This window comes from Anguilla anguilla, chromosome 2 (assembly GCF_013347855.1).
Source record: "Anguilla anguilla isolate fAngAng1 chromosome 2, fAngAng1.pri, whole genome shotgun sequence".
In the NCBI taxonomy this organism is placed as follows: domain Eukaryota; kingdom Metazoa; phylum Chordata; class Actinopteri; order Anguilliformes; family Anguillidae; genus Anguilla; species Anguilla anguilla.
The window spans coordinates 20,013,383-20,085,471 of NC_049202.1; the positions used below are offsets into that span (position 1 = coordinate 20,013,383).

Consider the following 72,089-nt stretch of genomic DNA (forward strand, 5'->3'; position numbering starts at 1 on the left):
AAATGGGGTGGTTTGATACCAGGTGCTATGTTCTAAGTAGTTTAACACATCTAGGTGTAAATACCAGGAAATAAAAGCTGAAATTCTGAACGCTTGTCTCATGTTCATCTTTTTATCTCAACCCCAAATGTATTCAGTGTATTTCAAAAACAAAGGAATTGGCCTTGCTGTTCCAATACTTTTGGAGGGGACTGTATGTCTTTTCCATAGTAAAATTATGTTAAAGACAAAATCGTGACAATACAAGGATTTGTGGAAGTCATACCATGGAAACATGTTTTCATGATAACTTTATTGGCAGGGTTCAGGGTTTGTAAGTAGCAAATCAGCTCCCCATGATATCAAAGTTCATTAAATTTTCCCTCAATAATCAAAGTTAGTACAGAACATTGTGACCTGGCTTAAACCTGCTCTCAAGTGATTGCTTTGATTTTTGAGCAACATTTTTGATGTTCAAGCAACTGTAGGTTATGAGCCTCCAAAATAATGAATAATGATAAATAAATACATTTACTTTGCATGAAAAAGATTGCTTCTCCCTCCATTTATTAATTTGCCTAACATTCTTTGTCAATAAAACCAGGTAGGTTTATGTGTCAATTCCACCCTCTTCATTTATAGCGACTCAGTATTCTTCATTCATGTGCTTTTGCTACCACCCAGTGGATGTACATATTATAACATCCATTACAATGAAATCCCTTTGGTAATCCATGTTTTTTTGCATTTAAAGTGTCTATTATATATTGCAGTATAAATATGTTTACTTTGTTTTTTCCAGATTTATAAACAGGAAGTGCATCTGTCAAAAATGACTTCACTGGGATAGCATGGAGCTGCAGACATTTTCACTGCCATGACATACATCACTGTTACAGACACGTTCACTGGTGTGACATCACTGCTACAGACGCCTTTACTGGAATGACATCACTGTTTACAGACACTGTCACTGGGCATATCTGCTGGGCACTAGGGTTACAGGCTTTACTGTTTACACTAGGAAAGAAATATGAGAAAGGTCTCAGTGAATGTGTCTTTAAAAATATAGATGCATGTCACTGGGGTTGAATGAGGACACACAGAACATCATAATCCTGTTGCATTGTAATCCTCTAGAGTTTCCTCTCCAATGGGAGGCTAATGATGTGGTCTGCGGTGTATGCTTCATATTGATTAACATTCCTATTGATCACCACTATTGATCACCGCATCCTTCTGTATAGACTTGAAAACTTTGTATACCGGGTGGACAAGCTTTCTCCCGATTTTCCTGACCCTTAAGACTGATATCAAGTTGTGTACATTAACAATGAATCCTCTAATCAGTATAGGGTTAGACATGGATCTGTGCTTGGACCTCTGCTCTTGTCTATGCTTCCCCTAGTACAAGTTCTCCCCAAGCATGGTATTACCTTCCATTGCTATGCAGGTGATACTCATATGTATTTAACAGTCAAGCCTGAAGAAGTTGTTCTACTGCCATAGAAAGAAGTCTATCTCATAGACAAAAAGGAATGGATGACCCATAACTCAACTTGCAGAATTCGGACAGAATTGAAATAATAGCAGTTGAGCCCACGTCCCTCAGATGCAAACTACCTGACTGTATATTAAACCTTAATAGAATCTCTGCTGATACTAGTGTCATCATCAGAGATCTTAGTGTTACTTTAAACAGGGTTATTGAAATAGGGTGAAACAAACTTTGATGTAGCTCCTATCAGTTCCAAACTAGAACAACATGGCTTAATTTATTTTAATGGCTTTTCATGCCGCCAATATGTGGACACATGACAGTTTTTCATACCCTCATTTTAATAAAAGCAGCATGAAACATTGCAGGGGTCATAAATTGAGGAGATAGATTACAATTATGAATGAAGTCACATAAGAATGAAAAAGTCCTATTTATTGTGTGGGCCTCCTCCAACATGGTTTCAACTCTCAACAGAACCTGTGGTGGTAATCCACATATACAAGGCACTATAGTGTGGTGCAACAAGTGTTAATAAAGTATATTATGCATTCTGAATTATCAGCAGGTTTATTATCTGGAGATAAACACATGGTTGCCTTTGTCTTATCTTTAGAGATGAACTATTATTTATTCAATTTGCTTAAAAAAAACTGGAAATTGTGCCCATAACCCTTGAGGCAATACTTTCTGTAAAGCCTAAAGAACTGTAAAGAACCAATGTCATCAAATAGTCTCAATGCATGTAACAATGATGTTTAACATTATTTTAAATGCACATTATGGGAAATGGCATAATACTAAAATAATATGTACAGTGAGGTTTATAAGCTGTGATTGTATCGGCTTTCAATGTTCCAAAAATTCATAAGCCGCGGACAACTGGGTAACTTCTCAGACGCACCTTCAATACGAAACACTTCAACTCAAGATAAACTCAAGATTATTTATTGCAAGCCTTCGAAAAAGGTGCAAACTGCCAGGCTTTACAATTCCAAAACACAAAAGGATGAACAACGATGTAGGTGATAGTGATAACCATAGACATATATACATGTCTATGGTGATAACGATGATTATTAGTGTGTGGTTGAAAAATTGTATGGCTACCCCGTCTATTGTCCCACATTTTTTACCTTCTGGGTAAGCATCACTCTTCAAGGTGAGCATGAGCTATCCATTAAAGGGGAGTGTACATTAAAGGTAAAGGTAAGTGCAGTGCCAGTAACATAGGCAAAGGGGGGGGGGGGGGGGGGGGGTTGTTAGATAAACATGATTATGTATAAACAAATAATGAGATCAAGAAAATGATTACTTATACAGAAAAATAATTAATCTAACAAAAAATATTCTAAACAAGATATATGGTATATCTTATATGCCATATATACAGCATTTTATAGGTTTATGATTACTTATACAGAAAAATAATTAATCTAACAAAAAATATTCTAAACAAGATATATGGTATATCTTATATGCCATATATACAGCATTTTATAGGTTTTGTAGCATAACGTTTGACCCCATAACAGGTTGATGTGACAAATGCATAACTGCACACAAGCCAGAATTCTTATCTTAAATGAGCCCTTAAATCAGCATAAAGCACATTTTTATTTCCCTCTGCTGCACTTGCTTTCAGCCAGTAGTATCTGCAGTTCTGCATCATTGGAAGGCAATATTGAAGCGCCTGATCTATCCAAACCTCTGAAATGCATTTTTGACTATGCATTTTCTCTTGGTAACAGTACCCACCATTGACAGCAAAATACTGAAAGTTTGTCATCCTAGCATTGTGCGCACTGTGAATTTCATCATCTGCAACTTCTTTAATGGAAATACTGTCATCTATAGCAGCCACCTGTACAGCCTGCACCAGACAACCTTGCCCCGGAAAAGTAAGGCGATTGTATAGTGGGGCTGATGCACACACTTGATATCAATGTGAACCACATAGTGGCGCTGCTGTAACAGGAAAATCCTTCCCTCTTTCCCATGCATGCAAAGTCCTACATCACCGCTGCTCAGGTGAAAGTGGTGGAAAGTTAACCGATCAAAAAAATTGTTCGTGTTTTCCTCTCTCCTACCTTAAGAAAAACTGCGTCAGCTGTTCAGCGTTACTGCCTCAGTTGGTTGAGGCTTTCTCCTCCACGTTCTTCGCCAAATAAATTGTTTTACAAGATCAAATGTTTTCTATGCACTGAAAAAACCTTGGATTTGAACTGGAAACAGTATTTCCACACATTAGCTTGCTTTAAAGTATGTATTTGTGTTATTCGCATGTTCGCAGCTTAAACTTGAAATGATTGCGTTGAATAAATATGAACTGGTAGAGTACTTTCAACCGATGCTTCTTTTTTCGCATTATTTCAGGGTGCTCAGCAATACAAGAATAATGAAGGTTATGACAAGCATATTTGCGCAACGTGCATGAGCCGAAAATTTGTTTCACTAATTAGGCTATCTATTTTATAGTTGGTTAACAAGCAGGGCATTAGCCATGTTGGATCGCATTAACGTTATAAAGCAGAATTTCATTGGGGCTGCAGTGCATGTTCCAGAAATGTTCTGGAAGATTACTTGTAGATTTCCATTTGGTTGTAATGAAAATAATATTTTCCGGTCTTATGTTGTTGCTCCATAAAGGCTTTGTCGAAATCATAAATATTTTCCATATCGCACACAAACCTACTGGAATTATCCCCTGATCGTTACCGTCATGGAGACTCAATTGACGACACGTGACTAGTACATTTAAATTATATTCCGAATTAAAGCAATACAATTGTAGATTGTATGATAGTTGTTAACATTCCTGATAAAATTATAACTTCAGTGATAACCCATAAAAAAACTATCTTGATTGACGAAACTGAAGACCCGTTGATGTAGGCTAATCCTCCTTGAAATGTCAATTTGCGTTCAAGGCACATAGATCTTGGAAGCCACTTGCCTACTGGAACGTTTGATAAAACGTTCGGTGAATTTTCTGGGAAACTGAAAAATAAATAAATAAATATAAAAAAATCTTAAGTGTATACACGCAAAACGTAGTCTATATATAAAAACGTGTCAAGCCTATTTGTGCAGACATTTTTGACTGTTGAGTCTTTCTTCCTTAATACTTCAGCCTCCCCTATACGCGTGTGCAATCGTATCATCTAGTGTGTCAGCATTAACTGATGTGTAGGGCAGTGGCAGTCATACGGCACAGGATTAAGGCATACGTTTTTGAACAGCGTTTTTAGGAACCTGCTTGTTTTAATACATGATCACATACAGTACGACAGAATCAAGTTTAAATAGATTTGATTGACTTAGTTCATGAAATTGGATTCGGAGATTAAATTGCTGTGAGTTGCCTAACTGTTGACCTGGCAATGATGTCGTTTACAGCAACCGTGCTCTGAGTACCTCAAAGCATGGCACTACACCAGTGGTATGGTTTCACATCCCCAAGCAAGCCCCTTTTGGCATGCATTTTGGTCCTGACGGCCGTTTTGCCCCGCTGGTTTGTACCGCGCCGTCTCATCTGTGCTGCTCCCCTCCTACGCAGCACAGATGAGACGGCGCGGCTTATAACAGACGTGTTTTGCGCATGTCCTGCAGTAACATTTACAGACAGGGAGGGAGAGATAGAAAAAAAACGTAGACTAAGACATCCGAACAGTAAATCTAGAATTCCAGAAGCAGGCAAGCATTTGATGAGGTGTATGAGAGGTTACCACACGAGAATCACAACATAGACGTGTTGCTGTGATCATTTTAAGACCATTCTATAGGAGAGGCGTCCCGAGTGCACGGCACGCGGGGCTGGAATCCCTCTCCCTCCCACCGCCCAGACGAAGACAAGAGGTTGAGAAGGCTTCGCTGGTGAGGAGATCCCGCTTCGGTTTATTTTAGTTTATTTTAAAGAGACTGTATGGGAAGAAAGTACCGAGGTTATATTTTTATTTCAATTGGAAATGCTATTCTCCGATCGGTCCAGCCAACATTCAGTGATAACATCATTTGAACTGCTTTCAAGGGAAGACGAAAATTAGTAATAGTAAACGCTTATATAACTACCAAACGTGCTTGTCATTCGCGAACATATTAGGGAAAGATATCCAAAAAGTAAATTCGCACTGGACTGTTAGACGCTGATTTTCACGCAATTTGTTTGTGAGTAACGTAGTGAGAAAGGGTCTGTTATTTCTCAGTATATGCAAGGAAGTAATCGCATGCAATCACTTGGTGTCGCAAGAGCTGAAGGGGGAAACCCCCTGCATTCTTGCATGCATTAGCGTAGGGGAAATGTGTACATAATGCACAAAACTGTTTAAAATCGTTTGAAGTGACGGGAAATAAGCTTTGTTTTATTTTCAGCTGTGCTACATTGAGTCAAGAGGAAGACCGCATCAGCACCATGGTGGTTTTTAATGGGTTGCTGAGAATAAAGATTTGTGAAGCTGCGGACCTGAAACCCACGGCTTGGTCTCTGAGACACGCGGTTGGGCCGAAGACGCAGACCTTCTTACTGGACACCTACATTGCCCTTAACGTGGACAATTCTCGAGTGGGCCAGACATCCACCAAGCAGAAGACTAACAACCCAGTATGGAACGACGAGTTTGTCACGGAGGTACAAGACGGGAGGAAAATTGAACTATCAGTATTTCACGACGCGCCGATAGGTTACGATGATTTTGTGGCCAATTGCACCATACAGTTTGAGGAGCTGCTGCAGAACAACAGCAGGCACTTCGAGGACTGGGTATGTCTGTCTCTAGTCTCTGCCTCTTGCCTCGCGATGGAACCTGAGATTGATGATATGTTTATCTGTGGTGAACCTATAGTGTCCCATGCAGTTTGTTTCTCCCTACACGGCAGCTGTCACGAGCTTTCGGGCGGTGGGAGGTGGTTATTTCCTGCAAATCAATGTAGAAACTGGAGTAACACTTTCTTCAGCGTAACAGCTTTCTTGCAGCACTGTAGAATTCGAACATCTTCATGACGAAATCGCATCTCTGTCCACTGACATTTGAACGCCTGCTTTTGGAACACATTTTTGCACCATAGTGGTAGTCCCTGAAAAGCGCAGGGACCTAGATAATATATGATTGCGTAGTGGCGGGGGTGGGGCTATTTCGGCGCGCAGCTTGTCATAAATAATGTGGCCTCGAATGTCCTTCCCTCACATAGCAATGTTTCTTTTTTTGTCAGCGCGGAACACGGTGACGACCTTGTCTCAGATCCCACGCGCTTGCCTTGTTTTTTGCCTGGTTTCGCACAGTCGGTGGAATGGTGGATCAATAATAATATTCAGGCGGAAGAGTGACACGTTGACTTTCATCGTCGCTGTCCTTGGCCTGATGATGCCCTGCCTGGTTGTTGGCGTTGCGCTGTTCTCTCCAGGCGAGCAGATCCAATGAACAATTAAAACCAAAGCACATATCCACAACCTGGAGGCTAACTTGGGGGTCAGGACCAGTACCAGGCATAGCTGTTTAAGGTAGTGTCAGTTATGCACAGGTGCCTTCAGTTAGAAGCATGTCTCTGCAAGTATCAAGAATGACTGAAGCGTTCTTTCACAGTTTATCAGGATTTAGAACAGGGATTTATAGCTACTAGACTGCGGGTATGTGTTAGAGTGGACGTGCTGTGGCACAGACATGGCACTGCATTTTACTACACTCAAAAAAGGTGCAGTGGGACCAGGGGCACCACCACAGACAAAGTCACACTTTGGGCCCCACCATCTCAGAAAATCCTATGTTCAAATACTTTTTGAGTGCCCCTGTCATTCAGGGCCCTTGGAATTGCCTTAACGTCCTTCTCCCCCCCACCCTCCCCTTATAGCACCCCTGAGTGGGACAGTCCTTCTGTATTTACACATTGAAAATGTGAAATTTGCATTAACACTTCTGTCAGAGGTGGATTTGTGGTGCTGCTGAATGTGAAACAAAGCCTGTCACGATACAGACCATGACTGCATCACCGCCCCCACCCCTTCCCCAGAAGCCAGACATCATGGGAAAGGTCAGATTGTGTAGATTATGCATCAGTGCACCACTGACAGATCAGGTTGTTAATGGGTTAGGCAGAAGACACATGGGATGGGGGTTGGGGGGCAGTCTATTTTTGTTTCCTGGTATTCATCCATTGCCCGCAACACTTTGTAGAGTGATTGGCTGAGGCATTTCATCTCCTCCTTTTTTTAGTCACAGGGAGAATTGGGACACTCATCCATATTGTCTCACCCAAATGGATGGGGTATGTGGAATGGTTTGGAGGCTGCAGGAACTCTCAGACAAAGCCTTACTTGACTTTGGGGTCAGAGGGAGCGATATTGCCAGATGCTTGGTTTTCCTTCCCAAATTCCTCCACCCCTATACACTCCTGTGCACAATTTCAGAACTCCCGCCCTTCCACCATGCCTTCTTTTCAAAACCTCCTATGTCCCATTGACTCATATACACCTGCCCCTGAACTGTACTGTATGCATTTTTCAAAATGTCCTACATTTTTTGGATAAACCAAGCTCTCTGGCAGCCCTGTGGGAAAGAGACTATTGCAAATGGCAATTAGTTGTGATGCCTTGTGATATGGCAATTACTTGTGATTCCTTGTGATGTAGCAATTACTTGTGATTCCTTGTGATATGAAAATTACTTGTGATTTCTTATGATATGGCGATTACCCGTGATGCCTTGGGAAGACAGGCGGATTCCGATGGAGAGGGTGCTGTAATCGAAGTCGGGTGGTGCTGATGTAACATGGCACAAGCTGTCATGACACAAGATGCCACGTTGTTGTGACATCATTGTCTTTGACGTCATGACTTCCCAGTTCTGCAGCTTTGTTCCTCTGCCTGTCATGTGCCTGGCCAGTGCGGATTGTGTCTGAACCCTTATTTACCACTGACGGTGGCAAAGGGCACGACATGCTTCTGAGAGCATATGTAAATGTTCTGCATCGTTCCAGGCGTAATCTTCATGCGTAAATATCAGAGCTACCTGCAGGGACGCCATGGGTGCACCCACAGCCTTCACTGCAGCGATGCCTGGTCCTTGCATGTTAGACTGGTTTCCGAGCTCAGGCTCAAAGAGGCAGCTCTTTCCTCTGCTGCCAGGAGGCTTCAATAATTCACATCCTCCCCATTAGCTTCATTGTTGAGACTCTGGATCCTCTGTACTTGGGGAGAATGGCATTGGCTCTCATTTTAAGGACCTCATTATCATATGAATGGGGCTGCAAGATTGAACCCTTATCTGCGGATATATCTACTTCACCGATTAGCTGGTTATTACGAGGCTCCAGCTGTGGGAAGGGACAGGAACAAACAGCCCAGTCTGCCTTCTCAGTCTTCTTTTCTCTGTTTTTAACCTTATGTCCCTCCTTTGTCTTGTTACTTTGCACTTTCTTCAATTGTCCATGTATGTCGTGTCTTTCTGTTTTGTTGTTGGGCGTGACGCTCCCTGTTGTACAACACCTGTTTGTCTCAGTTTCCCCTTCAGTTTTTTGCACTGGGTCTTGCTCTCACCGCAGAAGTTGATTGTGTTTCTTCCTTTTTCCCGTACATGGCTGTCCATTACTGGCTGCATTGTGAGACTTATGTACCATTTCGGAATCGCTCAAAAAATGTCTTTCATATAATTTGGTCATAGGGATTACTGTAAGGCTGTCCAGTTTTTTGAAGTGGCATGGCTGGCCCTCGGAGACTTAAATATCCAGGAAATAAGATGACTCGCCCACCCCTTCAGGGTTGGTTTCTATGAAAAAGTAAATCCTGCTAATAAATTAAATCTCTTGTGTAAATTTATTGAATTTTGTATTATCCCCAAATGGAAGTACTGCTTTGTGCATAAGTACAACCACAATGATAAACAGGAAAGCGCTTCTGCAAAAGACTCCCAAAAGACATTATAATGAGCATTCCCAGATGATGTGAGTTTTGGCAATTTTGAAATGAATGTTTCTTTGATTATATCTCAGAATAATTCCTTCACGTCGTTTCTTAGAAAAAGTCCACTCATATCCGGTGGACTTTCCATTTAATTCCTTATTTTCATGTATTCTCGTTTATTTTGATTCATTTTTTTTTATCTGGCATTTTTGGTTTCTGTTCATCTTTGCTGTATTGGGTATATTGTTTTCCATTGTGCTTTGGGGATTGTGTGAAGAGTTGGCTGGCTGACTTGACCCTTGCTGATGTTTCCAGCTCTTGTGCTAATAGATAGCCTACTATCTGTGAACTGCAGAAGGTGATTGGTTGATTGGTTGGCTGGGGGGCGGAGATTTGTTGATGGCTGATGTCAGAGGATTGGTCATTTGGAAGGGAAGGGGATTGTTTATTTATTTATCTATTAAAACATTCATGCACTAACGTACATACCATACATTGTATCCAATTTAGCCATTAGCTAATTTCCATGGACAGTCCCATGATAAATGGTTCTATGCTGTCTGTTAAAGAGTGAAAGGGGGTTTGTTGGTTGTCTGGATGATGTCAGTAAAATGAGAACAGCCAGATCCATATGCATGTCCTTGTAACAAAACTACGAACAGTAGACACCCCAAAACAGGGTTTGTTGGTACAATTAGATATTAGGATAAAGGCTGTCAAGGATAAAGGGATAAACCAAGTGACCAAATTAAAATAATGAAATTATAGCAGATTTAAGAGAAAAAAAGAGCCTTGTTCAGTTTAGCTGTTGTTTGGCTGAATTTATTTTGGGTAAGCTGATGGAGATGGCTTCATCGTGTTTGACAGGGAGTTGTGGTTGTCTCAGTCACCAAACGGTGGACTTGTTTATCCCTGGCCTTACAAAACCCTCAAAAGAAGTGGGCTAATCCGGGGTTTGGGTCGGATCTGCTCTCCTTGGCACACCCTGTTGTTCCTGTCCCCCCCAGAAGGTGATGTGGCAGGGGTGATGGATTTAACGGAGTGACCGTAGAGAAGACATCAGACCCACTGATGAACTATGGCAAAGCTGAAACATGAACATGTATGACTTTCTATATTTGGTTTACATTAAATTTTACTGCAGAAAGTAGTCTCTCTCTCTCTCTCTCTCTCTCCCTCGCTCTCTCTTGCGCTCTCTCTCTCTCTCTCTCTCTCTCTCTCTCTCTCTCTCTCTCTCTCTCTCTCTCTCTGTCTCTGTCTCTCTCTCTCTGACTTGCTCTCACAGCCTAGCTTGCTCTGTCTCTTTGTGCTTGGGTATCATAAGCTTGTGTATGGCCTGTGAACTGGAGCACGTGATGGTAACGGCACCCTTCACCTTACTGTACATCGAGGTCAAAATGCATATCGGCGCTCATTGCTGCAACCTCTACTATCTATTCAGGACAAGCTTGTGCTGTCCTCTGAAGCACGTGAAGTTTCCACTGCTTCTAATCACGAGGTCAGCGGCCTGCACTGTAACTTGGGGGAATAGCGAAACATGGGCACATAAGCTGTCTGTTACGTGCCAAGATTGCATATAAGAACCGTAACTGCACATGGATGTATGGTTCCGCCGCGTAAGTAGGGGAAGAATGAAACGCACGCACAGAAGCGATGTCTGCATTGTGTCCGGGTAGATCTAAACTGACGCGCTTTCATTCTGTCGGGGGAGAGAATGAGTGTGCAGTCGAGCGCGTGGTCGTGCATGTCGTGCGTCACTTGGCCCAGTGTCATGTTCTGGCGGTTGGGTGCAAAGGTTGCTGCCCGATGCTGGGGAACTGGGTCGCCGTCTGGCTAGAGTGGCACTGCTGGCTGGAGCTCAAAGAGGCCGAAGCCGTATCCCTGTCGGACCGCCCTCTTCGGGCTCTGATGCACAGTACCCTGAGAAAGGGAGCCAGGCAGGCCCACATCTTGAGTGTGCCTGGACCTACGCAAACTGAATTTTGAGAGAGAAAGGAAAGGTCGCTATAGGCTATTTCATATATACTGTAGTCTTGGAAACATTACATTACGTAACGTTACAGACATTTACCAGTTGCTATTATCCAGAGTGACTAACAAAATGTTAGTGCATACTTACCCAGTAAATTCCAGTAAATCTAACTGAATTGAACTGAGGGTGAGACAAAGTCATAGAGACAGAAAGAGTGGCAGGGAAACCAATTTTTTTCCCAAATGAAGATCCCTCAGCAGGTATTAAAGTTGCAATGTTGAATACGTTGGGCTGCAGGAATGGTTTGTGGGGCTGGCTCCACTTTGATTTAAATATTTTGATTTAAATGTAATATAAATACATTTATATTACTATATTAGTCACTTCCTTAAATCAGATTTATTGGCTTGAGATATAGGTGCTGTTTATGTGGCCATTGTAGATGGCATGGTATGATTGACATAAAATGTCAAATTTAAACACTTGGCGTAATGTCTTAGCTTACATTTACAGATGGAAAGGGAAGGTGATGAGGATTACACAGTATTCTTGTGTAGCATCATGTGACAAACCCCTTAACACTAAATAAATGAATGGAAGTTTTCTCTGGTATGCAAGGTATGCGGCCCTTGGTAAAGAATTACTGTGAGTGTCAAGTTAATGAGGTTTATGACTTGAAAGAAGCTTATGATCTCATAATGTCCTTGAGGGAACAGGTGATGTAATAATAAATTAAAATGAATAGAGTATGTCATAATCTGTTCTGCCGGAATGATTAATAAAGGTGGGGTACATTCAGTAATTAAGCACTCTATAGGAGGGGATAGGATTGTGGGGGATATACTGGGTGGGATTTTCTGTAATTTGCACTTCTTATGAGATCAAAAATGCATTGCTTTCTCCCCCAAAAAATCTCTTTTTACCCCCCTAAGCAGCACAGACCTTTTTAACAAACATCTAGGGGCTCTCTTTGCTGTTCTAGTTTGCGCACGGAAACTGAAACTTTCTCTCAACTTGTACTGTACACCCACGCATGCAGTCATGTGACTCACTCCTCCATCCACCCCCCACCCCCCCTTCCCCCCCACCCCCAGCCTGAGAAGCTCCTCTTCCTCAGCGGATACGCTCCCTCAGTACATACAGTCTTAAGCATTCGTTCATTTTTCAATAATTAGCTTCATTATTGCAATTTTATTTTAAATTCACAGAATTAGCTATATGTGAGAAAATGGAGAGGTGGACAAGATACTGGATACTGGAGCTGGAACATCCCAGAATACTGTTCACTAGGGACATTTTTCTGTTTTGCATCTTTTTCGTTTTTTTTTGCAGAAAACGAAAAAGATTTTGAAACAGAATAATAATAGTCTTGCAATAAGCAATATCAATGATGGAATTTCTATTTAGGCCAGTGTCAGAATTTATGTACACAAATTATGTCTTGCTAATGACTGGACAATACAGTTGTTTTAACAAATGTAGCCTGCTGGGAAGACTCACTGGCCAAGTGGGCCCTATGTAAAAATAAAGAGATGATGATTTACCATATCACATAGCCTAGGTTCTGGAGATACAGTGCCATATTTTATTGCTAAATATAACATTAAGAAGAAAATATCATCGACGATAGAGGGTATTTTTCTGAACCTTTTTGCCAAGGTTTTTCTCAGGGATTTAAAAAGGCTACTAGCCTCAACAATGTGCTGTCAAGTCAGGCACAAGCAAATTATACAAAAACCATTGCTAATTATATTTATTTAAAAATAAATATATAAAACAGATCACAACTGAGTTAAAGTGAGAAGTGCAGAGGTTTAAATTGAGTTTTAACATCAGAGCACGTCAGTTAACTTGCAGCACAGGCTTTGCTTCCATCAGGAATCACTGAACAGATCTGTGCTGAATGCATGGAAGTGGCACATGAGTCCATTGAATTATTTGCAAACAAAAGACTAACTGGAAGAACTACTGAACTAACCAATGAACAAATCACTGAATTGATCTTTCTAGTGAACGGAATCAAATGACTCAACTCACTGAGTGTACCTGCTACTAGTCTTCACGCAAAACTCGACTTCTGTGCTAGCTTAGCGCCGTTAAATGGAGATTTGAACAAACTAGATTGTGAGCTAGCTCATTTGGCTTGCCAATGGGCAGGTGGGCAAGCTTTATTGTAGAGCACTGAGCATGTGTGTTTGTGCATGTGAGCATGTTGTGAGTTAGAGGATGGTTGCATATATAAATGATAGGGAATTGGCATGTGTATCAAAGTCTCATATATTTCTCTCTCCTGTGGCTTGCCTTTACGGACATTTACCTACTGACTCTGTACATAGATAATGCGCTTAACTCACTTTTTTTACCTGCTTGCTCCCTGACAGCCTTTATACTGTATTACCTGAAGTCCAGGCCCGACATTCTCACTTATTACCTGTGTTTATGTTCGTATTTTCATTTTCATATTCTTTATGTAGAGCTGTTTTGCCTTTATTGATTTTCTTGTCGGATACAATAATCCAAAGCAGCTACCACCGCAGTTTGTGTAAATCACTCCCCAAACACATCACACACCCCTGGATCCCGTGGTGAAAGCTATTGAAATAACCATCCGTGTTTGCCAGATTCTCAGTCTTAGCCTTTGTTGAGGACGTAACACCTTCTATTGTTCTTCTGTCATTGAGGGCCAGGTTCTTTTCCGATGTGTCTGTACTCGGTGATGTTCTTTCTCTGCTCTGACAGGGGAAAGAGCTGGTTACTGGGCCTTGTCTGTTTTGGTGCCTGGTTCGTTTTTTTTGTTTTTTTCATCCTGACAGGCTGAAGAGGTTGTGGTTTGTATGACAGTTTGGTTTCCCCTGATTACATCTGGTTTGCAGTGTTAACTGGAGGCTGGGTTGCCGTGTGAGTGATTTGGTCTGAAATTGGCCCACGTTGTGGCTGTATTATGTCGAGCAATCTACTGGAAAATCCACAAACTGCCAGTGTGTAGAAACAAATTAACGTTTTAGGATAATTCTATAAATATGTTATTATCTGTATTTCTATTTTTATTATCTGGATAACCATGATGTGTATCTACCCACACAGTCCTGACACATCCACCCACCGTGTCTATGTGGAAAGGGAACATTCTGGAACAGAAGATTTGATTCGCTTGTAGTTCCTTCCTTTCGTTTCCGGAGTTGGCATAGATAGATGCTAATTAACTCTTGCCAATCACTGGATTTTCTGTTTGAATACATTTTTTAATTGTTTTGTAACACTTGGGTTTTCTATCAGGTCCAGCAACACCTCTCCATTCCATCACAGAAGCCTACGTTTAATCAACATTTGTCCTAAACTAATTTTCTTCAGAAAGTTTTGCTAATTTAGTCCTTGATTGCTGAACTCACCAAGCAGTGTTTTTAAGAAACTTTATTTTAAAAGATAAGGGCAAATGTTGATTGAATTCAGGCCTAACTCTCAATAAGAACTTGATAATGTGTAATGTGGTAATGGTGAGATTTGGAACCAGGAATGTAGCTGTTTTATATTACCAAGTTCTTAGTGATACAGTAAGTTTGTTAGTAGGTTAGTCAATATTTTATTAGATTATATCCTACCACTGTTCATTCGTTTTTTAGTTACATTTACTATCTTTTATAATGCAATTTTTTTCTTTTATTCTGTTTTATGTATATGATTTGGCAAAGATATAGCCTACTGTATGTTTACTATGACAATAAAGTGTGATTGTCATTATGAGCTCTTATCAGGGATTAGATCAGTGTCACACTCTCTTTTTTCTAACATTCACACATTTAATTGTATATCCCACCATCTATATTTCTCTCCATCTCTCTCTCTCTCTCACACACACACACACACACACATTCACACACAGTCATAAGTAGATAGTAGACAGTGTGAGTGCAGAGTTCTGTGCCGGTAGTGAGCCAGCCAGACCAACGGGGGGCAGTGGTGTGATAACCATGCACAGAATGCCTAACAGCAGGCTGTGCCCTTTATGAAGACACACCTCTGTAGGCTTACGATCCTCGACCCTGCTGGTGCCATCTGTGCGTCCAAATTCAAAATCGTTGTCTGTGAATCACTCTACAAGCACCTATGATTTGTCACTTTTGGTGTTGGTCACATGGTTGCAGTGCAGGCAGTCCTTGAAGACCAGGAGTCTGTGCAGCCTGCATTCTGATTGTTTATTCTTGGTCCTGATCACTGTAGCAAACCTGCTATTTAGGGCAATGGTCAAGGCAACAATGCCCAACAGAAATTAGCATGAAGACCTAATCAGAGCTGCAGTATAGAGCAGTGATCAGGACAGCAGTGCAGAGTAGCGTCAGAGCTGCAGTGGGGAGCAGTGATCAGAGTAGTGTTGGGGAGCAGTGGTCAGAGAAGTGTTGGAGAGCAGTATTCAGAGCTGCAGTGGGGAGCGAGCAGTGGTCAGAGCAGCAATGGGGAGCAGTGGCATCAGTATGGACCAGTAGTTAGGACTACTTCAGAGCAGTGGGTAAAGCTCTGTACATGTAATGTATGAATGGCTGACTGAAGGTTCATAACATGGGCTTTTCGGTCATACATGAAGCTCAGTGGCGTCCAGAAGAATGGAGTATCTGCAGATCGCTAGTTTGGACTTACATTGGTGGGAGCATTCAAACAGTTTGAAGGTACACACGTTTTATCTGAGCCTTTTGTTACGCAGTACTATATATGACATGATTTTTATATTTTCAGCTTTACCCTCTTGGTAATTTATGGCCTGGGATTTTTAAGCAGTTGTGCTCAGTTCCACTCAAACCCCTCTGCCATCAAGCTGAAAACCCAACTCTCCCCCCAAAAAAAGGTTTTACGGGAGGGGTTTGAAGGTTTCAGGTTCACCCGTTAGTTAATCTGTGCCCGACCGGTTGACGATCAGTGTAGGTTGGCTCCATGTGCCTCCTCCACAGTGCCATCACCCAGACGTTATGTTTCAGGACCGTTCCCCCGCATCTAATCGAAATGGATTTCTACCTCCCCGAAGGTGAAATTGCGCATTTTTGAAAGCTCTCTGTTTTCGCAGCCCGAGCCGTGTCCCGGGATTAGTCTTATCTCTCGAGCGGGCGGGTGTGGTGGGCGGTTCGCCCCGCTGGAAGGCGCGTGGGTTCCCTTCCACTGTCAGCCCAGCGAATAAATAAATAAATAAATGAAGCTGAATCCCCTTACACGCTCTGTCTTCTCCGCCTGTCGTCAGTGAAGAGCCTGGGCCCTGCTGGAGTGTAGGCGGTAGAGAAGTGAAATCCTTGTTGGCCGCCTTACGTATGAAGGACAGCACGGATTCTGTCGTTTATGCTGTCATCGGTCTCATCGTCCACTGAGTGTGTTGTCTGATGCGGATAAACGACGATTTCTTGTTTGGGTCAGCAGTACAGTAAGCGCACAGTTCATTTTCCCTCTGGGCCATTATAAACTCCAGTGCCCCAGCACAGTGATCTGGGCACTGTGCCGTAGAACCTGCTGTGAAAATCTGAATGTGCAGTGGCTTATGTATTGTATTTCTAAATCCCTCTTTTCTGTCTCCCTCTTTTTTGCGACACTGCAGATAGATCTGGAGCCGGAGGGGAAGGTGTTTGTTGCCATTGAATTGTCGGGATCCTCCTGCGAAGGTAAGGACAGGCGTTCAGGCGTTTATCGTCCTGCCGTGTCAGCGCGGTTTTCAGGAGTTGAGGTGCGTCGTCGCTGCGTTGAGGCGCCTTGGTGCAGTGCTCAGGTTGGTCGCTGTGTTAGTGGCGTGTTGTAGTTTGATGGTGTGTCATTAGCTGAGCCTCAGAGTTTTATGCTCAGCAAGTTTGAGTGTTTAGAGCAGGGGTGCCTAATCCTATCAGAAAAAGGACGGTATGGGTGCAGTTTTTTGTTTTAACCCAGCACAAAGATTAGACTTGACAAGGTCTTGATTGAAGACCATGATTGGTTAATTCGTTGAGTCAGTTGTAGCGCTGGGCTAAAACAGAAGACACAATCTGCACCCACACCGGCCCTTTTCAGATAAAATTGGACACTTCTGGTTTCAAGGACGAGACTGTCTGGCAAATGAAATACACGAGTCTGCTGAACAGGTTATGTCAGCCACATGGGACCACAGAGACCAAGTGCTTCTGTAAGTGAGGCGACTGAATTTTTAGCCCGAAGGTAATAACATATGCCCTTTGCCTGGTCCTCAGTGATTCAAAATTCAGCTGTGAAATTCTAATGAGAAGGAAAGCTTAGATTTTGCTCCTGAGGGGCTCAGTGTATGAGGTTACATTTAAATAAAGTAGATTTTTTTGCAAAATACAATGAAAAAATCTTTCTTTGGATAAAGCAAAAATCTTTCCTTCAGTTTTTTACACCTTTGTTTTTTTAAGGTTTTTTTTCAACAGAAAAATGTCAGGTTCTTCTGAGTGAACCTAAAATCTTTCGATTGTGAAAACCCTTAGGGCATTAGTTGCTCATGTCTGATTGGCTGTGGCACCTTTGCCCTGGTTTCTGATTCAGTGCGGGTAAATGGGGACGAGGGGGGTTGGGAAATGCAGATATGCAAGGACACCCCCTGAGGCTCTGTTGTATGTGGCCCTGGTTATGGATCCCAGCCCAATTTCCATTGGATGGATAAGCAACGTGTCTGTTTACAGATGTACTGTATACACAGTTATATGGCATTGGGTGAAATCCACAGATGTTTTATTTGCTTTGTAACAAGGCTGCTTGTGCTATCTCAATGTTTGTTCCCCTCCTATTTTACTTTTTGTTACTATTGCATACATTTTATACCACATATTTGGGTTTGCAGGTTTAGGAATTCAATTATAACTTTTAATGTATCCTATTGATATAGATACTTACCTATTCTTTGACAATAGCATGTAGAATACATTTATAGAGTCTATAGGGATCAAATGTATCCGATGTATCCAATATGCTATTATTTCAAAATGTGTATTTGATATTTACATTATTTGGTATGCCCCGGCCCATGTGACATGATGTAACCATTATGTGGCTAATCTGCGAAGTGGTTCGCAGTCCTAATTTAAAGGCACTTTCAGTATATAAGAGTGAAACTGAAAAACATTATGATATTTGTTTAAAACTACGATTGCATTACTTTTGCCAGTTAGTACTCACATTTAGGAGAGAGAGCAGAGAGGGGAGGAGGCCCCCCACACAATATACGAGTGGATCTTGCAGTTTAGCAAACCCTTCCCTAACCCCTACGCACCGGATTTATGATGACCAAAAAAAAAAAAAAAAAAGAACACCCACGACACTGTGAAACCCATAGCCATTGCAACCCACCGCTGACAGGTCAAAGCAGACAGGGGGGTCTGTAGTTGGAGGGAGGGGTTCAGTGATAACAGCGATGAGATGGAAATGCTGCTCGTGTTTTCACAGATAGCAGGGGGTCACTTGATCCCTCCTGCTTGGTGATGAAGTCTGGAATGGGGGGGGGGGGTGACTCTGAGGCAGAGAAGCTATTTTTGACCCCGCCCCTGGCTCGCCGATTGAAAGCACTCAGTTCAGACCCTGAAAGGATGAGGGTAAAGATGGAAGACCCTGTTGCAGTGCACGAATGGTTGATTAATAGTGAACTCCTTCCAAACACATTTCCCGGGGGCTTGCTTTTTAAAGTTCAGGCCTCACTGGTTCAGTGCATTCCAGATATATTCTTGTCCATACATCCATTTACATCCATTTAGAATGGATGTATGGACAAGGGCGGGCAGTTCCATTCCTGCAGGGCCAGTGTGTGTGCAGGTTTACGTTGTCACCGATTACACCGGCCAGATTAGCTGAATACACTTATTCATGATCTTATATAAATAATTGTAGCTAAAATATTAATTACTAAATGATTGGGCTAATTAAATCATTAAGGCCAGACCAGTTGGTTTGTTAAGTTAAGGCCCCGATTGCCCATCCCAGATTTAGAAGTATAATGAAACTCATTTTAGCTATGCATTTTTTGCTTTTTTCAGGCCTGATTGGCTTGCTATGCTGCCTTCATCACTCATCATATTGTTGCACTGAGATATTTATTAGTGCTGTCTCACCTGAGGGGATATGACAAGTTTAGTCACCAAATTGTGATTATTTAGGGACTGAAATATTTCAAATGCATGACGCACATACTCTTCTGATTCACAGATTATCCAATCGGTTTGAGTCAGGCGGTTCACACATTCAAACCGCTTTGTGAATTTCCCCTTTTCTCCATCCTTCCTGCTTTTATTGATGCATTCATTCATGTTCCCCAATTTCACTGATGTTTCACGGGTGCAGAAATAGGCTTGATTATTTTTTTAAACCGGTGCTGCAGTATAAATTCACACGTCAACACGGTGAGGGTGGTGGGCACACTTTCTGCTCTCCTCTGAGACGAATTACACAGATTTTCTAGACTAACCAGATGGTCTGCTCACAGTAGAGTTCCATCTGTGCAGGAATGCAGGAGCTGACAGTCTACATCTTGGGTACTGGCTTGCTGATTACAGCTGGGTACTTCTATTTGAAAAAAAAGTTTTAACTCAAGCATACAAGACAGTGTTAAATTTTAAAAATCAAATAGTTTGACATTCTTTGTTTGATTTTTGTGAGTTTACACAAGAATGAGACATGACAGGTAATTTGGAATTTGTACTGGTGGTGCGTGTGTGTGTGTAGGTGTGCTTGTTGTGGGTGTGCATTTAGGTATGTGCGTTCATGCATACCTTATGTGTGGGTTTTTGGCTGGACCGCAGCAGGGAATGTCTGTGACTGATGAAGTGATGAAGTTACACCATTGGTCGGCCGGATGAAGTGTGTTAGGTCCACCCATATACTAGGTTTTAACCTGGCCTTGTTGTTTGTTAATTGCGTTCGTGCGTGTGAGTGTGTGTGTGTGTGTACATGTGCTTGTTGTGGATGTGTGGTTTTGTATGTGTGTGCGTGTATGTGTGTGCGTGCCTGTGTTTGTGTGCATGTGTGTGTGCTTGTGAAAACCCTTCAAAAAGCCTGTCAGCATGGAGGTGCTGCTGACCCCAAGATGTAACTAAACTCTGTAGTTCTTGAACTGTGACCACTGGGTTGTTCTTCGCCTCCCTCCCCATTTTCTTCATCGTGTGTGGAGACAGCATGAACTTACTTCCTCTTCCTGGCAAGTTTTCAACTGTTCCATATGTTTGATTATTGAACCATTTGTGTATTTTCGTACCCATTTATACATACTTGATTTGTGTAGGCCAAGAACCATCTGTCTTTTGTGATTTGACAGTTATTTGGCCTTCCCCATGGTGATGGATGACAAAGGGATTTTACATGTGGGTTACCTCATTTTTATTCCCTTGTGAAACAGGAAGGCCACAATACAATACCTTAAGAATGAGATGAATGAGAACTTTTTTACAGGTTGATCTTTGTTCAATTTTATTTAAAAGGCTCTCATTTTGACCCCTACTCTCTTAGGAAACAATAGTATTATTTAATAAACCTAAAACAAAAATATTTTTTAAAGAATAGAAGTATATCCTTTCTCATATATTTTAGCAAAAAATATACAATGAGCGCCGTAATGTTTCGGACATAGACATATTTTTGTACTCCAACAATAAAAAATGTGTAATAAAGCAATTAACATGTGGTTAAAGTGCACATTCGCTTTTATTTAAGTGTATTTTTATATACCTTGGTTCCATTTTGTAGAAATTACAACAATTTTATACATAGCCACCCCCCACCCCACCCCCCAATTTAGGGCGCCATAATGTTTGGGACATATAAATGTTATGTAAATGAAAGTAGTCATGTTTAGTGCTTTGTCGCATATCCTTTGCATGCGATGACTGCTTGAAGTCTGTGACCCATAGACATCACCAGGTGTTGAATATAATCTCTGGTCATGCTCTGCCAGGCATGGACTGCAGCCATCTTCAGCTCCTGCTTGTTTCAGGGGCTAGTTGCTTTGTCCTATAATTTATACATGCTGAAACCAAAGTGTATAAATGTATAATACCCTTTAATAAAAGCTGAGAATCTGTGCTTTAAATACATGCAAATAGTTTACTTCTAAATCTAAAATTGTGGAGTACAGAGGCAAATAAAATTTTAAAAATGTCATTGTCCCAAACGTTATGGGGCTCACTGTAGCTCCTTATTTGTGTTGTTCATTAGATACATCCTCATTTTCATCAAAGGTGCCAATAATTCTGGACCTGACTGTGTCTGTGTGTGTTTGTGTATGTGTGCGCATACACCTGTGTGTGGGCATATGGTATGCCTATGTGGGTGTGAAAGTGTGTATATTTGTACTTGTTTTTACTGTCGTGTACATGACTGGTGTATCTCGGTTTTGGTTAGCTCTTTGTGAAGTGGTGTCGGGCCAATGGTGAGGGAAAGCACTCCTGACTTTGCTGGCTGAAAATAGTAGATGGGGATCAGCTGAGGATTAACGACACTGTTGTCTGGACCTTCACCCCCGCCTTCATGTTCTGATTGGATGGAGCATGGTGGCTCCTCCCCCTGGCCCTTAACCTGACCCTTCCTGTGGTTTGCACTGATCACAGCTGGGTGAAAGGCAGTTTTTCAGTCTCTTCACAGCTGTATGGGAATGAGACCAAGGCAGATAGGAGGAGATGCACTTAGTGGCGATGTCAGAAAGAGGTGTTAGAGCATGGGTCTGCAACATTGGTCTGCCGGTTTTTGTTTTCACCTTAAAATCCGTACCTAATTGAGACCCATGTAAACAGCTGAAGTGACCTAACTGTCTAATCAACTGCTCTAATTGGTTAATTAAGTGCAGAGTAATGGGGAAAACCAGCAGAGCATGTGGTTCTCTAGGAGCAGGTTTGCAGATGCCTGTGTCAGGGAGGTGGTGAGGTCAGAGAGAGATGGTGCCAGGAGACTGCCGTGTGTCCTTTGCCCTTTCGAATTGATTCCAACACGGGGTGTCCCCTGTGTCCAATCTGCACTCACCAACAAGATCAGATCCATGGCAGACAAAGGAGAGAGAAGAGGCTGACCTGCCCCATGCTCCTTATCCCTGCCCCCCCTGCTCTGTACTTTTGGAGCAACCCCCTGTCTCATCTTTCACTCCATTCTCTACCATGAAGATTTGCTCTTCCCCTTCATGAATATAGCATAATATATTTTAGTCCCCTTTTACCAGCCAATGCGGCATTTCCTTTGGTCAATACACCTGTACATTTTTCAGTAAGTACGACAGAGTGTTTGAACACTGTTTAGTATTTTTCGAAAGGACGCCCGACACATTTGTGAAAATTGACTACAGTGCAAGAGGAAATGCACCTCCCCTCTGTCAATGTGGTCACATAGCATGTCCTGTTCTTTGGGGAGGTGTTCGTAGTTTGTTCATCGGTGGTTTTCAGGGCCATCTTTCTCCATGTATCTTTCGCTCAGCGGCTCTATTTCCTGCCATCTTCGCCTGTTAGTCCTGCACCAGATGGCTGCTTATATAATTCTATTTTCGTACCGTTCCCTCACTGTTTGATCCGCATAATATCATCCTATATATACTGGCGGTGTTTCTGAAGCTTTTCCGAATGTGTGTGTGTTTGTGCGTGTGTGTGTGTGTTTGCTTGCATACGTGTGTGTGAGTGTGTGCCTGTGTGATTGTGTATGCGTGTGCGTGCGCTCCCACACAACCGAGCAGGGCCCTGGAATCTCCCACAATCCCCTTTTTGTTTGAGTAGCGCGTCCTCTCATTTGCATTCTTCACATCTTCCCCCGTGGGTTTGTTCGGTCAGTCTCTGCAGGCCTTGGTGAAGGCTGTGCCTGACCACCTCTCCACTAGCCCAATACCACAGTAGGAGAGGAAAGAACGTGTACCCTTCGGATGAACACATTCAGTCAGTTATGTTGTCATAGCATTGAAATTATTTCAGCACATAATTTGAACACCTGATTAACTTGGAGGACTAACCAAAAAATATCAGTGTTTACCAAGGCTAGCCAATCAGATACAACTGAAGGACATTGCAACAAAATAATTTTTAAAAAATCAGTAACATTTCAGAGGCTGGAGATCTAGTCTTGTGTCTGAAGACATGCAAGGCATGCATAATCAGCAAGTGAGTCCAGGGAAAATCCAGAAGATGTCTTAATGTTATTGCCAATGGTTTTATTTGTCTATTTATTTGGGAGAAGCTCTCATCCAGTCAGAATTACTGATCGTTAAAGAGAACTGTACAAGGTACAAACACCAAATCGCAAGTTTAATAAACGATGAAGCACATGATCAAAGTGCTGTGTATAACCTTGTACTTACCCTCATGGGCAGGACTTTTGCTATGATTTAGAAACTAATTGGTTCCAAGTTGGGTCCATATACTGTAGCTATTCAGCTATGCTAGAATTGGAGTAATTCACCATCTTGATTTCACTCAAGTTTACTGAAAGAGGACTTGGTATGCGTTGCTTGGTTTTTTCTTGGTCGATCACAATCATATCATATAAGTTTTACCCCTGTGCTGCTGTTCAGTTATTTTTCAGAATGAACCAGCAGTTACGGTGGAAGTATACTACCCTGGGATTTTAAGTGCAGTGCGTTTATAGAAAATTTTGCCTACTTTTTTCATCCATTATGCTCAACAATAGTAGGCGAGTATGCTGATTCGGAAACCGCCTGGTCGTGACTTAAAAATGGTCACCACGGTTACAGTATTGTACGTACAGCACATTGATGAATATCAAACATTTTATGGATGTTGGTGAAACCATATAAGTGTGTCATAAGGATCTTTTTGAGATGCCGTGTGAAGAGCTACGGTACTCTTATTACTGAAAATGACACCAGCAGCAGCCGTACCACCACGCGCTCTGCTCCTGCCGACTGGCTGAAGCTAAGCAAGTGTGGGCTTGGTTATTACTTGGATGGGAGACCACCAGGGAGTACTGAGTTGCTGCTGGAAGTGGTGTTGGTGGGCCAGCAGGGGGCAATCTTCCCTCTGGTCAAATAAACTCCAATGCCCCAGTGCAGTGACGGGGACACTGTGCTGTAGGAGATGCCGTCTTTCGGATGAGACGTTAACCGAGGTCCTGACCCACTGTGGTCATCAAAGATCCCATGACACTATTCGCAAAGAGTAGGGGGTTCCCTGGTGTCCTGGCTAAAATCTCAGATCTGGCTCTCGCAAAAACTTGCTGCCTAATCATCCCCTGATTTAATTGGCTAAAAAAAATTTTCTCTCCCTCCAGTGGAGCTGCTCAGTGGCCAACAATAGAGGATTGTGGTTGTACTGGGCAGCTCCCAGGTGTGAATGCATATGAGTGTGAAGCAGGGCGTTCCTGCAAAAGAGCATCCATGCTCGGTGAACCTACCCTGGGTAAATAAAGGTTAAATAAAAAATAAATAAAACACACACAAACACCTGCAAATGCACACACATGCATGCACAATGGGCCTCATTCACAAAACTTCTCTTAAATTATTCTACCTTTTGTTCTTAAAAATGTTCCTATGAAAAACACAATATGAGATTCATGACACATATGCAGACCTTTGTTTTTGTGCATATCTCAAGTGTATGAGATGATGAATGCTGGCTGTTTGCAAATTTTATGCACAGTCTTGTTCATGTGATGTGCATCAGGAAACCGCTATGAACAAATACAGATAAGAAAAAAATGATGATTGCCAACATGTTGTTGGAAACGTTCTTACATGCAGTTTATGATCAAATGTGATCGTACATATGTTTCGTGAATGAGGCCCAATGTGTGTGTGTCTCTCTCTCCTGTGATTATATTGAAAATTGGAGCAGTGAAATATGCCTTCTCCAGGGGGAATGCTCCTCTGTAATTAATCTTATCAGTCTCTAGGGGGCACTACTCTGAGTGTTCACTACCTGATGGATAGAGAGAGGAGGGGAGTGCCTCTTACTCCTCCCACCCATCACTGACATAGACCTCTGAAAGGCTGGAGGTAGGCTCATTGGAGTTGAGTGTTGCCTATCTAAGGTGAAATCATTTTGGAATTGAAGAATAGAGTAATCAAATTCTGTAGGAGTAAGTCTGTGATGCTCACTCTGATCCTTCTGGTGAAAACCTGCTTAGGTCAGACAAGGGCCTCCATGGATTAAGCAGATCTTCTTCAGACAAGCTCAAGCAGCCTCCCCCATTACGCCAGGTGATTGTCAAACTGAACCTGGTCAAACTGAAGACACATTCAGTCTCTCCCTGACATCACAAAATCTCTACAGCACCCACATTGCCAGCTCCTGCAGTCCTTCTGTCCTCTTTCCTGCCTTACTCGGTTTCAGTTAGCAACAAGTTTCTGGTTCTAAATTACAGTTTTAGAATATTCATGAAAACCTGGTGCTTGTTGCTACTGATATCATCACATCCCTTGGGCGGCACGATACAGTTTAGTGCTGTGGATAGTCGCCTCACAGCAAAAAGTTCCTGGGTTCGAATCCTGTCCGGGTCCTTTCTTTCCTTTCTGCATGGAGTCTCCATGTTCTTTCTGTGTCTACGTGGGTTTCCTCCCACAATCCAGACACGGTGGTTAGAGTAATTTAGGGGTGTTAACAGGGCATTGCTGCAAAAGAGTATGCATGCTCAGTCAACCTACCTTGTGTAAATTAAGGTTAAGCAATGATAGAGACAGGGCCTTCAATGGAGCTAGCTAGTGTGTAGAGCAGTGGTAACCAACCCTGTTCTAGGAGATCTACCATCCTGTATCTTTTCATTTGAATCCTAATTTGATGCACCTGACTCTGGTAATTAACAGCTCAACAAGATCTCTAGCTGTTGAATGAGGTGTGTTTTGTAAGGGCTGGAATGAAAGCCTACAGGGTGGTGGATCTTTAGGATCAGGGTTGGTTACCACTGGTGTACTGCACAGCCTGTTCCCAGTAGAGGGCTGTGCCGTGGATGCTCCGGGCCCCCCGACCCCTGGCAGTAAGAGTGGGAATGGAGCTGAAGGCCGGTGATTGCGGCACTGCCGGCGGGGTGAGCGCTCAGCGGCGGGGTGAGCGCTCGGCGGCGGGGGCCAGGATCGGCGCGGTTTCGATGGCACTCCGGCTGCTCTGAAGCACGGCAGTCGATGACTCTCCACGGCTGAAGTGGTCTCACCTCACACACCCGCCTCGGATCCCCTGCTCTTCTCTCTCTCTGATGAAGGGCCGGCGTGGGCGGGGCCTGTGTCGCTTGTTGTCTGGTCTGTTGAGGGGCCTGCTGTCCCTCTGCTGGGTGAGAATGAGCTGCGGATGTTTCCTGGGGCTCATTCACACACACGCACACATTTGTGACTTAATGCACGTTTGCTTGCGTGTTTGTATTTGAATTTGTGGACATGAATGTGTCTGTGCACTTGAGTTGTGTGAACATGCGGTTGTGCGTGTTTGGGTTTGTGTGCGTTTGCGATGCTTGCTTGTATGATTGTGTGGCTCTGCATCTGTGTGTGTGTGTGTGAGCTGCTTGTTTGTATGATTGTGTGGCTCTGCATCTGTGTGTGTGTGTGTGTGTGTGTGTGAGCTGCTTGTTTGTATGATTGTGTGGATGGGTATCTGTGTATATGTGTGAGATGCTTGTATGATTGTGTGGATGTGCATCTGTGTGTGTGTCTATGTTTGTGTGTGTGTACAGATGTGCATATGTGTGTGTTTGTGTCTGTATGGCTGTCTGTGTTTATGTGTACCCTAATGCCTTCTACTGTACTTGGCTGTTAGCTGTCAGAGAAAGGACCCTGCTCTGTTTGTCACAGAGCTCGTGCTTAATAAAATCAAACAATGTGCTGTCATAATGATTTCTACAACACAATGTGAGTCCAAACCTATGGTGACAGGCCACAGAATGGAGCTCTGGGCAAGATGTCAGACAATGCCACCTGGTGGCCAGAGAAAGAATCACAACCCTCTGGTTGTGATTGTTTGAGTATGTTGACCGTTTAACATCACAGAATAATAAGTAGAAGTCACGCTGACCCTTTCAGCTTAACCAGGGTCACTCATATATATATATATATATATATGTATAAGTTATCCACAGTGATGATGGGGACTGTAGGATGTGCTGTTGGTTGGTTTCTCAGCTCTGCTCCAAGCAGTTAATGGCACTGGCAGTTAAACGGGTTGTGTGGTCTAGTGATGGCAGCCCATTCTGCTCACAGAATGTAGCACGGGGTGCTCCTTTTGGGCATTGGTTTGTGGGACCACAGAGAGGAAATAAAGATACAGTGAAATATAATTTTTACCGCATCTTAGTTCATTGGGGTTGTGGTGAGTGGGTGGTACAGAATGTGGGAGCAAGCTAGCTGGCTGTCCTGGATTTCACTTGTTCCACAGTGAAAGCCTGCCTACTTCAGGGGATTTCATGCATACGGAGGATGTGTGTGCGTGTGTGTGTGTTGGGTGAGGACTGCAGGGTTTTTCAGGGACATCTGAGAGCCTTGCCTTATTCTGCAATATGAAACAGATTACTATCTACTCAGTTATCTCGCAAATGCGTGCAACCCAAACACATGCACAAACACGCACACGCACACACACACACACACACATGCAGACACACACACACAAATACACACACATGCACACACACACACACACACACAAACACGCACACACAAACACATGCACAAGTTTCCGTGAACGATGAGATAGTGGCACATATGACTTCCAACTACCTTATCTAAGTCACCTCACCAACTTTGCCTTTGTGGGTAGCTGAGCTCACATGGGGAGTTCTGTGTTGACTGAAAAGAAAGGCAGTGGAAAATCACTGATACAAAACCTACTTCCTGATCTACATTGGGAAAGGGGCATAATGAGCCAGCCTGGTACCTGATCTACATTGGGAAAGGGGTATAATGAGCCAGCCTGGTACCTGATCGACATTGGGAAATGGGTATAATGAGCCAGCCTGGTACCTGATCTACATTGGGAAAGGGGTATAATTAGCTAGTCTGGGTCCTGATCTACATTAGGAAAGGGGTATAATGAGCCAAGCTACGTTCAGCAGCATCTCTATGTATAATGAAGTACTGCATTTCCCTATTTCTCACACTGAATTTTTAAGTGAGAATCAATCACGAGATTAGCATAGCTCCCTTTGTTTTAAACCTCTTTGCTGCTTTATCCAAATATCCTCCTCTGCATCGCATTGAGCGAAAGAGATCCTGCCCTAGTTTCCTAACGCGGTGTATCAGTACCCACTGTGGGCACTGTATTGTGTATCAGGGCCTTGCTGTGTTCTGTGCCAAGGCTAATGCAGCTCAAATGACTAGAGCACATTCTGTACCTGCTCTGTAGAGAGAGATAAAGGAGAGGGGGAGGGAAAGGAGAGAGCAAAGGGGGTCACTGGGTCATCCTGGCTGATCTCTGATCCGATTAGAGATCAGTGGGCACCGGCGCCCACGTGCTGCCACCTTGTGGCTGGCACGCAAGCATGCATTAGACTGTCTGGGATAACTGTGGCCAGAAGTGAGAATTTCATATTTTGGATATCTGTCTGAAGTATTAATGTTCACATCTACAGTCTGACCCTCCTCCTATGGCCAACTTCTGATCCCTCCCAGTCAGGTCAGCCATTACATGACATTCATCTTGGCTCTTATCAGGGCCACAACGTAGGAGAATATACAGTACCCTCCATATTGTTTAGGACAAAGACATATTTTTATATTGATTTGGCTCTGTTTGTAATCAAACAGTGTGCATGTGGCTGAAGGGCTGACTCAGATTTTGTTAAAGGGTATTTTTTTAATACATTTTGGATGATAGAAATGATGTCACTTTTTATACATATTCCCCCTAATTTCAGGGCACCATAATATCTGGGACAAATGGCTTCACAGGTGTTTCTAATTACTTGTGTGTTCAGTTGCTTTCTTAGTGCAGGTACAACAGAGCTTTCGGTATCTAGTCTTGATTCTAGGCTTTTGATTGCCTTTGGAGTCTGTTATTGGCATTTGTCAACACGAGGACCAGAGTTGTGCCAGTGAAAGTTAGTGAGGCCATTATGAGGCTGAGAAATAAGATAAAAACAGTCAGAGACATAGGACAAACCTTAAGCTTACCAAAATAGCTGTTTGGAACATCATTAAGAAGAAAGAGAGCGCTGGTGAGCTCAGTATTCACAAAGGGTCTGGTATGCCAAGGTCTGGTAGGCTACTCTTATTAAGCAAATTATTCTCACCATAATGAAGAAAAACCCCCAAACACCTGTCCGACAGAAAAGAAACACTCTTTAGGAGGCAGACACGGATGTGTCTGTGACTGCAGTCAGCAGAGGACTTCACAGACCAAACTACCAAGGCTACACTGCAAGGTGCAGTCCCCTAGTTTGCTGCAAAAACGGGATGGCAAAGTTACATTTTCCTAAGAAGTGCCTAAAAGAGCCCGCAGAGTTCTGGGAAAAGATCTAATGGACAGAAGAGATCAAGATTCACTCCACTTATTCACTTGTATCAGAGTGATGGCAAGAGCGAAATGTGGAGGCTGAAAGGGACTGCCGAAGATGTCAAAGCACACCACCTCATCTGTGAAACATGGTGGTGGGGGTGTTATGGTTTGGGCATAATATGAGTGCTACAGTTACTGGCTCACTTCTCTTTATTGATGATGTAACTGCTGCAGGGGCGCCGTAAGGGGGGGGGGGGGGGGGGGGGGGGGAGGGTATGGGGGGGGGGGAGCTAGGATGATTCCAAGGGCCCTGACTGACGGGCCCACAGGAAAAATTAGAACATGGGATTTTCTGGGGTGGAGGGGGCCCAATGTGAGATCTTTTCACGGGGCCCTAAATCCCTGGTGGCGCCCCTGAACTGAACTGCTGATGGCAGCAGCAGAATGAATTCTGAAGTGTACTGAGACACTTTGCTCAAGTTCAAGCAAATTCCTGGAAACCCATTGGATGGAGCTTCATCCTACAGCAAGACAATAATCCCAGACCTACCGGTAAAGGAGTCAATGAGTTTTTCAAAGCCAAAAACTAGAAAATTCTTGACTGGCTAAGTAGGCAACCCAATCTGAATCCAGTTGAACATGTATTTCATATGCTGAAGTGAAACCTTGAAGTAACAAGCTGGAGATGAACATGGCTGCAAGCATGGGCCTGGCTGAGCATCACCAGAGAAGATACTCAGCACTTGATGATGTCTATGGGTCACAGACTTCAAGCAGTGATTACAAGCAAAGAATATGCTACAAAATACTAAACATGATTGCTTTCATTTTCATAACATTAATGTTCCAAACATTACTGTACCCAGAAATGGGGAGGCTGTTCATAAAATGTGCTGTGTCTAGAGTGACTTATACAGCATTCGTTCTTTACATACAACCAGTTTATACAGCTGTATGTTTACTGAAGTAATTCGGAGTGAGTATCATGGATACAATGGCAGTGACCCCCCCCCCCCCCCTTTCCTTAATCCAATATGCTACACTGCTACCCTAGATGTATGGACAAGCATATATTTAGCATCACTAAAGCACTAATGCAAATTAACTATGCTAAGCACCACCTAAAGTACAGGTCTTGAATTTGTGCAGATTACGTCCATCACAAACCCTTAGACAAAAAAAAAATAAAACCATAGGTAATACCATAACCTGAATTAGCTTAAAAGATGTTTTTAAAGAGGGGAGTTAAGATGCAGTCATGTTCTAGAATCTTCTTGTTGCTTCGTCCATGCCTAACAGTGTCCTCCTGTCTCTGCAGCGTCGCCCTCCAATGAGAATGAAGAGAGGGTATTCCGTGAGCGCAGGCGGCCACGGAAACGCCAGGGGGCTGTCCGGAGGCGGGTCCACCAGGTCAACGGGCACAAATTCATGGCCACCTACCTGCGCCAGCCCACCTACTGCTCTCACTGCCGTGACTTCATCTGGTGAGTAGGACATGGCTCCGTCACCTTCCTCTACTCTACCTTCTGGCTTTCCCCCCCTGTCATCTTCCCATATTCTCATCCTGCTCACTCCCTCACCCTTTCACCTCTCTGTTGGGTGTCTTTGCATGTGGGTGCATGTGTATCATCACATGCATGTGGTTGCATTTACATGTGAGTGTTTTCCCTTGTCCGCATTCCTCCCCTTCCTTATGAAAACACAAGCCTCTATCTGTTAAACTCTCTCATGATTTATTTACATCTGTGAGGCTCCTCTGGGCATCGATACACCATACAAAGGTAAAATTTGCATACCTGGAAAAGCAAACTGCATACCTGTTGCATTAAACAGAACTCTGTCCTCTCTCTTTTCACTGCAGCATGGAGTGTGCTTTCTAGTCATTTTAGCTGTTTGGCTCCCTCTCCTGGCGTTACACTAGAAATGTTTCAGCTGATACTCTAAAACGAGGGTTCCCCAAACATTTTCGCTGAAGAATTATTCATATTCTTGTTCTTTTCTTTCTGAAAATGATCCACTATTTATAGGCTTTACACCAGCTAACTGGCCAGGTGATGATGATGGATGGGTAGGGCTGTCAACACTGGCCAAAAATCACATTTGAATATTCCTTTAAAAAAATATGTTTGTATATATTCAAATATATATTACAAAAGAAAAATCATGAACATTCGAGATGGCTTTTAATGTCTACATACAATACTCTTTTATAATTAGGAATTGACAATATTAAAATGAGAGGCTATTTTCTATCGTAACAAAAGGCGTACCTAAAAATAGATTAACACCTAAAAATGGATACTAAAAAATTACTGTGCATTTTAATGTTTTTGTCCTGCATGCATAGCCTTCTTGCATGTCAACCCCCTTTATAATATTTTTGTTTAAATATCACTAAGGCACACAATTTTCAGGAAATGTGACAAAAAATAATTTTCTGATGTAAAATTTACAATAAAATGCTATTAAAACTATAAAAAGCCTTTTGGAGAGGGACCTAAGATCAGTGTAGTTTTCATGTTATTTTCTCAAAATGCTAGAACTCCCAAAACTCTGGCGTAGAAAACTAGGTAAAACTAACTTAACCGGTTAAGCATTTTATGCCAATGGCCTGCAGGTTATTTGCCAAAACACCTGACAGTCCACTTGTGAAGAGGCCAGTGCCAGTTGCTTTTTATTCACTTAATTCACTATTCACTTTATTCACTATATTCCCAACAGAGGAAAATACATGGTCCACTCGCACCAGGGATGGAATTAAACTGCCGTGTCCATCAAGTAACAGCATAGCTATGGCCCAATATGACCCAGCAGTTTTTGTTTTTAACAGAGGACATGCTAAAATTCAAGATTTATTTTTGTTTTAACACAACCCTAGTTGAAAGGAAGATAGCTGCTATAAAGACATATTGCATTCCAGTATTAATTTTCACGCTGGAATGTTTTTTTTTACAATTGGAATGGCATTCAATTATCAAACCATTGTTTGGCAGCCCTATGGGTGGGATAGAGAGATTGCTAATAGATAATGAATTAGTTGGATAGCTAGGTGTGTTCATTTATAAGTGTGTGTATGTATGTCTGTACATGTGTTTGTTTATATGTGTATATATGTGTGAGAGTGCATCTGCTTACTGCAATGGTTGTGCCCTTTGTACTTCATTCCTTGATGTTAAATGAAAAAATGACTAATTTCTCTGACAACCATTTTCTCACCCCCCTTCTCTCTCTCTCTCTCTCTCTCTCTGCAGGGGGGTGATTGGAAAACAAGGCTACCAATGCCAAGGTGAGTTATCATGTGCAGCTTATACAGCAATAGATCGGTTGAGTTAAATGGATGATGATGGATGTTCTCTCCTGCACATTTTAATAGTATATATCATGATTGGGGTCAATTCTATTTCAATTTAGTTGATCGAAAAGCTAACTGAAATTGAATTTGTGTTTTATTGGAATTTTTCATTCAATTAAGTGCATTTGAATTAATTTCCTGAATTCCTGAAAAGGACTTCACTCCAAACCTGTTTTGTATGTGCTGTACATAAATAAAATTCTCTCCTGTACAGTATGTACCTGTGTGGTACACAAACGATGCCACGAGCTCATTATCACGAAATGCCCAGGGCTGAAGAAGCAGGAAGACTTACCAGAGGAGGTAAGCTTTTGAAATGTTATATAAATTCAAATACATTGCTTATTATTTTATTAGCGGTTATATCCCTGCATTGTATCAATTCACAGTATTGTGGGTCATAAAAAATGTCCATTCCATTTTGTGTTTAAATGTAATTAGGAGCAGTTGTGTAGTTTGGTTCTAAGCTGTCCCTCTGGTGCCCTCTACAGGTGGGGTCCCAACGCTTCAGCGTCAACATACCTCACAAGTTCAGTATTCACAATTACAAAGTCCCAACCTTCTGCGACCACTGTGGCTCCCTGCTTTGGGGCCTGCTCAGACAAGGACTGCAGTGCAAAGGTGAGCAGGTCTGACTCTGGGAAATGTAGTCCCACCACCATCCAGTCGCTGTGTCTGCCTCTGTGAAGTGTGATGTGACAGACATTTTTAAAGAATAATGACTAAAAAACCATGCTAGTACTAATGCTAGAGGTCAATTTAAATAGTCTTTTCTTTATTCATTTCTACAGTATGGAGGGATTTCATAATTCTGTTTGTGTTTCTGCAGTGTGTAAGATGAACGTACACAGGCGTTGTGAGAGCAACGTTGCGCCAAACTGTGGTGTGGACGCTCGTGGGATTGCCAAAGTTCTGTCGGACCTGGGAGTCACCCCTGACAAGATCTCCAGCAGTGCCCAGAGGAGGAAAAAGGCAAGTGAGGAAGAGGGGCCAGGGGTGAGGGCCAGAGGCAAGGGCCTTGGTAAGACTACTGCATGAAGTATCCATGCCAGGCTCTAGTAAGATTACAGCATAAAGCATCTATGCAGGGCCCTGGTAAGATTACTGCATGGAGTATAACTATAATCCATCCAGTCCGGTGGGTGCAAAATAAATTGTGAGCTGTTGCCAGCGCCTTCTTAAAGGACAGTGACTTTCAAAGTCGTAGTGCTGTAGCAGATATAAAAGAAACCTCAATTTCAAAGAAACATATTTCTCTGTAAATTATTAACTGACAGTGTAATATGTAATAATGCACCTTGGTGAATAAGGTGATGATGATTATATTGTTGGAGATGTTTGATGATATGACGATATTGATAATTGTGATGATGATGATGATGAGGGTTGGCAATGATGAGGATGATGATGGTTTCCTTTCTTCTCAGTTGAATGCAGGGCAGGATCCTCAGCAAACCGTTCCTCAGGAGGAAGAGGACAGCTCAGTTTCGGGTCCTACTTCTCCCTGTGACGAGGGTGCGTGCATGTACACACACGCCGCAGTCAGGATAGCAGAGAGCTCATTTTTTGACACAGTTGCATCAACTCCCCATCCATCTAAGTGCTTATGAACCTGTCCTCTGTGTCCCCAGATTCTCTGTCCTCTTCTCTGTCTCTGACAGAGATAAAAGACCTGGAAAACGTCAGGTCGAGTCTGGCGCTTGACCGCAGCAATCAGGAGCTCAAGCCGGCCTTGTCGTCGTCCACATCGAGGGATGGGGGCCTGGGACGTGTTGAGGAGGAGTGTGAAAACGGAGAGAACAAAATCTTCCACAAGAGGTTGAACCTGTCAGACTTCCTCTTCATTAAAGTCCTGGGGAAAGGCAGCTTTGGCAAGGTACTTCCTCCGCCATTTTGGGCTTGTGGCTGCGTGAGGTCTTGTGCTTGTGAGGTCTTCTCTGAATTTTGTGTAATCAGTAGTAATACGGAGATGAAGGTCTAAATTCAGTACTGATGATTGGTCAATAAAACTAATACTGTTCCATCTTTTACTCAGCCCATGTCACATGGGTACAGAGAGGGTGGTTCTTCCATTTAAATGAGCTTCTGATCGGGCCAGAGTGCTGCCCCCTGCAGGCCTTTGAATGTTAACATCCACCATTACGTGTCCTGCGGTGTACAGCGAGTGATTCATTGCAAGAGAGCAGAACCGCAGAGCTGGAGGCACAGGTTGAGTCGAGTTCTCTGGGGTTAGCGTGTCTGTGTCCTCTTCCTCGGCTCAGGTGATGCTGGCGGAGCTGAGAGGGACGGACGAGGTGTACGCCGTCAAGGTTCTGAAGAAGGACGTGATCCTGCAGGACGATGATGTGGACTGCACCCTGACAGAGAAACGGATCCTGGCGCTGGCTAGGAGGCACCCCTATCTGACCCAGCTCTTCTGCTGCTTCCAGACCAAGGTAAGTTAAAGGCCTATTATGCAGCATTTTTTTGCCTTGTTGTGGTCCTGTGTTTACAGTCAAAGAAGTCCCCTCCTTTTACCCCACCCACTCAACTCGAGTACCCCACATAATGGAGCTAGCTGGATAGGCTCTGTAGTCACATCCACCCTTCCCCCAGAGAAAAGAGTGCCAAGAATAACAAATACTGGCTAAGACTTCAACCTGGAACCTCCTTCTTGGACCAGTGCTAAGAACTGTGCCACAGTGCTGCTAGCCACTGCTACAAACCACCCTGTCCTGCCCTGCCCTGCCCTGCCCTGCCCTGTCCTGCTCTGCTCGCATTCCATGCATCGGCCAGGCTTCAGCTGGTGCAACCAGCATCTGTTCTGATTGCAAACTTTACCATACAAACATTCAGCGTAGTACTTTTATGCCTGGCTGGTGCAAACCTTCAGCAGTTCTTTTGCCCGGCAGTAGGTCCTTCAGTAGGTTCATAATGGACATGTTAACATTCACAGTATTCGCTGATTTTGTGCTCTCATGCCGAGTGACAGATACTCCTTCTATTTACATCAAGATTAGAAATGAACACCTGCCAACCTTTCCAATGTGGCTAAATTTGCCCTGCCAGATTTAATGGCAGATACCACAGACAGTCCAACTTGCAGCTTTGAAGGGTGTGCCCTTTACCTTTTAGGCTCAGTAGGACCCTTTTGTATGAAATACAGCAGATATGCTTAGCTCATGTGAAAATTGAAACAAGAAAAAAAAGCTCACTCAAGCTCCTTTATGTTACCTGCAGACAGAAAGCAGGGTTTTAAGGTTTGTTGTTCAGTTCTAATTTAGCACATTTATGTCTGTGGTTCCAAAGTTGTTTTTTTGGCAGAAGAGCCTCTTATGAGCACATGATGAAATGGACAAAATTAGGTTTTTCTGTGAAAAATGACATGGGGTGGCCAGTTGTCCAAAGAAAGGACAATATGCCAGGATTATTTCTGAGTTAATTTTTTATACTGCTATATCATATTCCTATATCATATACCAAATGCCGATATGCATAATGGTTATTTTAAAACAGGCAAGCAAGCTCATGTTTCATAACGAATGTCAGTTCATGGTAGGTGGTACACTTCATAAGTGAATGCATTTTTGTCCTCATTCATTTTGAAATGCTTGTAAGTGCATATGTGTGTGTGTGTGTGTGTGTATGTGTATGTGTGTGTCTGTACATGTATGTATGTGTGAGTATATAATTATATATGAGTGTCTAGTGTGTTTTTTCTTCAGCTCATTCGTTGATCCTGCCCTTTAAGCCCTTATAACTGTTCAGTTTCAGTAGCTTAAAAAAGTTTAAAGCAATGTGAATTTGACCCTGCAAACCAATGGTTACAAATCGAGTTTCCAAGCTTTTGCGGCACATCAATGCCATGAATGTTGACCTTGCAGTTACATTCATAGGCTTGCCAGCAGGTGGCGATACAGAATCACCAAGAGGCTTGTGATGACTGTATCAAGTGCAAGTTTTTCTCATTAGGTACACGGCAAGTATCATGTACAGTATGATACCCCCTGGTGTCCTGGATGAGTTTTGTGTCTGTTTCTGTCAATCTGGTTGTCTAATCACCCCTGATCCACACTGCTACAGTGTGATTAGCAAAATAAGTCCCTCACCCACCTCAGCTCATGTGTGGTGAAACGTAATCATCCAGGTGAGGGTGACATACTGTAAAGCAAAGTGCTATATTAAACGTAACCCACTGTAACACAAAATGATATGATATTTTTCTTATAATGACCAAATGTATAACAGTGTAACGCATCATCAAGCCTGATGTCACTGGATGTCGCTGCTAGGCTACGAACCCTGAGCCTCTTATCTCAGTCCACTTATCCTCTTTATTGGATTTTTGATGACTGGCATGCTGTTATGGACCTAATTACTGCTAAAAAAAATGTAAATTGTGTTGTGTAACCATCTTGGGGTCTGTTCAGACCTCTAACTGACATGACTTTTGAGGAGAAATCCAACTGTAATGGGACCATGGCTGAGGGTGAGATTACCCAAGCTGCTCGGCCAAGAACAGGGGAAGTAGATTCATAACTGTTGGATGAGACGAGGAGGTGTGGTCTCCCAAGTGTGGAATGGGTATTGAGGGGGATTGAAGCATAGTGTTGAAGCACAGCAGGAGGAGGTGATGGGTTATCCTGCAGAAGAACATGTGCAGTGTAGCAGGAGGTATAGCAACAGTAGAGCACAGGGGTACAGCAGGCAAGGACTGTAAACCATTTCTGGCCCCCTGCCATGAGACAAAGGAGAATGCCATCCCTGTTTCTGCTGCTGCTGAGAATAGGTTTAGTTTACTCTGTTCCTGGACACAAGCAGTCCAGAGAATGTCTCATTGTCCATGCGAAGGGGGGGAGGGGTGTGTTGTGAGGAAATGACTTTGCGCAGACAGCAGCTCTGGTCTGTCTTTGACTTGGCTGAGAATAAAGAGGATGAAGAGGTCAGAAAAGAGGCCCTCTCTTACCGGTCTGACCTCGAGCTTTGGGACTGGTGCTTTGAATACACAGGCTGCTCCAGAGGCAGGATATTCCTGAGTATTAGCAATGAAGGGAGCTAGTCTGGTTCCAACTCTACAGAGGAGAGGTATAAGGTTCTAGCCTGATTTCAGCTCTGTACCAGGAAAGGGGCTAATGAGCCAGCCTGGTTCCAGCTCTACAGTGCAAAAGGGGTATATTGAGCCAGCCTGGTTTGAGCTCTACATTGGGAAAGGACTATAATGAGCCAGCCTGGTTCCAGTTCTACATTGGGAAAGAGCTATAATGAGCCAGCCTGGTTCCAGCTCTACATTGGGAAAGGACTATAATGAGCCAGCCTGGTTCCAGCTCTACATTGGGAAAGAGCTATAATGAGCCAGCCTGGTTTGAGCTCTACAGTGGGAAAGGGGTATAATGAGCCATCCTGGTTTGAGCTCTACATTGGGAAAGGGCTATAATGAGCCAGTGTGGTTCCAGGTTTACAGTGGGAAAGGGGTATAATGAGCCAGCCTGGTTCCAGTTCTGCAGGGTGAAAGGGCAATAATGAGCCAACCTGGTTCCAGCTTTACTGTGTGAAAGGGGTATAATGAGCCAGCCTGGTTTGAGCTCTACATTGGGAAAGGAGTATAATTAGCCAACCTGGTTCCAGCTCTACAGTGGGAAATGGGTATAATGAGCCCGCCTGGTTTGAGCTCTACATTGGGAAAGGAGTATAATGAGCCAACCTGGTTCCAGCTCTACAGTGGGAAATGGGTATAATGAGCCCGCCTGGTTTGAGCTCTACATTGGGAAAGGGGTATAATGTGGCAGTCTGGGTCAGCTGTTTGAGACCTGATAGCAGTCTTCACCAGGAAACATTCATCAAGCTGGACAGGCTTTCTCTTTGAATAAGAGATTTCTTCAGTACCTCAAGTACTTTTGCAACTGCGCAATCCTCATTTGCGATGTGGTGTTTGGTTTCTCTCAAAATCCCCCCCCACCTCTCTCTGGATCTGAGCCACATTTGTTTTGGGAATTTCACAGACAGGCATCCGTCCCACTGGTTTATTTTTTGTTGCTAATCAGTGCGCCCCATTGTTTTGCCCCTCTGAACACCTCTGCATCACAAGGTCCCACACAGGAACTGGGCGGGAATCAACCCCCCCCCTTTTCTGTTCTTACTGTCACCCTTCCAGGGGAAACAAGAAGCGATTGCAGGGCCAAACATGCCTTGACTCTCTGGTCTGAATAAAAGGGCCGCTCCATATCTGGCTCTAAGCTCCATGAGAAATAATTAATTTATTTCGGTGGACAGTTAAATTTTCTCAGTTTCTCTAACCAGTAAGCTCCTCACAAAGCTTTATTTAAAAGAATATTTATTTACATTCCTTTGTTAACAAGGAATTATTTATAAATAAACAATTTATAGTGAAATTCATTTTTGAAGTTTATTTGCAGTATTTAAATTAATAAAGTTGGTGGAGAGTTTAACTTACAGTATGTACATGCATTAATGAAATAGGTTTTCACCTCAGATCACTGATGTTATGCATAGTTGTTATGCCTTGTATACTTTGCTTTTTGATTGGCTCAATCTAAATTGCCCCCCCCCCCCCCCCCCACCACCACCCACTCCCATTGCGCTCTGAATGTTGTGGTGACCTCACCGATGTGTTGTGACTAGTTGACCCCGCAGCTGAGGAACGTGGGAATTTTCCAGCAACTGCTGTGGCCTGAAGACCTCTGGAATTAGAGAAAGATTCACTTTGTTTCTGTTCTCATTTCCCAGTCTTATACTTTCTTTCTCTCTCTCTTTTGCATATTCTCTCCCTCTCACTCTTTCCCTCTCTTGTTTGACAATGACTTGATGATTCAGTGTGGCTTGGCTTCAATTTTCCCACATGAGCTTTCCATATGTAATATAGGCATCAGAATTGTGTGGTTTTATACCTTGGCCCATTTGATGCTGCCACTTCATTAGTGTGTTTCAGATGCATAGCCATGTGGAAGTGCATGGCTCCGATCGCAGGTCTCTTCATTGGGTTCATAACTCCATAAATAAAATAGTGATTTATAAAGACCTGGGGCATACAGTTTGTACCCATGGAAAAACTGGCATTCTGTCACTTTGTATTTTATATTTAAGCCATCAAAAGTATGGTAGTATGCCTTTGTAAATGTGTAAACTACATACTATAGGCACAGTTTGATTTGTGAATCACACTTATCCTGTAAATGCACACATGCGGGAGCTGAAGTCCCGCAGGCTTGTTTAAAGCGTACATTCCCTAAATCTTCTCTGTAAAAGGGGGGCGGGGGGGGGGGGTGCATTGTATTGTGATTTTCTAAGAAGCCTCCTGCAGCTGTTGTCTAAAACTGGAGCTGTTCACAGCGGTCCCACAATAGGTTGCGTAAGCTGTTCTGAGACTAAACAGCCATTTCCTTCTGAGGCCGTCTGGTCTCGTCTTGTGTTAGACAGCGACAGTGAACTGGCCAAACCCACACCTCACCTGACAGGTAAATGCGGCAATGCTTTCATTTTCTACAGTGCTTCCTTTCTTTTTACTTTTTCTTACCCCTATTACACTCTTGGAAGCGACAGCAGTGCCTTTCTGGTCTACTGCTGTGCCACCCACGGCCCTAAAGGAAGTTCAGTAGCTGAAGCGAACAAGCACTTCTGCATGGAAAGCCATTGATGCCAAAACGTCTTTAAAAATACGTCTCTTCGCAGATATTATTGACTTGTTGGCACGGCGAAAACTGTACTATGAGAGAGCTAGCACAGAGTAGAGGAGAACTGTGTCTTACACCCCAGTTTACACACTGATGTTTTACACACTGGTGTCTACACAGTGCCCTGGAAGCTAGCGCAGGTCAGAGGAGAGCCATATTTTTACTTGACAACACCTTGGCCTTATGTATTGTTTTGAGTATTTAACGTAGCGGTAACCCAAGGAATCGTGGCCAATCCCCATAGGGTCCTTTACTGCAGACTCCAAGTCATAGTCAGCTAATAATATCTCAAACTTTCAACAATAGAAATCATCCATCACTCACTGTAAGGTCCTTTACCATCCACTTGTTAGTCCACATGACAACATACCTTTTCCTAAAGGCCCTCCCAAAATGGTGTGCGGAAGTGACCTAGTGACCCTTGACTCAGCAAGGTCTCAGTGCTCTGAGCCATGCTGTCAGTTTTGACACATTTAATAAGTTAGCAACCACAGATCAATTTGGATTGCCAAGAAACACTTGCATTGCAGATAACAGACAGACAGTACCATTAGATTATATATGTATATAACTGTGTATGTGTGCGTGCGTGCGTGCGTCCGTCCGTCCGTGCGTGTGTGTGTGTGTATATGTGTGTGTTTGTGTACAGTATGTATGATAGATCCCATTAGGAATGTGTGCTTTGTGTGATCAGATCACCTTTCCTCTGCTGAAAGTCAAACGTTTGTCGCCATTAGAGGCCCACACACAAAACAGTGTATTAAAATCATTTTCTGGATCTTTGTCAGAACCTGCCGTTCTAAAAAGACACTAAAGTTTCTGTTCAAATGAAGAGCAATGCTTTGAATAGAGAGCAGTACTTACAGTGTCTCTTATGGTATTTATGGTAATTGCAGCTTCAGCTTGGACCCAAGGGACATGGGTAGTGTGCTCAGGAGAGGAATAAATTTGTAGGGGGTAATTAAAAATTAGGCTTAATATCTGTTTAAAAAAATACTGTATAATTTTATGCTCAGCTGTGCATTTTTTAATCTAATAAAAAACACTGTTCTGGCCTCTTTATAGGATGTTATTTTTCATGAATGAGTAAAAAGTTATTCAAAGTGATGATGTAGAAGTGTGAAGTTTCGTGTATGCTGTTTGAGAAGCAAATTAAACTGGCTGTGGCCCAAGTCAGGCCTACCTTAATCCAGGCTCCCACTCAAAAAGGCCAAAGGTGTTGTCCAATGAGGCTTCTTTATTTCAGCAGTTTCCGAGAGGAAGAGGGCGAATCAGAGGCAGGGAAGTGTTTACTCTGGGCTGACTGGGCCGGTATCCCTTCGTTTCTGGGCACATTTAAGCAAACAGTTGTAGAATTCTGTTTAACATTTCTCATGTGTGGGCAGAGCCAGCTGCTACCATAAACACTATATGCAGTCATTTAAGGCCACAACCATCCCTGGGCTGGAGAATTCAAACCCTGTGAATGGGTTTTACCAGCAGACTGACTGCAGCCTCCTAATCAACCAGTGCGGAGCGCTACACAGTGATGAGAGAGCGACTGAACTCTCGCTAACCCTGGGTGATGCTACAACCAATTATGCATCAGCCTGGAGGGCTACCAGCCGATGCTGGCACTGGCACTGTCAGGAGTCGATCCTAGACCGTGGGGCTGTGTCTATTAATGCAGGAGAACGGTGCTTTAACAGGACGAGCCACCCAGAAACGCTGCTTTTCTGGTCTCAATTTATATTTAAATATGACAAAGTGCTGGTTCAAATTCTCATGTTTTTAAAGCAAGCTTTATCCACATTTTTCTCCAAGCTTGGAATGCTCGGTTGTGTTTTTGCTGTAGCCTGATCTCTATACGGTGAGGTGTGCATTCTATATGGACAGGTGTGCATTCTGTTCTTAGGCACGTGTTTCTGCCAGTCTCCTCTCTTCACAGTCTGCCAGCTCAACCGCACAGTCCTTGTGTCGGAGGAGCAAGTAATGTGCAGCTTGGCAGACTGCAGGCACTAGGGTTTAATACACTACATGGCCAAAAGTATGTGGACAGCGGACATTCAACATCTCATCCCAAATTATGGGCATTAATATGGAGTTGGTCCATCCTTTGCTGCTATAACAACCTCTGCTCTTCTGGGCAGGCTTTAAACTAGACGTTGGAGCATTGTTGCAGGGATTTGCTTCTATTCAGCCTGAAGAGCATTAGTGAGATTGGGCACTGATTGGGCAGTTAGACCTGGCTTTCAGATTGATCCCCAAGGTGTTGGATGGGGTTGAGGTCAGGGCTCTGTGCAGGCCAGTTAAGTTCTTCCTCACCGTTCTCCGAAAAACCACTTCTATATGGACCATGCTGTGTGTCTGGGGGCATTGTCATGCAGAAACAGGAAAGTGCCTTCCCCAAATTGTTGGAGTAGCACAGAATCATCTAGAATGTGATTGTATGCTGTAGCTAAGGGGAACTAAGGGGCCTCAACCAAACCATGAAAAACAGCCACAGACCAAGGGGTGCCCACATACATATGATCATATAGTGTACCATGAACAGGTTCCCAGGAATTCCCACCAAAACTACATTTTTCCTGTTTCCCAAGAAATATAATAACAGGAAAACAGAAAAACGTTTTTTCATGAGCTTATACCAGTGCTGTTATTTTATGAGGGTTAATTTCATGAAAACATTTGCAAATTACTGTTTGACGTGCCTGTTATGATCCAGGCTACATCTGTGAAGGCAGAGAGTGTTCTCTGTCTGATAGCTTATGCCTCATAAACAAGTTCAGTTTCCTGGCATTCCCGGGACAACATGCATCTGGTCCTGGAAGAGAAAATGTTTTATTTCTGGGAAAAATATGAATCCCTAGCGCAGTGGTTCTCAACCTCGGTCCTGGGGGCCCACTGTGTATGCTGGTTTTCGTTCCGACCACAATTGCAATCACAGAATTTTAACAAGCTGTTCATTTTTCTTAATTAGGTGTTTTTCATGTTAAGAGGAATTGTTTACCCTCTTTACACATTATGCCAGAAATTGCTATGCATGGCATGAACAATAAAATCCCATTGTGTTATTGTGTTGCTTTTTAAGCCATTGCAAACAGTCACTTAAAAAGAGGTAACATTTTTAACAGATCAAATTAATGAGGGGAATTAATAGGCTCCTAATTAGGTTGCTGAACACATGTGTTTAAGTGCTTTAAGTGCATGATATTTCCTTTAAACTAATTAGCACAATACAGGTTTGACTCGTTATCATTTTCTTTGTTTTTGAATTCTTTGTTATCTATCAAATGATTAGATTTAGTGGCCAGGTGTCCACACTTTCCCCAATTAGGAACCTGTTGATTTGCCTCAGTCTTTATTTTGATTAGTTAAAAAGTTTTTTTAACTTCTTTACGTAATCGTCTACAATATAGTACAATGTGAATATGGGACTTTTATTCTTTATGGCATGCATAGCTATTTCTGACACAAGGTGGCTTAAGTGGGCAAATAATCCCTCTGACATGAGAAGCACCTAATTAAGGAAAAAATAATAGCTTGTTACAATTCAAGGATTGCATTTGTGGTCGGAACGAAAACCAGCATACACAGTGGGCCCCCAGGACCGAGGTTGAGAACCACTGCCCTAGCGGGTTCTCTAATCTATGAGACACGGACATCCTCATGAATCCAGTTGTAAACTGCCCTGCAGGGCTGCTGGTCATAGTCAGCAGTGAAACGGGTGGGATTGACCTTTGAACCCGGTGGCTTCACAGGGCAAGTGACACAGCAGCACTGTTAGCCTTTGATGCGCTTTGCTGTGATACGCAAACATGGGAGAGTTTACTTTTTAAAGTGGAAAGCACCTTCTTTGCAATGATTTTATTATTTTTATCTCTCATTTACTGGTTATGTGTTCTTAACATGAAGCCCAGACATAATTAATTTAAAGGTTAAAGGAGGTGGCTACAAGCCACATTGTCCACATAGGAAAGTGCACTATGTGAACAGCCCTTTAGCCAATTAGTTTGAAGCAGACCTAGGGTTGTGAGTTCAGTAACATGTCTTGATTCCAGATTGGTTCATCAATGTAAATTGTGAGGAGCAGGCTCTTTGCGTAAACGAACAAAGTGTATCTAAGCCAGGGAGTGTATTTTAACCTTTAATTTTAATTTTTTATTTTCCCCCAAAGGATCGCCTCTTCTTTGTGATGGAGTACGTAAATGGAGGCGACCTGATGTTCCAGATCCAGCGGTCTCGCAAGTTCGACGAGTCGCGGTCTCGCTTCTACGCCGCTGAAGTCACCTCGGCACTCATGTTCCTGCATCAGAACGGAGTCGTATACAGGTATGACGCACCTGTTAATGGTGGGCATTGGGAGCAGGGGAGGTGGAGCCATATGGAGTTGTGACTCCCCTATCGGTGGGCAGGCCACGGGGCGGAGTCCTATGCAGATATGACGCAGCTGTTTTGGGTGGGCATTGGGAGCTGGGGAGGTGGAGCCATATGGAGTTATGACTCTCCTGTCATGGGTGGGCAACGAGGCGGAGTCATATATAGGTATGACACACCTGTTTCCGGTGGGCAATAGGAGCTGGGGAGTTGGAGCCATAAGCAGTTATGACACACGTGCCTCAGGTAGTGCTGGGTAGAAGCAAGGGTTGAGGGCTGGATTTAGCCAACATTTGTCCTTGAACGTGTAAACATGTTCTATAGAGGATGTTCTCACAGTGCTTACACCAGCGTTTTTTTCACTCTGCTTTTTTGTTGATTGCTAAACCAATCACCATCCTTGATTTTGTGAGGGCAATGAGGACGTGAATTTGTTTATGAGTCAAAGTTATGGGAAATGTTGATTGAATTTACTGGTCGGATACAACTGTTGAGGCGGGGGGAACCGGGGCGGAGTTGACGTTAGCCTTGGCCTGGCTACTCTGGACAGGGTCCAAATCTCTACCTCCAGGGCTGCTTTGTCATCCTTCAGGAAGCAGCAGTCAAAGTCCAATATGTCCACAACACAACATCATTGTGTTCACAAAGTACACAAAGGCAAAAGTAAGATTTTTATATAGAAATGTTGAGACAAAGTTACATTTCTCTTATTCAAGCCCATACCCTCAAACCCAAATTCATCAGGCTTTACTGACATGGCCAGTTATATCAAGCGTTTCAGAAGAGATCAGAAATCCACGCCAGTAAAACAATGCAAAGCAGGACCTTATCCAGCAACAGTGCCTCGTCCAACAGCGGGTCTTTTCCTGTTTGCAGATGAACTGGGTTCCGATCTGACCTCAGATCAGCTGAAAAGGTCACCGGAAATGGTTTTGGAAAAACGTACATTTCCGAGAATCTGAGTCTTCAAGGATTTGTTTGCGTCCGCTTGCGTACTCTGCTTTTTTCCGTTCGTGATTTATCTTTTCTTGGGTCGCGCTTGCCAATTTTCTATTGTAATTTTGTGATGTGTCACTTATCACGCATGCGCTTAGCATTTGCATGGTGAAACATGGTGAGTCACTGTGGCCAGGGTTTGTCCTGCCTCAGTGTCAGTGAACTGGAGCTGAAGTCGAATGCAGAAACAGCTTGCGGCCTTGTTCTGGCTGTCGCTCCCTCGGAAACTTAGGAAAGCCGACTGTCTCTCTATCTCATATCTCCTACTCTTATACTGTCCTACTTCTTTCAGTTTCTTCTGTCCCTTCCTGTCTCTGTCCCCTCTCAATCATTTTTTTATAAATTTGTATGATTTTTTTACAGGCAGGATTGAGGCTATTGCAGAAAAATAATCTGAAGGGCTAGTCGGGGCCTTTTCTTCTTGTAAAATCTATGTGGTTATCCTATTTATGGAATATTTTGTTTCCTCAAGAATCTGATTGCATGGTTTTACAAGTGCATGCATGACACATTCATTAGCAATATATAACATGTCTGTAAATTGTTCACAGCTGCAGTTCTCATAGAATTACTTAAGACATGCTGTTCTCAGAATGTGACATCACACATGAGGTCACTTAACCCTCGTGTTCTGTTCATTTTTTAGGTACAGCAAAAATGTTCCCGGGTCAATCCCCATACAGGGGGGGTTTGCAAATACATGAAATGAACCATTTTCATTTAAAATGTTGATTACACTAATTAAGGCCAGTAGAAGAAGTTTCATACTGAAAAAATAATTTTAAGTATTTTTCCTAGATTTTCAAACTTTAAAAAGGGTCAATTTGACCCGCAACATAACAGGAGGGTTAAGGTCATGTTGACTAAGGTCAACCGTCTTACCAAAATTCATACACACACAGTATATGCACTTGACACATATTTGCACATCTACACATATTTTATATGTATTTATAAATGAATGATGATATGTTAGATTGCAGTAATAAAGGCATTCTGCATGCTTCATAAGGACTTTAGAGAAGCATGCATGCCGTAAAGCGAGTAGCAGTGCAGTGTTGCGCTTGAGGACCTGGGCGAGTAGGCCTGGTGACAGGTTTGTATCCCAAGTGGGGCCCTGCTGTTGTATCAGTGAGTAAGTGTCATCATAACCTGATTTACTTAAATACCATATACAGTTGTAAAAATGGACTGTATGTAAAAATGTATGCTACTTATGTTCCTGTAGATCAGGAGAATACCTTTTTTGCATAGCATTCCATGCGAAGTAAGTTATTTGACCAAACAGCACACATAAGCGTTAGGAATTTTGTAAGAAATGAAAACAGTCTTGTATCACAAGAAAGTAGCAGGATTTGACTATTTTGACTACTTATTAAGCTCCAAGGATTATTCCCTTACGAAAAAGTCACGTGAAATTTGCCTTTTCATATGTGAAAATCATCATTTCATATGTGAATTTAACATTTTCATATGTGAATTTAAATATTTTTTAAAAATGTGAACTGGACATTTGCACGTGTGATTGGCTTTTTTCTCATGTGACTGAAAATGATAAAAAAATATGTCATAGGACGTGAAATTTGCATTCATACTTTTTCAGTTGTGAACTACAACTTCTGCATGTGAAAAAGAACATGTATCGCATAGGTTACCTTTTCCTGCTCTTATACGTGGGATTACTTTTATAGTTTTTACTCTTAACATATAGGGTGTTCACATGTGTTTTTTGAACATGTGATTTTTTTGGACTGCATTTATATAGCGCTTTACAATTGATGCCTCTCATTCGCCAGAGCAGTTAGGGGTTAGGTGTCTTGCTCAAGGACACTTCGACACGCCCAGGGCAGGGTTTGAACCGGCAACCCTCCGACTGCCAGACAATCGGTCTTACCTCCTGAGCTATGTTGCCCCTATGTTTTTGTACGGGTTTCAACCTTGTCAGTTTTTGAGGTTGACTCTCTAGCCATAGCAGAGCTCATGGGAGCCGTGAAAGCATGGAGACCTGCTGCAGGTCGGGTGGGAGGTTTGTGTGTGTGTCATGTGATGAGCAGGACAGTACACAACAGCTCACATTACTCAGGAGCCAAATCTTTGCCTTATTGAGGAGAGCGTGTTGCCATGGTGTCCACTGCAAATAGGCCAGAAGATGTTATCTGTTTCAAGTGGTACCATAAGAGCTCAGTAAACACTTCAACATGTACGACCGAAAAGAAAATTGTTACTAAAATACCTTAAATGGAAGACTTGCTTGTTTACTGTTTGTGTGCTATTTCTGATGTGTTGAAGTCATTAGCAGGTCTCCCTTGTAAAAGCAATGCTTTTGCTTCAAAGGAACAGCATGGCTAAGCAGAGGTAAAAAAAAATGTGGGTTTATGGTTACACCTAATGATCCATTATAGCCCCATCTTGTCCATCTATGCTATCATAACCTGAAGAGAGACGAACTCAAAAAAGCATGTTTTTGGATGATGATTTTTTAATCACTGCAGATTTTATTTACCTTTATCGGTTCAGTTCTGCTGCTTCTGTTCACTCCACAGTCCCTGGAGTACCATTCATGGGCTACAGGAAGAGGATCAAAAGTACTCCGTTAGCCAGAAGAATCTCCATTGTTTGATGACTGAATACTTCCTTCCCAACAGCCAGTTATGGGCCAATCTGCAGTGCTGTTGTAAAGACTGACATGGTCAGAATTTGCTACCAGCACGTGGGTTTGCACAAGCATGATTTGTTTTTCAATTAAGTTTTCTTTGGTCGAGCCAGTTTTTATTAGCCTTACAAATGGACGTGTCTCCAGTTTTGGGATTGTGGTGGTGCTTTGTGTAAAAAAAAAATATTGTAAACACCTTTTAAATTGCAAAGAAATTTGAAGAATCAAGGGAGCGCTTTTTTGTACTTAAGAACAAAGGGAATGTGATGCGTGTTGGATGACATCACATTGGTAAGAACAATTTTTTTTTGTGACATGCAATCTGAAGCATAATGGTGCCAGTTTGTGGATTAATTTTCTCAGCAATGAGTGGAGAATAAAGCCAAGATTTCTTTATTGCGTTTGTATAGTGACTCACAAGTATGTAGTTACAGTCAGGTGTTTATAGCTATTTCAATAGACCTATGTTTATGGTTCTGAGTTCCTTCTGAGAATTAACCCTGGCACAAACTTCCTTATTTCCTTATTTCCTATTATCCTATTTCCTTATTCTGCCATTCATGGTAAGAGAGAGGGTGATTGTGATACTGCAGTCTTTCAAAGAAATTTTCACTTTTTTCAGTCATCATGGAAAATACCACAGATAACCATAACCTTAATCAGATATACTCTAATTTACCTCAGTCCTACCCAAACATAAGCGCCATAACTCAATTTGTAGTCCAGCATAAGACCATTAACCTATACCAAACATACTTCACTGAGCCTTTACCTTACTCAAAATGGCATCACTAATCTAAGCCTTATTCAGACATATCTAATCTAGTTATAAAATGGCAGTTTGTTGTAACATACCTGATTTATACTAATGTTGATCCTACTCAAACATACCCTCATCAACATGAACCCTACTCATATAATACCTGAACTAAGCAACACCCTTGGGGGATTGGTACATCATGCGAGCTGTCATTGACATCAGGCTGTTTTGTAATCTTCTTTCTTTTTATTTTCAAAGGAATGATTGGTTGCGAGTATGTATTGAGGCACATCGAGGTGCGTTTCATGCACATGATTGGGTCATTTTCAACAAAGATATTCTTTTGCACAAGGCTTGACACAGACTACTGTGGATGAGATTGCTGACTTGGTGTTCAGGAGGAGTAGACCATGCAGGCCTGTGAACCTGGGGGGAATGGAATTTATGTTGCTCATATCTGACTGTGGCAAAGCACTGGACTCCGATTCCTCCAGCAGACCTTAAAAAGTAGATAAACAGGGTGATAAACAGTGCCAGAGAAAAAGAGGAGTTGCTGGTTCTGAATCTGTAGAAGAAAAAATACCATTGTGTAACAAGGGAAAACAGGAAGGGCTTTCAGTTTGTTCAAAAAAATATGTGCTTTGCGCACTCATAGGTGTGTGTGTGCGTGAGCACAAGTTGAGTGTCAGATCAAAGCACAGTGCTCTTTTGTGAACTCAAATAAAATGTTTACATATTCTATCACTAGAGGCAGCAGATACATCTGAAGTAGATAGGTTGTTTTCTTTTATGAAGGACAGTTTTTCTGGTGAAGGAATCTGGACTAATGTACACATGTACAGGGCATTGTCCAGTTTGAATTGTACCTGTGCTCAAGGGGGCAATCGTAACCCCCCCCCCCCCCCCCCCCCCCACCATTGTGTTATGCCCCTTTCTGCTCGTGCACCCCTATTTGATCCAAATCAGTCATGATATGTTGACATTTTTGCCAACCAACCATCAGACCCCAATATGAGGGTTTTACCTCCCTTTCCTTTGATCACAGGGGGCTTAACTCCTCCAGCTACCCTTCTGCAGACTACAGCTGAGCTCACATAGAGTGGAGTTGGAGGAAGACCTTTCATCATATGTTTCTTGTAACATGCAGCCCGCAGGCACACATTTGACCAGTGGGGCTTGGTGAATAGAAAGGACTTGCAGACTTCTGAACCTGGCAAAGCATTCAGCAATTGTGCGGTACCCTGTGGTGCTACTGGCCACAGTCTGAACTGGCATGGTTCCAGTTTGATCCAGGACTGGAATTGCTCATTCTTATTTTTCTTTATTAAATGCTCCCCCCTCCCCAGAGATCTGAAACTGGACAACATCCTGCTGGATGCAGACGGTCACTGCAAGCTGGCCGACTTTGGGATGTGCAAGGAGGGCATCCTAAACGGGGTCACCACTACCACCTTCTGCGGGACTCCTGATTACATTGCCCCTGAGGTATACCTCACAGTTATTATTATTATTATTATTATTATCATCATCCATTTTAGGAAGTACCACAAATTTATCAACTAGCCAGTAGACAATACTTGATCAACCAGAAATGCAGTCTAGTAGGATCTAGTAGGGTCTCAGTAAAATAGCACAGGAAAACCACACTTAGGCAGACTCCTGGGTAAAGGAACAGCTGCTCTCTTGATCTCCTGTCCCAGATCCTTCAGGAGCTGGAGTATGGCCCTTCGGTGGACTGGTGGGCCCTGGGGGTGCTGATGTACGAGATGATGGCTGGCCAGCCGCCATTTGAAGCGGACAACGAGGACGACCTGTTCGAGTCCATCCTGCACGACGACGTGCTCTACCCCGTGTGGCTCAGCAAGGAGGCCGTCAGCATTCTTAGAGCAGTCAGTCTCTCTCTGTCCCTGTTTCACCCCCTCCTGCTTGTGTCTGACTGTGTGTGCATGTGTTTCTGTGTGTGTGCGTGTGTGTGCGTGCATGTGTGTGTGTATGTGTTAGTGTGTGTGCGCATGTGAGTGTGCATATGTTTGTGTGTGTGTGTGTGCATTTAGGGATGGGCAGTATTTCAAATATATATACATGTATATTGCAAATATTGTATATACAATACTCACCTCTCACCTCGTTTTTTGTATGATTTATCCCTGGACCCACTGCAAAGCTATCTGTACCTCCAACATTTTGATTGTAGTTTATAAATATTCAGTACTCAGAATGTCTAAATGCAGATATTTAGATGGAGAGATAAAGAAGTACTGGATAAATTACATAACCTATAGACAAATAAGGCCGCGGGCCCTGATGGCATATACCCAAGAGTTCTCAGAAAGTTAGGTGAGATCATCTTTAAACCACTGCCAGGTATTTTTAGACAGTCTTTAGAAACTGGAGTAATACCTGAGGACTGGAAGCAAGGTAATGCCTGTATATAAGAAAGGAGACTGTACTGATCCAGGAAACCACTGGCCTGTCAGTTTAACTTGCATCACTTGTATAATACTGGAATATATCATTAGGGACAAGTTAGAAGTGTTTATTGAAAAAAAACAACATTTGATAAGGTACCTAAGAGACTTGTTAGCAAAATGAAGACAGTTGGAATTACAGGAAGTATTTCATAGTGGATTCGGAACTGGCTACACGGTAGAACACAGAGTAGTAGGAAGAATATTATCTGAGCAGGGAACTGTGCAGTCCGGCAAGTGTGGTGCTTGGACTACTGCTCTTCCTCATTTCTATCAATCATCTTGGCAGGGGCATAGAAAGTACATTAGTCAAATTTGTGGATGATACAAAACTGGGTGGCCCAGCTAATAGATTGCAATCCACTAAAGTAATCCAAGAATATTTAAACAAAATCCAGAAGTGGGCGGAAACGTGCCAAATGAAATTCAATATATCCAAATGTAAAGTTCTGCATGTGGGAAATAAAACATTGGGCAGGATTACTTTATGGGAAAATTTGAATTTGCTCAATTTGAAAAAGACATGGGAGTAATGGCTGATCAAAGCCTTTCAGGTTCTATGCACTGTGCTGTAGCAGGAAAAAATGATAAATAGTAATAAAGTATAAATTCAAGGAAGTTTTCTACAAGAAAAATATAGAGGCTCTGGAAAAGGTTCAAAGAAGGGCAACCAGATTGATTCCTGGTATGAAAGATGAAAGCTATGAGGAAAGACTTAAGATGCTTAATCTCTTCAAGCTTAGTAAAAGGAGACGGAGGGATGATTTGATTGAGGCTTTTAAATTCATAAAGAGGATTAACAAAGTGAACTACAAGAGATTCTTAAGGTTCAGTTCTGTTAGTAGAATGAGGGGGCAAAAATGGAAATTAGCAAAAGATAAATTCCTTACAGACATTAGGAAGAATTTTTTCACACCGATAGTCAATGTGTGGAATAGCCTGTCAGATCATGTAGTAGAGGCAGAAACTCTGGGGATTTTCAAGACCAGGCTTGCTGGTGTTAGATACTATCTAGTCTGTAGGTAATCAGAGTACTAGGTACAATTTATTCTGGAAAATGGCAAGCATTGATGGGCTGAATGGCCTGTTCTCGTCATTATGTTATGTTATGCACAGGCGTTTAGTATCCATGTTCACAGGACCCACCCAGAGGATCAGGTCTGATATTTCACTCCAGCTCGCTTCCGGCCTGCATGAGCAGCAGGCCAGCGTGCCCATACTGTGCATACTGCTATGCTGCTGTGTGCTGGAAAAACAAACCTCATTGTGCATGCTGACTTATTTTTAAAGTGACTTCAGTGATGCAGACAGTTCTCAGGTTACCAGGGGAGATATTTTGACACACCTGTAGTTATCCCATGTACATGTAAGCAGGTGTGCTGGCGGAACAGGGCAGGGAGGGACGGGGCACTGTCATGAACTTCGATAGCATATGGATGGATTAGCGTCTCCCTCAAATCTAGCGACACTGACCATCGTATAGCGTACTGTGTCATCACAGTCTGTCTTTCTCCACCTTTCCATCCATTTGTCCTGCATTACTCCTTTCTCTCTTAATTAAATTGAATTTATTCAGCTTTTACTACAGTTTACTGCTGAAGTAATTATCAGAAACAACAAATAATAATGATACTATAACAGCATAAACAGTGTTAATATGTGTGATTCTGCACCTACATAACATATACTTGAAAAAAGTCAGACAGCAGACAGAGGTGGAGAACTCCATTCCTGGATGGCCAGTGTGTATTAATGTTTTGGCTCTCATCAGTTATCTTGGCTCAATCAGCTAATTATTAGCCCTATACACCAGTGCTGGTTCACTGATGGATTTGATCGCTCTTCTTGGTTTTGTCTCACTCACTTTTCTCCTTTGCTCTTCAGTTCATGACGAAGACTCCTCACAAGCGCCTGGGCTGTGTGCTGTCGCAGGGTGGGGAAGAGGCCATAAGGACCCACCCCTTTTTCAGAGAGATTGACTGGGTCCTGCTGGAGCAGAGAAAGATCAAGCCCCCGTTTAAACCTCGAATCGTGAGTGTCCCACGCACACACGCGTGCACATGTTGAAGCTCTCATACTCAAACATTCACACACATTCTCTCTCTCTCTCTCTCTCTCTTTCTCTCTCTCCCTCTCTGTCTCAGACACACACACATGCGTACACGCATACACACACACACTCATACACACACTCCTGATTAGGCTCATGCCGGAGTTTAGCCAGAGCATTGGCAAATGCTAGTGCTAAAACCATTGTTCTGTGTGCAAAATTCCATCAAGGCAAGTGTTTTTTTGTGAAAAGTGGTATCGTGATTTGACCAAGCCCCACAAGTTCATTTGAGACTGTAATTACTTTTACCTGTTTTTTTCGTCATTTCTTTAATGCACCAATTGTGCGAATTGGAATCGTATCAATTCCATATTCTATATAGCCAGATATATATGCAACATTTTTATGAAGCTGAATTTCATTTTTACATGCATGGTTCTGGTACATTGCACACAACTGGGAATGGACATTTTAAAGCAACATCAAGTCACGCTTGTGTTACTTGAGAGTGTTACTCTCTATCTCCCCATTAATCAGCACATGGCAACTGTTCACCTTATCAGTTTGTAGGGTAGATGGTGTCGACATACATGTGGCTTGTAGAACACATGTGCCTGATTAAATCTCCAAGAATAGTCAATATGACCAGTTTGACCAATGGTCTCCTTTCTCCACAGAAAACCAAGCGAGATGTGAACAACTTCGACCAGGACTTCACCCGTGAGGAGCCAGTGCTCACGCCCGTGGAGGATGCCATCATCAAGCAGATCAACCAGGACGAGTTCAAGGGCTTCTCTTACTTTGGGGAGGAGCGTCTGTCCTAAACCCTCACCCCAGACCTCGCCCCCCATGCTGAACTCATGGAAACATCCTAACTCCAGAATCAACCGCAGAACCAACCAACCCTCGTCGTGACCACTTCAGCCAACCACCCGTGGCTGTATCATTTATCTAGATATTACCTATATTTTGCTCATTAGTTGCTGTTCATTGTTTTATTTATATATATATTTATTTATTTATTTATTTAGGGGTCTAAATAAAAAAAACCTTTTTGCCTTTTCTTTTCATATTTTATATACTGTGTCATTTTCATGTTCATACAGGAGATCTTAAAAAGTTAGTTCCTGTAGGGGACAAGTCCACTTGGCCAGTTTGGTTCTGTTGGTCCAATTGAACTGCCAGCCCTGGCTGGTTGAGCGGTATGTCTCTCCCCACATCACATCCACCTGTCCAATGAGTCCTCAGTAGGTATAATTACGCCATCAGTGGGAGGCGCTAATCTCATATTGGGCATGACTAAGAGGTCTGCGAGAGTGGGTGTTGTCTTTGCATGGACTAAAAAGATATTTATGCACCTTTGCTTGGAATACAGTATTCTCTTCGTCCACAAATTTCTTTACCTCTTCCAAGAGTACTCTTCCAATGTTTGTATTTTATAAAATATATTCAAAGAGCTAAAAACACACAAATATAACAGTAAGAATGTCTTGCAGGCACAAAATGGGAGGTTTCTCCCCTGCAATGCACTACCTTAACCAAATTAACAGTAACCATGATTGTACTAAACAACATAACCTTTAATAGGTTACTATATACAAAAAAGATAATGCAGGGTGATCTGAAATGGATGCAAATTAATTCTATAGCTGAAGGCCTTTTTGTGTTTTGGGGTGACTTTTGTGGACCAACATTCCACTGTAGATAAGTGCATGGTGTTACTTGAGTTTATGGTGTGGTTTGCACTGCAGGGTGTGTTAGTGTATGCATGTTCATGTTGTGTGTTGGTGTGCGCATGAATTTAAATGAGTGCGTGTGTGTGTGGAAATGCCCATTGGAAATGGCAATTTATTGATTCCATTTTTATTCTTTTTTTTTTTTTTGGTAATGTTTTTTGTGTTCTTGGAGTTTGTTTTTTTATGAATACTTTTACTGGATTGTCATACTGAAGAGTCTGTCTATCACAAGATTCACCACCATTGGGAGACAAGGCAGCTCCTAAAAATAATGATAAGAGAATGAGGTGCCATGGAGCAAAAAAGGGTGGAGGCATAGCCTTTTGCTGTATGCGATGTGTGACTCTCTGATTTCAACCAATCATTGTGGTTTGCTGAAGTGAGCAATACATTTTGATTGGTTCAGACAAGCCAGTGATTTACAGCTCTTTATAGCTCCACTCATGGGGTTCATGAAATCTCACGCTTCCTATCACTACCGAAACTCAGTGTGCGGAGCTCAGTATGTATATAATTGTATTGCAAGTCTGTGAAGTTCCTGGGAAAGACAGGTGTCAGCAACTGCATGGTCAATATATTCATTTTATTCTGTATAACTGCATGGAGAAGGATAAGGAATGATCTTTGTGCAATAAGGTGTGTGTTGTTTTATTTGGGGTTTTTCCTCTTTTTGTTTTATGTTGTCTTTTGTTTTATGACACCAGACCTCCCTTGTTTTGCTATTGCGTTGTTAATATTTATGATTCTATGCCTGTATGAAGCTCCTGTGTCATATTCAGTCTGCTGTTTCCGAATCTCGCCCCGGTTTGCTGTGGTTCTCTGTACAGCTCATGTGACCTATTCAGCACTTCCCTTAGTACAGCATATTCAACCAGTACAGTGTACTCCCTTATATAACACACTTCCTGATACAACACACTCTCTTATACAACAAACTCCCTAATGCAACACACTTCCTGATACACCACACTCACTTATACAACACACTCCCTAATGCAACATACTCTCTTATACAACACACTCCCTAATGCAACACACTTCCTGATACAACACACTCACTTATACAACACACTCCCTAATGCAACACAGTTCCTGATGCAACACACTCTCTTATACAACACACTCCCCAATGCAACACACTTCCTGATACAACACACTCTCTTATACAACACACTCCCTAATGCAACACACTTCCTGATACAACACACTCCCTTGTACAACACAGTCTGATATAGCACACTCCCTGATACAATACGCTTTCTGATACAACACATTAACCCTGTGTTCTCCCAAGTATCCTGCCCATACCTGTAATAACACACTCACCTAATATAGATTTCATATCTCATGTACACATAATACACATACACAAATAACCTGAGTTATACATATGCAGGAAACCTGAGTGTTATATGTATTAAAAATAAATATCAATCTTATACAGTTAAACCACATACATTGTAGTGCCGCTTTTATTTTTAGTTTTCGGTTACTCTCCCCCCCCCCCCCCCAAAAAAAAGTAGAAATGACATCACTTAATCATTCTGAATGTGAATATGAATGTGTACTTAACCAAGTAGAAGGTGCAGTTTCAGCATGTTTTTTTATGATATACAGTTCATTGTGTCAGGGCAACCATTGCAGTGTGAGTAATCTTACAGGTGAGATGCAGGTTGGCAGAAACAGGTTCACCTGGTTGGGTCTCACCAGAATTGCACAATTATGTGATTTTTATTTTTGTTTTTTGCTTGGTGATTTTCATTGGGACCAGAAAATTGTTAATAACTGGAATGCCTTGCTAGGTCACGCAATAGACACAGAGAGCCTTTGACAATTTGAGACCAGGCAGGATGCAACGCTGAATACCTTCTCTGGGTAGCAGCCAAAATGACGGGCCTAGATGAGCTGAATTACCCGTTCTCCTCATCAAACGTGAGCCTCACTGATTCTGACATTATGTAATTGTTCTCTGACAACAACAGGAAATTACACATGTTGTGCAATTCTCCAATGGGAAGTATCGTATAAGCAAAGCTAACAGCTAACCAGAGCTGTTCTTCCCATAGAGGAAAGGCCCTCCCCCATACGCAAGGGTACTAGTGGGGGTTGAGCAAGTCTGTAGCTGTCCATACACACATACATTTCCACAGCCCCCCCCCCCCCCCCCCCCCCCACCCCCACCCAAACAAACCATTAAGCTACCCCACTCTACCCCACCATTCTACCTCATCTACCAGTGTAATGGCAAGGCGATGTGCATGCTGAATGTGTAGGGGATGAGAGAAATCAAGGGGGGGGCTTCATTACAGGAAGGGACGGGGGGGATATAGTTATGACATTACAGACTGCTTAATGAAACTGACTACAATGCCAGTCATTCAGACATATACTGGATGTGGGGGTTCAGCTGGGAGGGTGGAGGAGTGGTGTTAGGGGAAGGCATCATACAGGCTTCTTAATTAAAATTGACTGCAAGCCAGTCACTCGATGTTGTGAATCACACAGGAAGCTTTGTCGTAACTGTCAACTACAGTTTGTTTGTATCTATCATTCCATTATGGCCGTGTGCTGGCCTTTGACGTGTGCACTGTCTGTGCTGTGGGTTTGTCTGTGTTGCTGTGAGTGTTGAGCCTATTGCAAAAGCCCTGATCTCCTTTCTACCCCGTCAACCTTTTCTCTGCTCCATGCCAAATTGTATCTCTGTCTTCTTTCTGCTTCCATTTTGTTTTTGTTTTTTTTAGATTTGTAAATGAAACTGTAAAGTCATTCAAGCATTTAAATAAGTAAATAAATGTCAGACTTACCTCTTGAATTAAAGTAGTGTTAAAATGTGTCCTGCAGAATATGAAACATATATATATATATATATGGCATTAAAATACAGATATGAAATATGTATATTATAGTACTGTATGTGTGTATGTACATCCAGTATGCAATAGTTTCTGTATTGTGAAGCTTTCTATGTACAGAAAAATATTTCCTAATGGGGTGTATAAATTGAATCTCATTACAAGCAGTCATTTAACTGTGCCAAATGTACTGTATTCAGAATGATGTGAATGTGGAGTGTCTGTTTTTGAATCTATTAAAATATGTCCAAGCGTGTTTATGTGTTTGTACAGTGCCTGTGACTAAGAAACAGCAATAATGGGGAATAGACAAGTGTAGGGGGTGAGGCGTGGGTCCTGGTTTACATGTAGCGACCACTGCCCACTGCTCTCAGACATGGTTGTATCACACAGCAAAGCTTAGTAAGCATGATATTATTCTATGTTGGCTGTCATGTTAATGCATCAATGACACATGAAATACAGGTATGCTGGTAGCTGGTCATTGCAAATGTTTTTTTTTTTTTGCCCCTTGGCTTTATTTGCGTTGGGTGAAAGCTTAAGAATGCATGCTTTATTGTATTATTGTATAACTGTTGTGCTTCAGGGCTATGAAATGGGGATATGGGACCTGTAACCCTGCACTCCGAGGAGGGTCTGTTTGCAGACTGCAAAAAAGCGGCTAGAGGTGTAGGAGGTGTAACTTGTAGCAGGAGGTGTACTTGGTGGGCAACACGGCCAGTCAGTCAATTTACAGTGTTCATAATGTGGCTGGGATGATGGGCGAGGCCGGGCGTCGGTGGTGGGGAGCAGCAGGTGGCGATGGATGTGGGCAGGGTGGAGGCAACGACGAAGGAGGGGCTGGACCGCAGTGGTGGGGGAGGCCGGACGACAGCACTCTCGAAGATTGGGGCAAGAGCAATACTGGCAGCGTGGGGAACAAAGTAGAAATGATGATTAGGGAATTTGCAATAAATAACAATTGGGGCCCTGCCAGGAATAATCTGTGGCTGCACAGCTTCTAGGAAAGAAAAAAACTTGTCAATTAGTACTTGTCAGTCTTTTTATAATGCATCATAGTGTGGGGAATTTAATACCATAATAGATAATGCACCCCCTTACAAAAAAAAATAAAATAAATAAAAATAGTAGGCTACAGGTCTAAATTTAAGTATTGGCCAACTAGTCTGTCTTTGACAACTTTGGGCCTAAATTGGCCCACTTTTTAGTTAATAAAACTCAAATGTAACTTAAACATGCAATGAGCCATCATGGTTCACTGCTAGATCAGTATTTTAGTACCATTTTATGTAGCCTACTTGAGTATCCTTAACGTACTACAAGTTGCAAAAAAAGTTCAGTATAAATGTGCTTTTAAAACATTGTAGGGTCCACCTTGTAAAAGTTCCCGTCAGCCTAAAATTGGTAATTCAAGCAGTATCATATGATATCATGAAAGACACCCCAGTACCACTCAATCATAACATTCAGGGGCCAATCCATAGTTAATACATAAAATATTGAAGTGAGCCTCAGCCGTGTTTTTGGGTCACTGATACTGACCGCACAAAGATGTTATCTTTGAGAAATCATTGAAAATGCATAATAATTTGATGACATCTTATTCCTGAATTCTCCTCCTCAGTCAGTGAGAATTTGATAGGTATTCGTTAGGCGAGGTATAGGTTCATTTGGGAGTGCAGAATAAACCGGATAACGTAAGCATTGGTTTGATGTTCAAACCGGGACATGGCTCCTTATCTGAAAAGTGTTTTTTTATTAACTATTAATGAATTAATGTGTCAATACAAACATTCAAATGTATTATTTGCTTCTTCCAGCTTCATGTTGCTGTTTTCCAGGAACATAATTTGCCTGGGCCCATTTGTGTAGGCCCAAACAAATATAAACGCCAATTTTACAGCAGGGTGAGAGAGTACACTTGGCTGGTGCCACACCCTCCTGTTGGTGAAGGTAACATGATGGTAATTGTCAAAATAATGACTCAAAAGAGAAAAACAGTAACACAAAGCAAGAAGAAGCAAATAATACATTTGAATGTTTGTATTCACACATGAATGCATTACTATTTAATCAAAAAGACGCTTTTCACCTAAGGAGTCTTGTTGTGTAAGAATAAATTATTTGAAGTCTCACTGACTGAGGAGTGGAATTCAGGAATAAGGTGCTGTCCTATTATTATGCATTTTCAATGATTTCTCAATAATGACATCTTTGTAAATGGCATATTGCTATCTTGAGACACAATCTGTATTTACATCATATTCCTCAGTGATAGTAAGCTTTTCATTTGTAAATTAATTGACATACTATTTTATTGTGAACACTGTCATACGAAAAACAAAAAGTATGTGAAGTTTGTAATGTTGATTTCTCTTTGTTTGCAGGGTATAAAATGTATAAATGCCACCAAATGCCTGTAACTTCATAGTTACTTCTCGAATAAAATATTTTTTTGTGCAATGTGTAGTCAGATGCAAACACATTTCACAGGGTGGGCTCAAACACATGAAAACGTGCTGGTGTCAGCACGTGATTTCACCATCCTCTAAGCACGATTGTGTTTCGGCAGTTTATGTTGTAACAAGTTACGTTAGTTTATTGGGTTTCACTCCAGCATGTAGTTCCCTAGAGACTAAATACTCTTTGTTTACAACTACTCTACAAAGCATACCCATAATTAAGAACATGGTTAAAACTGCTGATATGTTTCAGCTAAATAGGCTGTGCAGATCACAATGTTAAATCATACAAACCTTCTGTGTTCAGCTTGAATTTTGACATAATTATATAATACCAACAAAATATGCCCTTATGCACCCATGTGAGTTAGATAAAAGCACATTAGAGCAATTTGATCTCCTACATCTCCTGAACTAAACTGAGTAAATAATCTGTAATTTTGAATGTTGTTTATTGGTCAACACTCCAGATATATACTGGTTGGACAAATTGATAGATACGTAGTAAACAAGGCCACCAACAGCCAGTCAGTTTTTGGCATTGATTGGGCAGATTTAGTCCAGTTTAGTACATATGTGGAGCTGCTAGAGATGTACCAGTGTAAAATATAAAATGAGAAAATGATAATTGTAGGTGCTGTAGTGACCCCTCAACTCAAAAAAACTATGCATACTACTTGAATTTGCTGTGTGAAATGTGTGGAAAGGGCAAGTTGGACCATGCACATAGCCTATGTGGAACCTGAGGCTACCGAGTTACTATTAGATCAGCTGGTAGAACCCAAATTAGTCTATTTCTCTGTACTTACAACAGCACCTATGCATTCTACTTTTTGACATCCTAAACCCTGGACAAGCTGGCTCATCAAGCTCTGGCTGTCTTGCTCCTGACCAACCAGCCGTTTCCTGATGCTGTCCGTTTGTAGTGAGCTGATCAACCTCTTTGCTCTGCACTGGTGCTGCCAAATGTCTCTTGGCTTTCCTGACTCCTTCCATTCTACAACCCATTCCCTCTCTGCCATTCCATTAGGCGTTTATTCTCATGGTTTTCTCTTTCCTTGTTTTTAGTCTTTTTATTCTATTTCCAATGTGTGTTCCAACTGCAGTAAAATGCATGTTGCAGACTTGAAACAGAAACAATGAAGTTACTTCAGTTATCTTGAGAATAAAATGAGTGCTGCCATAACCTATTCATTACAGTGGAAGGGTGATGATAGAGTTGTTGGCCTACATTCACAGGCAACATAACAGAAACACTGCATGAAACAGGCAATTAATGTATAGTGGTCAGTGCCCAAAATCGGTCTCTCTCTGTTGCCTTTTCACCACAATGTTGCCAATAAAAATGTTGCCCAGTGTATCAGCCAAAAGCTTTAATGATACTTTGCCAAGACATTATCCCATGCATAGTCTAAGAGCTATACATTCTTGCAAAAGCCTGTAAGTTCTATGCGTAATTAGGCTAGTGACAGGGCTGTATCTACCTGATGGTTGACAAAAGTAGTTACTTACAAGCTCTGTAGAAGGGAATAAATATGTGAGACAGACTCCAAATAATCAAATACCAGAACATGGATATGAATGAAAATGAACAAATTTAACCATCACATTTAGCTACATTCCATGCATAGAATCTAGGCTATGCGAGCTGGGGAGGCAGGATAGGTGCATATAGGTGACACGATTATCGAGACTGAGACCCGCCCTCTCGCAACACGAGCTGTCCAATCATGGCAGACAAATTTAGCGACTGACACTGGGCCAGCTCAGCGCTAGGAGAGACTGGTCAGTGGACACAGGCTGTAACCATCCAACCCGCAACGCAACGAAGGAGGGTTTGATAAGATGATTCAACTTTAAAACTGAAACCAGCGTCAGAAGACCTCATTAGAGATTTGTGATCGTTGTCTGGGAGAAGCTGTACAATCCTCAGCAGTGTTCTGAGACTGTATTGATTACTCAAATGGACTAGGCTACTTGTTTTTTATTTTATTTTATTATTTTCTTTATTTTATTACGTATGAAAGTAAAATCTTAAAAAGAAGTTTGATATAAAACTTTTGTTCACGTCATCTGACACTGCTACTTGTATTGTTTTCAGAACAATTTATCGACACTGTTTTCGCTTTTGCGGAGAGACGGACATTATCGAAAGGACGTTTGTCCGTGATCTATGAAATACCATGGCCAAAGAAAAAGAAAAAAATAGGTAAGACTAGGTTTATAATTCCACTTTGCACCTGCGAACACCCAAAGTAAATCGGTAGATAAAGCATGGGACACAAACGACAGCAAAATGTTTTGCATACAGCGTGTTTTTCAGCGGTCCTTGCCGAGCCACTACGGAGTGATCATAAAAAAACATATGCGCTATTACGCTTTGGAGGGAAACTTGATTTCTGTGCTGCGACAACAAACGCAAATTTATAGGACGCTGACAGCGACGAAAAAAAAATCATATGCACATTTTTTTAGGCTGTAGTCTATCGGCCTTATATGCTAGTAGTTGAACTCTTTTACTGACCACTGAAAAGCAGTCAGGGAGCACTGGAGTGATTTCGACATATCCCGAGTCATTCGGGTGAACTGTACCTGTATATCTGAAACGCCATTAGGACCTAATATTGATATTGCTATAGGTGCGAGACTTCTCTGACGTGTTTGTTGACTGCTATGATTACAAATGAGGTATTATGTCACACGGGAAGGCCGAAAGTTTTTAAAAAAATAAAATGTAACTATTAATTAAAGCTGTAGACTTTACCCCTGCGGTTTTTCTGTGGACATTGGTCTGGGATTTGATTGGCTGAAAACTGAGGTGTGAGGTTTGGATAAAGTTATTATGTTTCTCTTGTGGGTGGTGTGGATTCACTTGGAGGCAAATGAAAATCATTGAAACACATGTAGCGACTTGTTATTCCACCAGCATGCTGGGTTATGATTTCATTATAGGGTGTATTTTTTAGTTTATTGATGCCCATTTTGACATAATTCTATAGATGACTCGATTATTTAAAAAAATACAAAAAGCAAATTGGTTGCTTGGTTTATAACAAGAACAATTTTTGAATTAGCTGATGCTGTAATTATGGTTCAGACGTTTTTTTGTTTTTTGGTTTTTTTTGATATGCACAATAAGCAATTGAATGTATTTTTTATTATTATAAAACAGTAAAATTTGCAATACTATCAACAAAACCGAACGTATGTAAGTATATCTACTAGACATCTACTGTTTTAAATCATAATATGTGCAAAAAATAAAATTCATATTGCTGTATTAGATCTGAACAGGCATTTTTTCACAGTGTGTTGGGGGGAAAAAATCCTGCTTTTTTTTCTCTGTGTCCTTGAACTACATTGGTCTCAGAACAGAACACCACAATACAGAATTTTACAGGACTGTGTGAGAAATCTGGAAACGTTGAAGGGTTGGTGGGATGAATGTGTAGTCTGTGTGTGTACTGTGCCTTGTGAAGCTTGTACATGTGAGCTCTATGGCTTAAATCCACTTGTGTGGATAGTTAGTTTAAGGCTGTGCATTGGTGGAGATCAGGTTTTTGACCTCATCTTGTTTCTTCTTTGATGGTGTATAAGGGTTTCTCACTGACTTGGTACCCATCAGTTTATACTTCTGCCCCCACGCCCATGTAAACCCACAAATAACCAGCGTACTGGTGTACACATGCATGCACACCAAGCACACCTCTACATGCCATTCACTGTAGTTGCCAGGTTTCTCAAAAATGTAGCCCCCCTTAATGATGCCAGTGTTATTGCTCCCAAGGGCATAGGAGGTGACCAGTGTAGCTAATGTGCTCCTCCATTTTGAATGCAACTGATAAGATTTTTTTTTTAAATGAGTTGACAGCTTTTGTCAATTTTTGACATATTAAATTACTGTTGGGTGTTCTTTCTTCATTAACGCAGCAGGCCTCTGCCATATATGTAAACTATGAATCCCCCAGAAACAGAAAAATCATTTTGTATAATGTATTACAAATTTGAGTATTTTTACACTGGATTTCCATAGAACTAAACAATGTCTCACAATGATATTAATTTGATTGCTTGGGATTTGTATTGGGCATGCTCTGCGCTGCATTGTGGACTGGCATTAAGGCTCCTTTTCACTGCTTGTGGTTTAAACACTACCCAGTCCTTAACCAATGCCAGTAGATTGTGGGTTCAAGTCCCATATGAGGTATTGCTACTGTTTTCTGAGGGGGGTGTACATGCATGTGGGTAGGTTGGTGCTACACATTGGTGGTGGGTACGGTGAGTTCCCACTCATCACTGTAAAGCACTTTGAGCATTTGGAAAAGGGGTCTATAAATGCAATGATTCATTCATTCATTCATTCATGAGCATGTGTATGTCAATGACTGAATTAATGTAAAGGTTCTTCCCTGACTTGGCAGGAACTCATCGGAGCGCAGGAAGGAGAAGTCCCGGGATGCGGCGCGGTGTCGGCGCGGTAAGGAGACGGAGGTGTTCTATGAGCTGGCGCGCAAGCTGCCCCTCCCCCACAGCGTCTCCACCCACCTGGACAAGGCCTCCATCATGAGGCTCACCATCAGCTTCATGCGCATGTGCAGGGTCATCCGGCCAGGTGAGGAACCATAGCGTGTCTGAGTGCGTGTGTATTCATGAATGAGATTTCCTATGTGTGTATTTTTAAATTATGTAATGTTTTACATTAAGTGTACCTTAATTTATTGCATGTCCGTGTAGGTGAATGCATCGGTGTAGCGTTCTTGCGAGTATGTCTGTGTCTGTATGAGTGAAGTGGTTGGGTTTTTAAATTTAGCATATGTTAAGTGCTTTTGTCACAGATGTTTACTTTGCATTTGTTTGTATTGCGCTCATAATTAATCATGATCGTAATCGCAGACACTCAAATTTATTGCTTCCTGGCCATAATAACATCAGTGCCAGTGAATATGGGCGCCTGGCACCTCAGAGTTGACAGGGAACAATGTGGAGGCCAGCGGGGACACGGCTCTGCGTCTAATGAATTTTTGACTAAAGATGATAATTAAAATGTCACAAGGAAGAGAGCTACACAGGGATAATTAGAGATAATTGTTGTAATGGAGGGAGGCAGACGAGGAGCTTGGAGGAGGTTTAAAGGCTTGTTTATACCTGAAGAGCACACACTTGTGTAGTGCAAATATAATCTTATGTGTCCCCTGGAGATGGACAGAAGAGATGCTCAGTGTCCAGTGACCAGCCTTGCTATTGAAACAAGCCATCTGAAAAAAGACCATAAATAGCTATTTGATCATAGCAACATGGAATATGTTGAGATAATGATCTGCTTTCTCCTTATCTGCCTATTTTAAATGATCTCTTTGTTCAAAGAGACAGTTACTATTTTAAAATAATCTCTCCTGTTTAATCAGTTTCAACATCTACCAGAACCAGATAAAATAAAAATGAGTAGTTGAAGACACTACCACACAATGGAGGTAGTGCCCCTATACCTGTGAAGCTGTTATAATTGGAGAGAGGTTATGGTCTGAACAGCATTTGTAGTTGTGTCATCCATTCTCCTCAGTATTTCTGAGGTTTCTTCATTTGTTCTAACATTATTTAAGGCAGTCGTATCCAGTCCTGTTCCTGGAGATCTACCATCCTCTGGGTTTTCATTTCAACCCTAATTTGGCACTCCTTTTTCTACTAATTAGCTACTCAGCAAGATCTTTAGCTGTTGAATGAGGTGTACTTTGTTAGGGTTGGAGTGAAAACATGTAGGACATTAGTACAGATGTCCAGGAACAGGGTTGGGAACCACTGGTTTAAAGTATTCTGTGAGGTCTATGTGTATTGTAGGAGGGAGGCTATCCTTGTGTTTTTCTTTTTCTCCGAGGGTAAGGAGGGGGATGTTCTTCTTTGTGTCAGCCGCATAGTTTAACATTTTAGCAACAAGGTTACTTATCATGCAGATACACCCTATGTGAATCTGAATTTGACACTGTTGTTGAAAAAGGTTCACAACAGGTTGTTGCTGTGCTGGAGCATTTCTGTCAGAACTGGACCATGGCGGTAGACAAAGATGTCAGACATGTAGGAAAACAAATTTAATTCAGTTCCATATATTTTATTGAAGTTATCAGCTTGCTAAGCTTTTAGAGTTAAAGATGCAAAATGACCAGATTCAATTTTGATTGTCACCTGTAAGAAACATTTTATGACTGAAAACAGAACTCTGTAGCAGTGAGTGTTATTTTTATTAAGGGTAGATTAAGTCCTGCCATTCCAAAGAAAAAATAGGCCCCCATATCTCATTTCCTTGTAAACTGGTGTGTACTTTCCAGATAAATCAGGAGAGTTTACATAATACAGATACAGGAACAGGGGAAGTGTCCCATGTCAAACTTTGAGGGGGTCATTGTTTATATCCACATCTGTGTAATGCGGCTTGGCACAGCCCAACCTTCTGTGGCATTGTGCTGGTTTTTGATGTCCCGGTTGCCTGAAGGTAGCCTCTGCCAAAACCCCTGCCCGAAGCCCAAGGGGTTAGCTTATGGGAAGGGGGATGCTGGTTACAGGAAGTTACATATGAGGAAATTCCTGCCAGCCTGGATTAATCACCTTATCAGTTTTGTTTTTTTTACCTCCGATGATGAGGACTCCATCCTGGCCCCATTTTCAGTCAGACCAGGGTGAACCTCTCAGTGGTTCTGCTGGACACCAGGTCTGATGGTCCTTATTCAGGGAAACTTATGTAGTTTACATTTAACATGTATGCAGGTAATTTATTGAAATACTCCAGATCAGTGAGTAATTCTGAACATTTTTCTGATCACAGTTTCATTTGAGAAGTCGGGTGAAAGCTATGGAGACCCTCACCAGAGCAATGCACATATGACCATCATTTTTGAACCCACCAACTGTTGACTTGTGATGGGGGCAGTGGGAGTTAATGGCGTGCAGCATGGGAGTAGGAGGTGGTATTTAATTGTCCCTCCCTGATCTTGTCCATAATATGTCTCTGCCTGATAATATGCCTCTGCCTACACTATCATCCCATACTGCCTTAATACTTTAATAGCATGAACATGTTTTCCAACATAAAGAGAATTTACAGTAGCAGGATGGAAATCAAAGAAATAAGCATTTTCTTTGGTTTCTAGTTCATGGACTCACTGAAGCCCATCCACAGACCCTCTACAGGTCAATGGACCTCAGGTTTAAAATCCCTGCTCTGGATGAAATATCCCGCTTAAAGGAAAACCACAATGTCCTGCCTTTTGCTTCACTGGCTGCCTTGTAGTCACTGATAATATACAATAGCTGGTTGTGGTCTTGTCATGGACAAAACTAATGACCCCAAAAGACAAGTTTGCCCAAAAGGTTTTATTGCTCAGCGCACTGCTCTTGTAACATCTTTATTGGTTAGACAGAACTCCTAAAAAGTTAGACATATTCCTCTGGGTGATGTAATTGGGAAGAACTGTTTGATACAGTGACCTTATGTGCATCTGCATGCGTTCTCTCAGTGATTTGGCATTATCATTGCGATTTCTGAATACATTTTGCATGTGCATGTGCTTCTCCTTTGTCAATTAAACAAGTCAGTTTGTCAGTATCATGTTCCTTTCTCTTCAACTTTATCTTGAAAGCAAGCATCCATAACAATTTCCATGTTTTCTTTGACTCTGGCTCCCATAGTTTTGAAGTATTAGTCTATGCCTATGAGAAGTTGGTGTTGCTTGATGAGAATTACATTTCAATGGGATAATAAAATTGAAGACTGGTTTTGCTGAGGGTGACAGAATTGCAGAAAACAAGAGATTTAAAGTTTATGAAAATTTATCTGGCTATAGTTATTATTTATTTGTAACAAAGTAAATGTTACTGGGAGCAGATTCATTCAACAAAATGGGGTGCATTTTCTTTTGATCAGTGTTGGCTGCTTTGGTCAAAAAATAAATACAAATAAATAAATAAATAAATAAATGCATACATTTAACTGAGCCAAGAGTAAGGACAAATGCTGGCTGAATCCTGGCCCTTGTTTGCCCATTTGCATTTCAGTTTGGTATTTTCAGTATATTATCTGAGCAATGTGCATGTTGTCATAGAAAACTGTATATGGAAGAGGAAGCACGTCTTTCCATTTCCTGCTGAAGGCTCACCACTTCAGAACACTCACCTGACTGCTGGTTGAGACCCAAAGCCCTTCCAACCCCCTTCCTTTCAGCTGCACTGATCAGCTGCCAACAGCTAGTTATGATTATGATCATTAAAGCTGTCACATGCTCCTGGGCTGCCCTTGTGTAGCTGTATCCTTGAGGCGTAAGTTTCTTTACTCTGTATAAGGTTGGCTACATGATTACTAAATAATTACATAATAAGAGGTTTTTATGGATTTTAACTGAGATATTTTCACTTTTTTAAGCACGACTCTTCTCATAGTTATTTTATTTACACCTGTTTTCTGCCTGTGCCCTTGTTCTTGAAGCTTTTACAACGCATGTTTCCATGGACTCCAGGACTTGTGCCGTAAATCACTCAGGATAAGCCCTGGCATATATATTAGTAAATGGATGGGAAGTTCATTGTGTTTATGAACCAGTTGCTGATATAAGTACATCAGTCTGCTAAATGACACTGTTACCAAAGTTTTTTTTTTTTTTTTAAGTTATCCCCAGTTTGGTCGGATTTAGTTTTAGAGCAAGCTACTGTCCTTCTAGACATTTAGGCAAGGGATCCACCTTTCTCAAATAAAATTTCACTTAAACGATGCATCGCCATGAATGTTGCAGTGTGGGTAATGGCTGCCTACTGTTCCATCATATCCTTATCTAGCCCTTACCACATGATGCAATATAACGTTGTCATAAAGTTTACAGTGAACACAGTAGGTTCTTTAGCCTAAAAAGTCAATCACATTTACCATTACAGCCATGTTTCTCTTGGGGTGTGTGATGTTTTTTATATGGACTTTTTGGCAAGAAACAGAACAGAGGCATTTGCATGCAGATGAACCTCTATAGAGCAGGAAATAGTCTCCATACTGAACGATCTAGTTTAGTTTCTGTCTCTTGATATTGTTTTTATTACTCTTAATTCATTTCAGAAGAAAATAATATTTGTTTCTTTTAACTGCTGCTAAAAAGCCTTATTACAATCTTGGCTCACTCCATAAAGTCTTTCAGTAAAAAAATAGGCTTGCCTGCTACATGGCTATCGGGCAAATAGGGCGACCAATGGCAATAATCAATAAAGCTAAACCCTCAACAATCACTGCATGGGGTGACATACTTCAAGCACTTCATCTAGCTTATGACAAAGTACTTTGAGTTCTCATGTCTCCATACAGTATAGCTCTACATGCGTATCTTGATGTTTTTAATTCTGTGAGGAGATATCTGTATGTAGGAATGATGTAGCATAGTAGTAGTCTTTTTCAGTGATTGACTTATTTTTGTCTCTGCTGTTATGTGGTGACTTCAACAAAATAAGATAGATAGATTATTTATTTTCTTCACAAGTCAGTTCAATGTTTAACAAAATAAACACACACTGCACATACTCACACTTGGAATCATCTGTCTTTCTTTTTCACGGCAACACTATGGCTCTATTTGTGTATTTGTGTGCGTGTCCCAGGTCAAGCTGGCAGAGAGAAAGAGGAGGACAGGCAGATGAGCAGTTTCTGCCTAAAATCTCTGGAAGGTTTTGTTGCCATGGTCACATCAGACGGGGACATGATCTACTTGTCCGAGAATATCAATAGAATCATAGGCCTGCCGCAGGTGAGACCCCGCCCCCTTCTCTCTCTCCCACCCCCAGTTCCATGTCTTCACTCAGTGCACACTTGCATTCATGGAGTTTTAATGTCACCATTGTAGATATTTATATAGATTTCTGGTTACTGTTATTGTCTTAATTTGACAGCAGCATCAATCTCCAGACTTTTAGGTCAGAATTCCAGTTCTGTGGACTCTATGCTGCTGCTCGTACATTAGTGATTTGTTTCTAGTAAGGTAGTGTGGCTTGGTCATCACTTCACCAAAATATTTGGCAGGATAATGTTTGATGTTATCTAACAAGAGCATGCCATGCAGGCGGGTGCATTTGCTTCCCTGTTGTCATCACCAGTGAAACAATCTGTTTCGTTTTCCTCTAAGATGGAGCTGATGGGTCACAGCATCTTTGACTTCACCCATCCTTGTGACCACGAGGAGATCCGTGACAACCTCAGCCTCAAATCAGGTGCCTCCACTGCAGTTTTTGGAGTAACCATATGGTCATTTCATGTCCCCTCAACATCAAAAGTTCTGTCTCTACTATTGAATGTTGAATGCTGAATGTGCTAACTTGATGCATCTTATTGAATAAATCAAGTGGCCAATGATGATATGCCCATGGGCATGCTTCTTTAGGAATATTCATCAACCCTAACCTTGCACACTGTTTCCAAATTGAACCTCCTATAACAGTGATCTCAGACTATAGTCCTGGAGGGAATGCAGGTTTTTGTGGTTCTGTTGCAATCAGTGGCCAATTTAGGCCTTAGAAAAATAGGTATGTGGACTCTTGAGCAAATCATCTTGAACTATTCATGTAAGTCCTGAAACACACTGAAAACTAGCAAACAGTCCTGGACTTTGAAATTCTTATCCAAAAGCAAGCTGTGTAACAGTCCATTAAGATGCCAAGTTTCTAGTGAGAGCTGGTTTCTGGTCTCCTTTCAGTCTGCAGACAATTTAGGCCTTGGAAAAAAGTTTGGACTTAAATTAATTGTGTGAACAACAATTAGTAAAAACAAGTTCTAAAGCAATTGCTGAAATGCACCAAAAACAATTCGACTCCGCAGCCCTTCGGGACTTGAGTTTGAGAGAAGAGGTTGGTAGGTTTCGCTGACAGACAGGCTAAGATAGATTATTCCTTTGATGTTGACAGCAGAGATCATGAATTGGTTTGAGAATGACCGCAGTGGTAATTTATTGGTTCAAAATCAATATCAGAGGTAATTTATTGCTTTGAAATTGATACCTACCATGGACAGAAATAATGTTTGGAAAGCCTGTGGGGAGGC

General features: G+C 42.1%; 2 protein-coding genes across 3 annotated transcripts in view; both read left to right on the plus strand.

Annotated features, from left to right (window-relative positions):
• The first annotated feature begins 5,036 nt into the window (after positions 1-5,036).
• Positions 5,037-58,830, plus strand: LOC118221346 (protein kinase C epsilon type-like). Its single transcript, XM_035406337.1, has 16 exons — positions 5,037-5,353; positions 5,849-6,236; positions 16,913-16,976; positions 31,003-31,168; positions 32,936-32,970; positions 33,251-33,339; positions 33,528-33,657; positions 33,866-34,008; positions 34,464-34,551; positions 34,668-34,912; positions 35,298-35,471; positions 44,860-45,014; positions 50,815-50,953; positions 51,169-51,357; positions 53,821-53,967; positions 54,664-58,830. The coding sequence occupies exons 2-16, from the start codon at positions 5,889-5,891 to the stop codon at positions 54,808-54,810; spliced, it is 2,259 nt and encodes a 752-aa protein (XP_035262228.1). The 5' UTR covers positions 5,037-5,353; positions 5,849-5,888; the 3' UTR covers positions 54,811-58,830.
• A 3,981-nt stretch (positions 58,831-62,811) lies between these two features.
• Positions 62,812-72,089, plus strand: part of LOC118220997 (endothelial PAS domain-containing protein 1-like) — a 20,518-nt gene continuing 11,240 nt past the window's right edge. For both annotated transcript variants that reach the window (XM_035405535.1, XM_035405536.1), the window contains exons 1-4: positions 62,812-63,245; positions 65,458-65,648; positions 70,658-70,803; positions 71,179-71,263. In XM_035405535.1, the coding sequence (XP_035261426.1) occupies positions 63,220-63,245; positions 65,458-65,648; positions 70,658-70,803; positions 71,179-71,263 (448 nt within the window). In that variant the 5' untranslated portion in view covers positions 62,812-63,219. The remainder of the gene's footprint in view (positions 63,246-65,457; positions 65,649-70,657; positions 70,804-71,178; positions 71,264-72,089) is intronic.

Excerpts from the sequence above, each read along its gene's own strand:
- LOC118221346 (XM_035406337.1), top strand. The coding sequence starts at position 5,889 with ATGGTGGTTTTTAATGGGTTGCTGAGAATAAAGATTTGTGAAGCTGCG. Across the intron at positions 6,237-16,912 it reads GCAGGCACTTCGAGGACTGG|ATAGATCTGGAGCCGGAGGG; the intron begins GTATGTCTGTCT and ends GCGACACTGCAG. Across the intron at positions 45,015-50,814 it reads CAGAACGGAGTCGTATACAG|AGATCTGAAACTGGACAACA; the intron begins GTATGACGCACC and ends CCCCCTCCCCAG.